At 32.6% G+C, this 72,089-nt stretch overlaps 6 protein-coding genes across 6 annotated transcripts in view; 5 read left to right on the forward strand and 1 right to left on the reverse strand.

Moving 5' to 3' along the window:
* LOC112029822 (disease resistance protein RPM1) overlaps nt 1–8,352 on the forward strand; it is a 9,553-nt gene extending 1,201 nt beyond the window's left edge. The window contains exons 2-4 of the mRNA XM_065771576.1: nt 4,689–4,812; nt 4,908–7,766; nt 8,081–8,352. Of these exons, the coding sequence (XP_065627648.1) occupies nt 4,943–5,884 (942 nt within the window). The 5' untranslated portion in view covers nt 4,689–4,812; nt 4,908–4,942 and the 3' untranslated portion in view covers nt 5,885–7,766; nt 8,081–8,352. The remainder of the gene's footprint in view (nt 1–4,688; nt 4,813–4,907; nt 7,767–8,080) is intronic.
* Nucleotides 6,260–7,567, forward strand: LOC136066776 (disease resistance protein RPM1-like). Its single transcript, XM_065771616.1, has 2 exons — nt 6,260–7,200; nt 7,315–7,567. Exons 1-2 carry the CDS (start codon nt 6,260–6,262, stop codon nt 7,565–7,567), a joined length of 1,194 nt encoding a protein of 397 aa, XP_065627688.1.
* A 29,705-nt stretch (nt 8,353–38,057) lies between the features above and the next one.
* On the forward strand, nt 38,058–47,514 carry LOC112006813 (disease resistance protein RPM1-like). Its single transcript, XM_024039126.2, has 4 exons — nt 38,058–38,261; nt 42,945–43,158; nt 43,252–46,122; nt 47,149–47,514. Exon 3 carries the CDS (start codon nt 43,287–43,289, stop codon nt 44,886–44,888), a length of 1,602 nt encoding a protein of 533 aa, XP_023894894.2. The 5' UTR covers nt 38,058–38,261; nt 42,945–43,158; nt 43,252–43,286; the 3' UTR covers nt 44,889–46,122; nt 47,149–47,514.
* Nucleotides 45,033–46,112, forward strand: LOC136061007 (disease resistance protein RPM1-like). Its single transcript, XM_065771617.1, has one exon. It carries the CDS (start codon nt 45,033–45,035, stop codon nt 46,110–46,112), a length of 1,080 nt encoding a protein of 359 aa, XP_065627689.1.
* An 8,117-nt stretch (nt 47,515–55,631) lies between the features above and the next one.
* Nucleotides 55,632–59,867, forward strand: LOC112006812 (disease resistance protein RPM1-like). Its single transcript, XM_065771637.1, has 2 exons — nt 55,632–58,866; nt 59,407–59,867. The coding sequence occupies exon 1, from the start codon at nt 56,000–56,002 to the stop codon at nt 58,814–58,816; it is 2,817 nt and encodes a 938-aa protein (XP_065627709.1). The 5' UTR covers nt 55,632–55,999; the 3' UTR covers nt 58,817–58,866; nt 59,407–59,867.
* Nucleotides 59,868–66,026: 6,159 nt separating this feature from the next.
* LOC112006811 (disease resistance protein RPM1-like) lies at nt 66,027–67,589 on the reverse strand. The gene has a single exon (XM_024039124.2). It carries the CDS (start codon nt 67,587–67,589, stop codon nt 66,156–66,158), a length of 1,434 nt encoding a protein of 477 aa, XP_023894892.2. The 3' UTR covers nt 66,027–66,155.
* Nucleotides 67,590–72,089: the final 4,500 nt, after the last annotated feature.

A 72,089-nucleotide genomic window follows, 5' to 3' on the forward strand; every position in this document is an offset into this window, starting at 1 on the left:
TATGATGTAAGGTGTATTGTAAAGTGATGTGTTAAAATAGGAAAAGTAGCTTTTTGATGTGTCAAAATAGAATTTTTTACAACACATGATGCTAGTGCTCTTGTAAACTTAAAGAATCCTAGGAATTTACGGTGTGAAAAAAAAGGAAACAGAAAAAAAGAATATATGTGTCTATTTATAAACAATGAAGAGTTTTCAATGAAAAAACATTTGAAAAGTCACTTATGTTGGGATAAACACCCTAAAAGTTGCCAAGATTGTTACTAGTTGTTAGGGACTAAAAAAATTTCATTTCCCACAATCTCTTACGAAACTCTTCAAAAAAGAGACTTCTTGAAATGTCTCCTAGTGCAAGGCTCTTTAAAAATCATTTATTTATTTTTAATTAAAAAAAAAAACCTTGCAATACCTTGTTCGTATCTCTATCCAGCAAGGTCTTTTTTCCGAGTGAAAAACAATCTTGATCAAGCAACATTTTGAAACATGAATTTAGGCTAATTTCTAGCCAACTTTACTCAGCTCCTCTCTACTCCCTCTCCCTTCCCCCTCAATCCAAACATGACATTTAAGATGTTACCTCCTCAATAGGTAGCCTAAGCTAGAACCAAAACTCTTTGCCTTGGAGCTAGAGGAAGTACACACATGAAAGCATTTTAAAAACTAGAAATTCAGAACTAGTTAGCATTATTATGGCATTGTGCTACTTCCTGGATTAATAAGCATTTACAAGGGAAACCATAACTCTTGTTTAGAAGCTAACCATCTCTATGCTCACATAAGTAAAGTTCCTTCTTATGTCCATGTTACACAGATATTTAACTATTTAACTGTACTGTGAACTTTATTAAGAGTACAAAACTCATGCTTCGTACAACATAATGAACAACACTAATTCATTTTCAATGAAATTTTAAAATTTTTAGTGTTCAATTAACCACTTGTCAACATTTTATTATTATCCTTTAAATCTCTTTAGATCATATCTATTTGAATTTGAAGAGTTTTAGTCCTATTCTAATGGATGATACCTTTACCAATTCTTGAGACAAACTTTTGGTTAAAGGGTCTTCCAAGTTATCAATTTTATACTCATCGTTAGACTTATATGTTTAGACTTCCAATTGTACACTTTGTTGTATGCTTTTGACATGGTGGCTTCCATATCGGAGTACACCAAAATGTTTAGCATTGTGGCCATAACTTTATGTCCACATAAAAGATTGAAGAATCCATTAACAAAAATTGAGGTTGCAAGTTGTATGTGCAAGTTAGATTTGTAAGATTATATGAGAGAATGGATAATGCGTCTAATAGTACATTTAAGTATAAAAGCTTGAGAACAATAAAAAAGAAAGCTTTAATACTTTAACATCGAGAGAAATGGAAAGCATAACATGGAAAGTAAAGAAAGCATGGGAAAATAGGTGGAAAACCCTTTGGAATGGATGAAAAACCACAGGTGAGCAAAGGAAGAATGTCCCTTACTCTTTTGAGCTCTCTATTATGTGAAAATGAAAGCCCTTGTACAGGGGTGATGTTCTTCCCAAAGAAAGTCTTTTCTCTACCTCACTTCCCTACATAAACTTTCTGTTCTTTCTCTTGTTTTTCTCTAGGTTCTTGCCTCATTGTTCAACAACTTGTTTCTCTTATAGTACGAGGAATGTTGTGAGGTACATCAAGATAGGTGTCAAACCCTCATTCGCCAATTTCAAACACTAATACAGCTATGGTACTATACTAAGGCTGGAGGAGAGAGACAACACACCAATGTCAGGGTAGTGGAATGGAGGGTGGCTCTGCTACTGCATGAGGAGCAAATCTTGGACAAGGAAAGGGACATTAGGGACACTAGGAGTGATACACATGTCTTCAAAAGTGGTCTAGCACAAGTTCAGCTAATAAGGGGTGTTCAATAGCATTTGACCATAGGGGGTCACTATCTCCCTTTTGTGCAAGTGCTGGGTGTCCATGACAGGTACAAATTTCACTCTTCCCCAAGATGCTCACGCTGTTGGCACAGGCCAAAGATCCTCTCTTTTAGCCAACGTTTCCTTTCCTTTACTCACAGCTTTTTCACGTGTATGGCTCAGATCCAGCCACGTCAGCATTCTCACATGCCTTAGCTGGTGTAATGTACATTAGCCCCTTGACTGTCAATGGTGTTAATGACCAAAGTCATTGACAGTTACATCGTATCAGACTTCAATGCTGGTGTAATCATTCTAGCCATTTTGGTGTCGTATTGTTTCTCGCGCTTGGCAGACAGACATTACTCTTCATAAATGTCGTGTCTCTTCACTTGACTCCGGTTGGTGATTGAAAAGGAAAGAAATCTTCCTTTATTCTTCATTCCTTTTGCATCCATAAATTTTTTCTTCCTTCTAATCAGAAAAATCTCCATTGTAAGCAAGATGGCTAGCCCTGTGGGAATAATAAAGTGCTAGCTATAAAAGCTCATGTCAATACCTGGGTTGTTATGTGTAAGCAGTGACGCTTAATTTCCCTAAAGCAGTCCTAGTTCAAGTCGGAGACCACTACGACTCTGGAGTTGAGATCGCTGTTTTACTAAGTGAAGGTTCAATGCAGAGCACACCTTCATGATGCATAATGACCTGTCTTTGCCAGGTAATCTCTCTTTTACTAAAAGTTTAATATTAAAATGAGTGGGGGATTGTTGGAGCATTTTAATATTAAATAAATGAAAAAGAATAAAAAAGTCTCTCTCCTTTTCAATGTGGGATTAAACATTTTCACTAACTCCTCATCTCCCATATTTACTCCCATATCTTTTCATTTATGTTATTACATTTATTCATTTCATTTATTTAATATTAAACAATTAATGTGCGGAACATGAACATAAGCTAATGACGGAATTGATAAACAATCTAAACCAATTTAAAATCACATCCACAGTAGATAATAAATGGTAAAGATTAAGGGAAGAGAGATACAAACACAAAGACAACACGGCGATGTGTTATCGAAGAGGAAACCGAAGCTCTTGGAGTAAAACCTCTCCGCCGCCCTCCAAGCGGTCAATAATCCACTAGAAAATATATTTGGGATACATGAACAACAATAGACCCTCCAAGCCTAATCTTTCCAGGTATTTAAGCCCTCCAAACTTTTTGCTTCAACGAGGTTGTGTCGAACTTTTTTCTTCTCTAGCTTACCAGATTCCGCTATAACCCATAGCATTAACCAATAACCATTGGTCCCTTCCAAACTGCTTCCCTTAGCACCAAAAGACCTTCTCACAGACGTGGGTGTGGTGAGAAAAAGATTTGGTCAAGAATCTCTCAAGGATATATTAATGGAGAGGAAGAGAGTAGAGGAATTTGAAGAGTCTTTTAGTGAAGACTGGGGATGAGGCAATCTTATTTTTCTCTAGGGTTTCTCTCTCAAAATTCTCTCTGGAAGCTATCTACATTTTGTGGGTATAAGGATCTATATCTAGTGGTATGTGTTTGGAATACGAAGAGACAGTTGTTCCCAAACAGGGTAAGTTGGCGGCTTGGCCTCGCGACTGGTCTAAGTCGCGAGCTAACGGCTTGGCTAGCCTGAGACTTTTGTCTTGTAGTGCGACAGCTGGCGTGACCCTTCACCTCCCCGCATGCTTCTCACGTGTGCTACAGTTGGCAGCTTGCAAGTCGCGAGTTAGCCGCGAGTCCCTACTTCTTTGCACATTGTTGAGCAATTCTTCACACTCTCTCACACACTACCCTTACATGAATCTCACCTAAATACAAGGTTACTAAGTGCTAAATTACAAGCAAATTGGTACGGAATAAAGCCAACAAAATGGTTGATAAAATTCAACCTTGCAGAACTTAACAATGTTTTATCCCCCTATAGTCCCCTCTACCCCTGCATATACAGTAATAGAACTTAACAATGTTTTATCGTTGTTTATTTGTAGACGCTGTTAGAAAATTCAGAACTTTATTTTTGGTAGTAATTTTGAATTTTTGGAAGAGAAAGAAATAGTGCGTCCGTCCTTATTTGTTTATCTTTCTTGATTTCTAACACTTTTCTTTTTAATTATTTTAACAGTAGATATAGTACTCTGTTCCTAAGCCCCAAGGGAAAAAACTACATTAAGTGAATTTTTTGTAATGTAAGATTTCAAACTCTTTTTTAAGATTAGCTTAGACATGTACTTCTCCTTCATGAGGGGAATAATTATCATACATTTATCGTCGGGTTGAAGTTGTTGCTTATTAAGACAATTCATGAAACAAGATTATCTCTTTTATTTGTTCAGAACAGGTCAAATGCGTCCATTTTGTTACTTCTTTTACTTGAATTGTTTGTAAAGAATTTACGAAGGAATTGCAGAATTACTAATTTACTTCTCTTGCATCTTTTTTTTGCTTATTGTCTATTGTATCCTTAATTGTTGCACTCAAAATTGATCCTTACTCAATTTAGTAGGCACCTTAGGATTGCATCACTTAAAGTAATGGGTAAGTTAGATGCTAAATTCATATATTTCCATTTCTAACCTTCTCCAAGTTTGCTGTTATTTTAATGGATAAATATATAAAATAGATTTATATCTTTCCCCATTACATAGAATTTTGGGTCTCAGTTGGAAGCATAGAGTTGGGACTTTTGGCTTAAAGAACTTATTTGACATGGATCTTCGTGTGTCTGTTTCTAACTTATTGTTATAAAATTAATAGGCGATGGCTGTTTCATTCTATAGCACCTGATAGGCTTGTGGGAGATCAACCAGAGTAGTTCCAGCTTTATAAAATTTGGAAAGTCATTAAAGAAAGCAAGGACCTTGGCCTTACTGCTCACAAGGTAATATTGTGAAACATAGGCGAGTTTTTTATTCTTTTACATTTGAATGTAATTTTATTTCCATAACATCCGGTACTGAATTGGTTCATCATTAGTTAACTGTGGCCAGTGATCTAAGAAAGGAGGATAAATGGCAGAAAGCGCAGTCAGCTTAGTAATAGAGAATTTGGTCCCATTGTTAGTACAAGAAGCAAGATTGCTAGAGGGAATCCATGAAAAAGTCAAGAGCATCAAAGGTGAATTGGAGTTCATTCAATCTTTCCTTAGGGATGCTGATGTAAGGGCCGAGAAGGTAGACATGAGCAATGTTGAGAAAATATGGGTGAAACAGATAAGGGAAGAAGCTTATCACATAGAAGATGTCATTGATGAATACATACTTCATTGTACAAAAGGTCCTTATGGGCAAAGACAACGGTTCCATTTCCTCTTGAAAATTTTTCAATTTACCATAAAGCTGAAAGCAGGACATGTGATAGCCTCTAGGATTCAAGATATTAATAGAAATCTCCAGGAAAAGAGAGAGATTGCTATAAGATATCACTTCAACACTATAGAGCAAGGAGGACCAAGAAGTGATGCTAGAAATGTTGCATGGCTAGACCCTCGAGTGGCATCTCTTTTCATTGAGGAAGCTGAGGTTGTGGGTATTGAATCTCATAAAGACAAATTGATAAACTGGCTGGTAAAAGGACCATCTAATCGCACAGTGATTTCAGTGGTCGGCATTGGTGGTGTTGGCAAGACTACTCTTGTCAAGAAAGTGTATGACAATGAGAAGGTGGTAGCACAATTTGATTGTCATACTTGGATCACCGTGTCAAAATCTTACAAGATGGAAGAGCTATTCAGAGATATGATAAAGCAGTTCTACGAGGCAAGGAATGAGTTTGCACCTAAAGAAATTGACACAATGGAAGAGATAAAGATTATTAAAGTATTGAGGCAATATTTAGATGAACAAAGGTATGTAGTTGTTTTCGATGATGTATGGGATACAAATTTTTGGGAGCATGTAAAACTTGCTTTACCTAATAATAGGAAAGGTAGTGGAATTGTAATCACAACTTGAAATGAGAATGTTGCTCCCCCTCACATTGAATCTTCATCTTATTATGTGCACAAGCAACAACCTCTACCTTCGGAAAAAGCTTGGGAACTCTTCTGCAAGAAGGTGTTCCAACTTGAAGGGGGCAACTGTCCCCTTGAACTAGTTGAGCCATCACATAACATAGTTGAGAGATGTGAAGGATTGCCACTAGCAATTGTGGCTATAGGTGGTCTTTTGTCAACCAAAGACAAGGTTGTGTCTGAGTGGAACAAATGGCCTTGTAGTCTTAGTTTTGAGTTAGAAACTAATTCACGTCTAAGAAGTATCTCCAAAATTCTCTCTCTCAGTTATCATGATCTACCTTACAATCTTAAAGCTTGTTTCTTATATTTTGGCATGTTTCCAGAGGCTTACTCCATTAATTGTGTAAGACAAATTCGACTATGGATAGCTGAAGGTTTTGTAAAAGAAAAGCAAGGAAAAATATTGGAAGACGTTGCACAAGACTACCTAAAACAACTCATTTATAGAAGCCTGGTTCAAGTGGAATGGGTTGATTATGATGGTAGTGTTAGAACTTGTCGAGTTCATGATATGATCCGTGAAGTCATTGTTTCTAGGTCAGAGGAATTGAGTTGTTGTCATGTTTCAATAAGGGATTGCTCAAGTTTTGATGGAATTGGTCGATGCCTCTCTATTCATAACAATTTGGATACTCCATTGGAGAGAACTACTAGTTCCAAAACTCGTTCTATTATTGTTTCTCGAGCAGATGAAGTGCCCAATTCTTTTCTTAGTACTTGTTTTGAAAATTTCAAGCTCATGAAAGTAATGGATTTTGAATGTGCTCCTATTACTTACATTCCTAAAGAAGTGGGAAACCTATTCCATCTAAGGTATTTAAGCCTTAGAGGTATGAAAGTACAGATGCTTCCTAAATCCATAAATAAACTACACAACCTAGAGACTTTGGATTTGAAACGTTCCCTTGTGTCCGAGCTACCAACGGAGATCAGTGGGCTTTGTAAGTTAAGATATCTTGCTGGCTACATCCAAAATGATGATATTGAATACCATATAAACTCTCGAAAAGCAATAAAGGTACCAAGTGGCATTGGGCATTTAGAGTCCTTACATAAGCTTTATAATGTTGAAGCTTGTAGCAATGCCTTCATTGCAGAATTGGGAAAGTTGAGGTTGTTGAGGAGGTTGGAAATCACTAAATTGAAGAGAGAAAATGGTAAGACTTTATGCATTGCACTAAAGAAAATGAGCGACCTCCGATCGTTGAGAATTTGTGCAACAAGTGAAGAAGAAATTCTTGAATTACAATCGATGTCTTCCCCTCCGCCCTTCTTACAATGTCTCATCCTAGTTGGGCGACTTGAAAAGTTGCCATAATGGATTTCCAATCTGAAGAATATAGTTACCATTGCCTTATATTGGTCAAGATTAGCAAATGATCCATTAAAGGTCCTTCAAGCTCTACCTAATTTGATGAATCTTCGGTTTCTTGATGGATATGAAGGCAAGCAATTGCATTTTGAGGGAGGAGGCTTCCAGAAACTCAAGTATCTAACGCTTGAAAAGTTGGGAGGATTAAATAGATTGAAAATAGATGATGGTGCCTTACCTCATCTTGAAAAGCTTCGAATTGGACACTCCCCACATTTGAAAGAGGTGCCCTTGGAGTTCATCATCTGAAAGGCCTAAAAAATCTTGAATGTTATGAAATGCCAAGGGAATTCGTGCTTAGCATGCAACTAGATGAAGGCCCTAATTTTTGGAAAGTCAAGCATGTTCACTCTATTAGTTTCTGGTATAGGATTCAAGGGGAAAAGTATAAAACTTACAAGCTTGGTGATCCAGAGTTGTTGGATCTTTTACGAAGCTAATTCAAGAGGTAAGAACCAAAGTGCCTCACCACTTTCTAGAATTTGTAGGTATAATCCTTTAAGCTATTACACTATTATATTTATGACGTACATTAACAATAGTTCATAGTTGCAATAAAAACTTTTTCTTCTCTTTTTATTCTTTTATTGCCACAAAATGAAAGATATAATTAATACAGAAGGAAATGGTCCAAATTATTACTACAACCTTTTTATCCTTTTTTTCCCCCTCTTTCTCATACTTTGTTCCTAATTAAATAGCTTTTATTATAACAATTAGCTTGAAACTAATCAATAATTATGGCATTTTATGTGGTCTTAGGGGAAATTTGGCCACCAGATTATCTGGGTTTTGTATAAGCAAATTTGGTTGGATTTGTCCCCATCAAAGCCACTGGATTGGACTCAACACAAGGATACCAACCAAAAATAAGAGGGTCTTCTTCATTTGGAGGTTTTTTTTCCCCCTTTTTCTTTTTTGGTTTCTATTTGGTTTCTGAGAAAGTTTGCTAGGGGGAAATTTGTTGAATTCTATGTGTTCTAAAATTTCAATTCCCTATTGGTTATTTCTGTTTAGGGTGTTTCTCAATTGTATAGAGGTGAGATGATGTGGAATGTATTTATGAATTCAAGGATTTAAGATAGAAAAATCAAGGTGCTTTTGTGTTTGGTTGCCATAAAAGTCAAAGAAAATCTAGGATTTCTAATTTTATTTTTGTTAGGGGCCATTTTTTGTTGCATAGCCATGTGTTGTCTGCTGGAGGGGTGACCTTGCTGGACTCGGATTTATCTAGGGAGTTGCGTCCAGAACTCGACATTGGGTTGCATAATCCAACAACTTCTGGTGTAATTTTAGGCCTACAAAATGGGTAAAGTCCAAAGTCTAAGAATCATGATAATGGTTGAAATAATAGTTGAATAAAGTATTATGTATCTAGTGAAATATTTTTGATTGAATGATAAGTTAAAGATCATAATGATGTATATTAGGTGATGTCCAATATTAGGGAATAATTAATTAAGTGTCATATGTCCAAAAAGAGATGGGTCAAAAGTAGTCCATGTCTAGCTGTGATATAGTTCATGTAATAAGGTATGTCCAGTAGAGGTTTATGTTAAAATGATATGTGTCTAGCAGTGATAGATCAATTTATTAGCTAGTGTATGTGTTTATTAGATAGTAATGTAATAGTAAAGTAATTTGTATTTAAAGGTGAAATAGTCATATATTCAATGATGTAAATTTAGAGAAATGGAAACATAGTCACTTATCTTTCTATGGTTTGTAGCTCCAGCTGTATAGCGTCAGTGAGTTGATAGTATTCCGGCAAAATGACTCTAGTAGTGGAGAGACAATTTGCCATAATAACTACAAGATTGAAGGGAAAAAAATGAGTGCAATTGGAGGGAGAGAGAGTATGTCTAGCTGTGTGTAGAGGTTGGTTAAGTTTGTTCCCTTTATTATGCACTTAAATGAATTTCCCCTTGATAATAATCTTTTAGTTATTAGAAGTTATAAATAGTATTGCCTTCCATGAGAAGGACTTTTGTAAGATAAGTTTGTGCCTTCCATGAGAAGGGATGAGGTCTTGGTGCCTTCTAGGAGAAAGGCTTTAGTATTAGAAGTTTATGCTTTCCAAAAGAAAGACTTTTGTAAGAAGTATTTGTGCCTTTTAGGAGAAGGGGTATTAGAAGTTTACGCCTTTTATGAGAAGGGCTTTTATTATGAGTGTTTGATATCTCTTGAGAAGTATGGAGATGGTAAAAAAATATAGATGTTTTATGGGATGTAGTATTTGTAATTTGTATGGGTAATTAGTATGGGTATTTGGTGAGAGATGGGTTTCTAATATATGTGAGAAATATGTATAGCTAAGTTGTGAGAGATATAATTTGTAAGATGTATGAAAGATATATAAGATGGTAAAGGAATGATATTAGAGCTACTGGATAGATTGTAGTGATAGCTTGTGTTGCTTTCCAAGATATGGGATTTTGTAAGAGAAATAGAGAAAGAGATGTTTAGAGATATAGGCAGCAAGATAGATGTATTTTCTGAATATGGAGAATAAGAGAATGAGCATAAGATGAGTAATGGTGTGTTGTAGCAATGTGACTTGGTCCTTTTATATAAAGCCAAGTTTGAAACTAAGTCAGTTTAGTTGAAGGAAAGACTAGCAAAAAAGGAAAAGATTTTAGTAAGAAAAAGATAGTTTATTTAGTTGGTTTTGGTTTTTAGTCAAATAAGGAAATTCTATAATGTTAAGGCTGCTACATCAGTTGTTACATCTATTCTGAAACAACTATCACAGCTGTCTGAAAAAGCTGCCATAGCTATCATAGAAAGTTGTTGCTTAGAGCTGAAGTAGACGAGGTTCGCTAGATGATATTAGGCTGCTAGAGGGAATATTCAGCATTTATTTCTTTGATTTAGCTGAAAATGGTAAGATCTCTTTTAAGGATATCTTGCTATTTTGAGTATTGCAATTGACGGTTGGGATTGAGCATTAAATGGTTGGTGATGTCACTTTCAGCCAGGTGTCAAGTGTTGAACACACTGCTGGCGTTTTGCTGGAAAGGTTTTCTTCTTTGGGTATATATAGTTTTGGTCCATGATTTTATTACAATACATTTTTAGTAAGTAATAAAATGATTGATTGACAGTTAATGAAGTTTTAGAGAACTAGTAAAAGTCTCATTGTGTTGTGACTTACCTTAGTGAGCAAGAAGAGCATTTAATGCTCTACTCAGACAGCTGGCAGGGGAATATTTGGTCTAATTATGGTAGAAGGCTGCTGGGTATTAAAGATATTATGAATATTTATATTTGAAGATTAAAGATAGCCAACAGATTTAGCCATGTGTTTGAGTTGGATTTTAGTTGAAAATAGTAATATAGTTTATATGGAATAATATAATTATGTTTCTAAATTCCTATAGAAACAGCTATAGATTGAATGAATAGTTATTTGGTTAGCATTTAGATGGCTGGAGTTTTTAAGTATTTGTTATATAATGAGTATTAAGTTTTTAGTCAAAGAGCAGTTAGGAGTTCTCTCATTTTAAGTGTTTATATGATAAGAAAGGCTTACTAGATGTTGTCCACTACACATTGGCCCGTCAGAGTTCAGAGAATTGGAGAAGACATGCCAAATAACATGTTTTTTTTTTTTTTTTTTTTTATCAACTTTAAACCCCTAGAGCTTTACTGAACATATTTCTTGACCCTCTAAACCACAACTCTCAAAGTTTCCCTAAAAAGACTCATGAGCTTGGATCATGAGCCAAAGCTGAGATGACATACCTTGAGCTTTGCTGTCATTTTGTGTAAATATGAGCTTTTGTTGGGGAAACCGCTTTCCATGAATATGAGACAGGTAATGTAAGCCATGAACTTTGATTCATTACTTGAGTCCGATCCATATATTTATGTTGATAATGTCATGGGTCATGAGCCTCATTGATGAAGAGGAAATGTGGACCATGAATCCGCTTCTTGAAGCGAATATGTTGTGGTCCATGTGAGCCCAATTCATGTAGTTGAATGAGATATAAGCTTATTTTGGGCTTTAAATAGATTTACCCAAAAGTCAATAATATGTTGATGTAGCATGGGTTGCCAATGAAGTAATGCCATGTGGCATGAAAAAATAGTCCTCAACAGTTTTCTGCCTTTAAAATTTGCGAATTATTATTATTTATTTTTTAAGTAAATGCTGACGTGACATTTTAAAATATATATTTAGCAATATTTTCATTATTTTATTTGCCATATCAACATCAAATATGCCAACTGTGTAAACCGTTTGCCACTTAAATATTTTCCATTACTAAGTTAATGGTAGTGATCAAATGTAAGTTGAAAATAGCAAAAATCAAATTGATTGCTATCAAAATGCAGGGGCCAAATTAATTGTGACTCCAAAATCTAGGGACCACATGGCATGATAAAATGACGTGTCATATTGAAAATGACATGGAATTATTTTATTGGACGAACTAGATACACGTGGCAAGTTTATGTGGCACTTAACGGAAAATATGAACAAAATGACTATTGATGCAAAGTACAAATAGAATATAATTTTAAGGGAAAAATCTAAATTCTGAAACTTTAAGAGTGTAAAATCTAAAAATTTCCTAATTTTAGGGGTGTAGTTTGCATTATAACCTTAAAAAAAAATAGTGGCATAAATATACATATATACTAAGAAATTGTATATGTCATTAATTACATAATAATAATAATTCTAACCATTTTAAAAAATATTGATAAATAAATCTATATATATAGAGAAACTCAAATTAGAATTCTAAATTAGAGTTCTAGTTTTGCGTCATGTGTCATAAATTATTTACTCTTTAAGAGTTTTATTTCTTATTTTTAGAATCAAATGCAGGGGCACATCATAAATATTCATCTAAGTGAGTTATTATGTACAAAAACCAAGGAATCCAGAATAAATGAATCATAAAAAAAAAAAAAAAAAAAAAAACCTTCACAATAATATAGTTAAAAAAAGTATTAATATATGTGCACAACTAATCAGCCACAACTTTAAATTTGAAATAATTGAGATAATCGATAGCATGTTTATAACTTATTTGTAGTAAAGTATGATTCTACAAATTATTGTTTGATTCTTTGTTCGGTCACTCGGGGAAGTTTAGCCAATTTTGAAGACTAGACTTAGTGTTACTCATGACCAACGGCCAAAATGGGGATACGTACCCCTTTCGGCGAAAAGTTCCAGCAAAATACTCCATTTTTTAAACTATTTAGGGATATGCCTCTGTTTTGAAACTCGATTTTCTAAAATTCAAGTTTCAATGTAAAACTTGATTTTTAGAAAAACGAGTTATAGCCAAATTAAACTTTAAAAAAAAAAAAAAATTGTAGAACTCGAGTTCCACTCAAGGAACTCGAGTTCCACTTGAAAATTTTCAAGAAACTCGAGTTTCACACTAAAACTCGATTTTGATAAAATCAAGTTTCAAAATAGGAGCACATCCCTAAATAGTTTCAGAAATTGGGTATTTTGCTGGAACTTTTCACCAAAAGGGGTATATCCCCATTTTGTCCCATGACCAGCTAATATATATGTTGGGGATTTTACCATAACAATGAAAGAACAAAATGAACACATCAAGTAAATAGAAATTAGTGATTGACTTAGAGGCACAATTGAATGTTATCTTTAGACAATATTTGTTTTCATACGCAAGTTGCTAAAGGGTTTTTACAAGCTTATCCTTAGGATACAACTAAGTTTATTAGGTCTACAAATAGAAATTTTGGAGAATACTCACAGAATTTCTTGTGTTTCTTTGTACCCATAGGATTTCAAGTGAAACATCGTTACTCTCCATACGTACCTTTTGAAGGTTTATAACCCAATGAGTATAAATAGAGGTTAATGTTCACTTGAAATCCATAGGGTTATAATCCTTCAAAAGGTACGTATGGAGAGTAATGATGTCTCATAACCCTTCAAAATGAGCATCAATTGAGTCAGATAGAAGCTTCAGATCAATTTTCTTGATCAATTCGATTGATCAAGCAAGAGCTTTGACCGATCGAGAAGCCTTTCTCACTGCTTCGATTGATCGATCTGAAGTCTCGACCGATCGAACATCCTAAAACTTGAATTTTCACAAAGAAAATTCCAGATCTCGAAATTCCATTTTATTCATTTTACAAATAAATACTCTCAAATCTTATATTATTATTACAATCTATTCTTGTATATACCTATATATACAACAATATTTCTATCTATGTCAAATAAAAAAAAAATTTATATGTTACTTGGTGTTATTCATGACCTACTAGAGATGTGCTTTTAAGGTAATTATGAATTGTAGTTGTGTTATTATTTTAAGAATATCAATTATTTTCAAGTTTTTATTTTTATTTTTATGAAAAGACAAGTAAATTTATTCAGATGAAGATAAATTCAATATATCATAAGCTAAAGCAGACTTAAGGAATACTCAAGTTTTTTATTTTATTTTATTTTTTATTATTATTATGGGCCCACTACCTAAGTTATTTAAGAATCTAGGTCCTTAGCATATTGTGCTAAAAAATGTGTTCGTTTATTTCCTAATCGCTTAACATGCAACACTTGCACGGAGTGAAAATCTTGTAATCTAAGACACATGCTTGAAACAATGTTGCTGATACCAACTGGGGGAGTACTTAGGCCTCTCAAAGTATCACATACCACAAGAGAAACACATTCAAAATGAGCATCCCTTATACCAACATCCCAAGAAAAATCTATTGCCTCTACAAAAGCTATAGCTTCGGCCTCTAGAGGGCCAAAAGGATACCACAACTTCTTATTTAAGGCAGTCACAACTCTGCCCTCATGATCTCGGATCACAGCTCCCACTCCCAATTCCTGTTGCTATGTGAAGATTGTTTTATTGGTGTTGATCTAGTACCAAGGAGGCTTCAAACTAATCACAAGGGTTGTTCTCTATGATGGGTCAAGAAGTCTGAAAATTCGCTATTTGGAACTCATCAATCAAAGCTCATGCTTCTGGATTATTTGAGAGAGAGAGAGAGAGAGAGAGAGAGAGAGAGAGAGAGAGAGAGAGAGAGAGAGAGAGAGAGAGAGAGAGCTCTATTGACAAAATATAATATATATATATATATATATAGGTTAGGTTCAAGTTATACCTAGTATAACTTTAAAGAATATTACATCACCTAATATTTTTTAATTATATGTGAATTTTGATAAATCAACCGCTAGATTACATTATCTTTATATATTCTTCATACTTACAAAATTTAAAGATGATCAAACATTGCTTAGAGTTATACTAGTGTTGAAACCTCATTTTGCAACCCGCATTTAACCTTACCTGGAAGGTAAAAGAGTAATTTTGCCTTGAAAATATGCATCTTGATTCTAGTCATTAGATCCTTAATCTCATTTCACTAAAATGATCTTGATGTTGTAATGATCAAATCGACTGGTCATAAGCCCTAATCGGACCACCAGATTGAAAGTTATCATCAAATCAAGTTTTAATAGCTGAGATGCACTCTCACAAATTAAGTCCAACTACATGTGATTATGAACAATTGATTTCAATTGGTTATAAGTATAATTAATTTGAGATCAATGATGTGTCATAATTTGATTAGTTAGGACTACATTTTATGGTAGGGTTGTGCACACTTAATTAACTAAATAGTTAAACATTAATTATTCAATGAGTAATTTGTATAATTATCTTTTAATTAAGGTAAATTTGGAACTAATTAAGTCTGAAATGGGAGTGATTGGAGCCTATTAATGTTAATTGGAAACTAATTTGGGACCTATTAATGCTAATTGTGCTGAAATTATTTTCTAACAAATGACATTTGCTCACCATTTTGTTGATATCTCTTAGAATATTTTGAATCTGTGAATAAGGTTAATTTACCCAAAAACTAGACATCCGGGGCTTCAATTTGAGCATAAGAAGGAGACAATTTTAATCAAAATTCAGTAAGATATGATTTTCTGAATTTGGCTCTACAGGTTGTTATAGTAGCTACGGAAAAGCCAAATTTTGCTTGCTCCTTACTCCCACCAATCTTTACATTTAATGCCCCTGATTTTCCTAAAGGATAAAATAAGGTCTAGGATCATGATTCTTTGTAAATCCTTATTAAATGACCTTCCATTCATATTTTTTCTATCACTACTATATAAACCCCCCCTCTCCACATTCCAGGACAGAAAAACCCCCATCTCTTCTCCCCTTTTGAGTTCTAGTGAAGTAGAATAATCTTGTCATATCTTGGTCTTCCTAAGACTTAAGGTACTGGGTGAGACTCACTCTCCCTCTCCTAGCTCTTCTTTTCCTCCACCCTTACGACCTCCACCAAGAGTCTCCTCCTTTATCTTATGGATCTTGCATGAATGTATAATCCATTTCCCTAACTTGTTTTTTGTGTTGTCATGATGAGAATTTAAGATGAAAGCATGATAGTAATTATTTAAATTCTCTTGAATGTGTGTGAATGTTCTTATGTGTTTCTTCACATGTTCTTGGTTGTTCATCATATGTTTATGTATTACACTAGTTTTAATCTTAAATCTACATGAAAAACATGTTTGTTTCATAATTCTTTCAAATCCTTGAATCTAGGTTATCATCATCCACACACATTCACTAGAATTTATTTTTCATTCCAAATGCAATGCTTAATAAATTGAATTAAAGTTTATCCATGCACACATATTAAATTTAACATGTAAATTGATTCACATATTGGATGATATGATATGAATGTTGGCCACCATAGTCTAGAAGACCGGTTTCACTAGGCAAGGTGGGTGCTTAACACCTTCCTACCTTATAACATAGCCTCTGAGCTTAGATCAAGGGTTGATAGATCAATATTTATCCTTATAATTTTTAATTTTTAGATTGTAACTAGGAACCAAAGCTATGTACTTTATCTTAGATTGTATCTAGGACCAAAGCCATGTAATTTTCCTATGATCAATGTAAATTCAATTGCAAATTAATAAAATGAGGAATTTTTCAATTTTGGGTTTCTTATTTATTCCAATAATTAAAGAAGTGGTAACTCCATTGCAAAACCCTTAATCTAAAGGGAAAAATATAATTAGTTAAACTTCCATTTTGAAAGGCAATAACATGACTCCACCCATTCACGTGAGTTTGGCTCAACACTCCATAAAAAGGGCTAAGGGCGCGGTCTCTCACAACTAGGTGTGACTTGAAACCGACCCTCTGTGTGTGTGTGTGTGCGTGCGCGCGCACGTGTGTGTCTATATATATATATATATATAAGTGTATCTAGATAAATATAGGGTCTGCTTGGATACGACTTATTTGCTGAAAACTGAAAACTTATTGCTGAAAACACTGTAGCAAAATAATTTTTAAAGATGTGAATAGTTTTGTGGGACCCAAAAATACATCGGTATACGCTTTTGCTGAGTTTGGTGGTCCCATAAACAGTATTGTGGGACCCCAAAAAAAGGCCAAACACAGGTGAAATATAATTTCAGCCGTTGGCAAACGCACACATAATATATACATAATTGCATAATTCCTCAAGTTTTTAATGTTGTCTTTGGGTGAAAATTTTGGATTGTTTCTATGTAGTTTGGGTTGGATTTTGTTGAGCCAATTCCAAATGTCATTGTTTTGTGAGGTGGGATTCAATGTTGGCTTAAGAAAAATTTGTTCATTACATTAATGATTGGCAAGAGTCAACAAACCATCCATTTCGTCTCATTATTATTAACTAACTTGTAACCTCATGCATATATGCATGGATATACTTAAAGATATACAATAAGATACGTAATATAATTCCTATATATATAATTTAAATACTATTGATAATCATTTTTGTATGGGAGAATTTTTGTTCAGCCCCTGCAAGTCATTTGTCCTCTTTGGGGAGCCTAGTCCGCAAGGTTTTGTTACGAAGGGTGGGAGTTTAGGATCTTCACCTTTAGAGGCTTTACACCTTAGTCCCACATCGCTAAGTACGCGCCATATAAAGCATGAGTGGGGCGCGTACTTAGGCAATGTGGGACTAAGGTGTAAAGCCTCTAAAGGTGAAGATCTTGAACTCCCACCCCTTCGTAACAAAACCTTGCGGGCTTGGCTCCCCAAAGAGGACAAATGATTTGCAAGGGTTGAACAAAAATTCTCCCCTACAATTTTTATATTTTGTTAACTCTTTAAAAAATTTATAAGGATATTATTAGATATAAAATATAAATTGTCCATGTTTTTTTAACTATATTATTGTGAAGGTTTTTTTTTTTTTTTTTTTTTTTATGATTAATTTATTCTGGATTCCTTGGTTTTTNACACTCTTTGATAAAATCAAGTTTCAAAATAGGAGCACATCCCTAAATAGTTTCAGAAATTGGGTATTTTGCTGGAACTTTTCACCAAAAGGGGTATATCCCCATTTTGTCCCATGACCAGCTAATATATATGTTGGGGATTTTACCATAACAATGAAAGAACAAAATGAACACATCAAGTAAATAGAAATTAGTGATTGACTTAGAGGCACAATTGAATGTTATCTTTAGACAATATTTGTTTTCATACGCAAGTTGCTAAAGGGTTTTTACAAGCTTATCCTTAGGATACAACTAAGTTTATTAGGTCTACAAATAGAAATTTTGGAGAATACTCACAGAATTTTTGTTGTGTTCTTTGTACCCATAGGATTTCAAGTGAAACATCGTTACTCTCCATACGTACCTTTTGAAGGTTTATAACCCAATGAGTATAAATAGAGGTTAATGTTCACTTGAAATCCATAGGGTTATAATCCTTCAAAAGGTACGTATGGAGAGTAATGATGTCTCATAACCCTTCAAAATGAGCATCAATTGAGTCAGATAGAAGCTTCAGATCAATTTTCTTGATCAATTCGATTGATCAAGCAAGAGCTTTGACCGATCGAGAAGCCTTTCTCACTGCTTCGATTGATCGATCTGAAGTCTCGACCGATCGAACATCCTAAAACTTGAATTTTCACAAAGAAAATTCCAGATCTCGAAATTCCATTTTATTCATTTTACAAATAAATACTCTCAAATCTTATATTATTATTACAATCTATTCTTGTATATACCTATATATACAACAATATTTCTATCTATGTCAAATAAAAAAAAAATTTATATGTTACTTGGTGTTATTCATGACCTACTAGAGATGTGCTTTTAAGGTAATTATGAATTGTAGTTGTGTTATTATTTTAAGAATATCAATTATTTTCAAGTTTTTATTTTTATTTTTATGAAAAGACAAGTAAATTTATTCAGATGAAGATAAATTCAATATATCATAAGCTAAAGCAGACTTAAGGAATACTCAAGTTTTTTATTTTATTTTATTTTTTATTATTATTATGGGCCCACTACCTAAGTTATTTAAGAATCTAGGTCCTTAGCATATTGTGCTAAAAAATGTGTTCGTTTATTTCCTAATCGCTTAACATGCAACACTTGCACGGAGTGAAAATCTTGTAATCTAAGACACATGCTTGAAACAATGTTGCTGATACCAACTGGGGGAGTACTTAGGCCTCTCAAAGTATCACATACCACAAGAGAAACACATTCAAAATGAGCATCCCTTATACCAACATCCCAAGAAAAATCTATTGCCTCTACAAAAGCTATAGCTTCGGCCTCTAGAGGGCCAAAAGGATACCACAACTTCTTATTTAAGGCAGTCACAACTCTGCCCTCATGATCTCGGATCACAGCTCCCACTCCCAATTCCTGTTGCTATGTGAAGATTGTTTTATTGGTGTTGATCTAGTACCAAGGAGGCTTCAAACTAATCCACAAGGATTGTTCTCTATGATGGGTCAAGAAGTCTGAAAATTCGCTATTTGGAACTCATCAATCAAAGCTCATGCTTCTGGATTATTTGAGAGAGAGAGAGAAGAGAGAGAGAGAGAGAGAGAGAGAGAGAGAGAGAGAGAGAGAGAGAGAGAGAGAGAGCTCTATTGACAAAATAATATATATATATATATATATATAGGTTAGGTTCAAGTTATACCTAGTATAACTTTAAAGAATATTACATCACCTAATATTTTTTAATTATATGTGAATTTTGATAAATCAACCGCTAGATTACATTATCTTTATATATTCTTCATACTTACAAAATTTAAAGATGATCAAACATTGCTTAGAGTTATACTAGTGTTGAAACCTCATTTTGCAACCCGCATTTAACCTTACCTGGAAGGTAAAAGAGTAATTTTGCCTTGAAAATATGCATCTTGATTCTAGTCATTAGATCCTTAATCTCATTTCACTAAAATGATCTTGATGTTGTAATGATCAAATCGACTGGTCATAAGCCCTAATCGGACCACCAGATTGAAAGTTATCATCAAATCAAGTTTTAATAGCTGAGATGCACTCTCACAAATTAAGTCCAACTACATGTGATTATGAACAATTGATTTCAATTGGTTATAAGTATAATTAATTTGAGATCAATGATGTGTCATAATTTGATTAGTTAGGACTACATTTTATGGTAGGGTTGTGCACACTTAATTAACTAAATAGTTAAACATTAATTATTCAATGAGTAATTTGTATAATTATCTTTTAATTAAGGTAAATTTGGAACTAATTAAGTCTGAAATGGGAGTGATTGGAGCCTATTAATGTTAATTGGAAACTAATTTGGGACCTATTAATGCTAATTGTGCTGAAATTATTTTCTAACAAATGACATTTGCTCACCATTTTGTTGATATCTCTTAGAATATTTTGAATCTGTGAATAAGGTTAATTTACCCAAAAACTAGACATCCGGGCTTCAATTTGAGCATAAGAAGGAGACAATTTTAATCAAAATTCAGTAAGATATGATTTTCTGAATTTGGCTCTACAGGTTGTTATAGTAGCTACGGAAAAGCCAAATTTTGCTTGCTCCTTACTCCCACCAATCTTTACATTTAATGCCCCTGATTTTCCTAAAGGATAAAATAAGGTCTAGGATCATGATTCTTTGTAAATCCTTATTAAATGACCTTCCATTCATATTTTTTCTATCACTACTATATAAACCCCCCTCTCCCACATTCCAGGACAGAAAAACCCCCATCTCTTCTCCCCTTTTGAGTTCTAGTGAAGTAGAATAATCTTGTCATATCTTGGTCTTCCTAAGACTTAAGGTACTGGGTGAGACTCACTCTCCCTCTCCTAGCTCTTCTTTTCCTCCACCCTTACGACCTCCACCAAGAGTCTCCTCCTTTATCTTATGGATCTTGCATGAATGTATAATCCATTTCCCTAACTTGTTTTTTGTGTTGTCATGATGAGAATTTAAGATGAAAGCATGATAGTAATTATTTAAATTCTCTTGAATGTGTGTGAATGTTCTTATGTGTTTCTTCACATGTTCTTGGTTGTTCATCATATGTTTATGTATTACACTAGTTTTAATCTTAAATCTACATGAAAAACATGTTTGTTTCATAATTCTTTCAAATCCTTGAATCTAGGTTATCATCATCCACACACATTCACTAGAATTTATTTTTCATTCCAAATGCAATGCTTAATAAATTGAATTAAAGTTTATCACATGCACACATATTAAATTTAACATGTAAATTGATTCACATATTGGATGATATGATATGAATGTTGGCCACCATAGTCTAGAAGACCGGTTTCACTAGGCAAGGTGGGTGCTTAACACCTTCCTACCTTATAACATAGCCTCTGAGCTTAGATCAAGGGTTGATAGATCAATATTTATCCTTATAATTTTTAATTTTTAGATTGTAACTAGGAACCAAAGCTATGTACTTTATCTTAGATTGTATCTAGGACCAAAGCCATGTAATTTTCCTATGATCAATGTAAATTCAATTGCAAATTAATAAAATGAGGAATTTTTCAATTTTGGGTTTCTTATTTATTCCAATAATTAAAGAAGTGGTAACTCCATTGCAAAACCCTTAATCTAAAGGGAAAAATATAATTAGTTAAACTTCCATTTTGAAAGGCAATAACATGACTCCACCCATTCACGTGAGTTTGGCTCAACACTCCATAAAAAGGGCTAAGGGCGCGGTCTCTCACAACTAGGTGTGACTTGAAACCGACCCTCTGTGTGTGTGTGTGTGCGTGCGCGCGCACGTGTGTGTCTATATATATATATATATATAAGTGTATCTAGATAAATATAGGGTCTGCTTGGATACGACTTATTTGCTGAAAACTGAAAACTTATTGCTGAAAACACTGTAGCAAAATAATTTTTAAAGATGTGAATAGTTTTGTGGGACCCAAAAATACATCGGTATACGCGTTTTGCTGAGTTTGGTGGTCCCATAAACAGTATTGTGGGACCCCAAAAAAAGGCCAAACACAGGTGAAATATAATTTCAGCCGTTGGCAAACGCACACATAATATATACATAATTGCATAATTCCTCAAGTTTTTAATGTTGTCTTTGGGTGAAAATTTTGGATTGTTTCTATGTAGTTTGGGTTGGATTTTGTTGAGCCAATTCCAAATGTCATTGTTTTGTGAGTGTGGGATTCAATGTTGGCTTAAGAAAAATTTGTTCATTACATTAATGATTGGCAAGAGTCAACAAACCATCCATTTCGTCTCATTATTATTAACTAACTTGTAACCTCATGCATATATGCATGGATATACTTAAAGATATACAATAAGATACGTAATATAATTCCTATATATATAATTTAAATACTATTGATAATCATTTTTGTATGGGAGAATTTTTGTTCAGCCCCTGCAAGTCATTTGTCCTCTTTGGGGAGCCTAGTCCGCAAGGTTTTGTTACGAAGGGTGGGAGTTTAGGATCTTCACCTTTAGAGGCTTTACACCTTAGTCCCACATCGCTAAGTACGCGCCATATAAAGCATGAGTGGGGCGCGTACTTAGGCAATGTGGGACTAAGGTGTAAAGCCTCTAAAGGTGAAGATCTTGAACTCCCACCCCTTCGTAACAAAACCTTGCGGGCTTGGCTCCCCAAAGAGGACAAATGATTTGCAAGGGTTGAACAAAAATTCTCCCCTACAATTTTTATATTTTGTTAACTCTTTAAAAAATTTATAAGGATATTATTAGATATAAAATATAAATTGTCCATGAAAAAAAAAAAAAAAAAAAAAGTAATTAATAACACACACCTATCCAGGAAGATAACTAGATAATCTACTGTTGCAGCTTGGGTTTTGATGATTAAAACTTTTAATGTACAATAGGCAATGATGTTGATGGCCTGATATGACTAAATGCGAGAGAGAAAAAATGACCACTTCACTGCCACCATCACCGTCATCATGGGGTGGGAATCCAGACGCACATCGACGATTTGCGGTGATTTCCTTCCCTGAAATATCAGCTAACCATTTGCAATTTGAAACACCAAAACTCAGAAAATTTCAAAAAGAGAGAGTCAACATGCATTTATATGCATTGGCAAGTGGAAGTATATGTAACCACCCTATATCATGAACCCAAAAGGAGAATTATACAAAATAGGGAGTACAAAGCTCTGACTAATGGATTGGCAACAGATAATGGTTGCCAAGGACAGGCCAAATTAAAGCTTCGTTCCCAAAGCAAAATCAAACTTCAAAAAGAAATCATATGGCATTTGTTAAACAGGAGAGCAATACAAGCATCATTTGATGGATCCCGCAACCAATACTTTAAGAACAATTTACACCAAGGAGCCGAGAAAATGAACTATGAGAAGTACTAAGATTCCATTTTAGCAAATAGAAAAGAAGACAACTTTGAAAGTTGGACTGAATGAGTTGAGAGCAACCAATGATACAGGTTATTGCTATGCCACAGCACACTAGCTACTCACACCCACCTATGACTCTGGGTCTGGCTAGCTAAAGCAATACCTTTAATACATTAAATGTAGTTTGTCTAATTATTGATACTCGGAAGTAGAAATTGTTGGAGCTTCACGTGTAATGGTTTGAGTTTGCACGGCACATCTTGCATGCTGCAGCAGAAAGGTTTGAACTTTTAACCCAAATAGAAAAAGAGAAAATCAGAATTGTTTGTGGATGCATGTGACAAAACCTCATTTATAATTTGATTACAATTATCGGGCTTTTCTGAATGTCGTTGTGTGTTTTACATTAGAGGGTGATGCATAATATAATCAGATTGCAAGAAAAAGATGCAGTCGCATAATCCTAAAGTCAAAGATTAGCTCTACCATTGACTGCATCAAGAGAATGTGATCAGAAAAATTCCTGAACCAGCTGGTTAGTAAATGATTCTAAGATAAATCTTAAATGAGATTAATCTCAAGTATAAATAACGTGATCCCTGGAAAGTTCTGAAATTTAGGCTCATCACAAAAGGGCTGTAAGGGGCAATACCTTCATGCAAAAGGTCATAGTCTCACCGGTGCATGTTAAAACGTGTTGAATCATGATATAAAGGAAACAATTAATTAAAGATAGCATTTAATGCTCACTATGTTTACATTCTAACAATTACAATCTGTAGGATTAACTATGAATGCATAGTTGATATTAGATGAGATAAATCTATCAACCATGAGACGCGAAATGCATAGATGACAAGAAATTGAGATATGAAAGAATATGGCTTATTTTATCAAAAGTAAAAAATTGGGCACCAAGCCCAAGCAGTCTAGGTTCTGCAATGTAATTATTATTATTATTATTATTATTTGGGATAAGTAGTTCTGCAATGTCAAATGATCTTGTTTTTCCACCAAAGTGTCGAAATAACATGAAAACTTTCACTGGATTGGATCCAGCATGCGTAGAATGCCCCATGCGCGGACCCTCTATTTTCACTATAAAAATACATAACAATTTAAGTGATACTGTTAAAATCAAAACCTAATAGCTCTCACCAAAAACACCCAATAATATAGAACTCCAAAAAATGCAGTTGTATAATGATCTCTGGAAAGTTTTGAAATTTAGGCTCACCACAAAAGGGCTGTAAGGGGCAATACCTTCATAAAAAAGGTCATAGTCCCACTGATGCATGTTATTAAATGTTGAATCATGATATAAAGGTAACAATGAATCAAAGGAAACATTTAATGCTCACTATATTTACATTCTAACAAATCTATATAATAACTAATAGCTGAAATGTTTGACTTTTTGTTGACCACTTCTCATTGCACCACGTGCCAACGTAAATTAATGACACATTCACATTTTAAAATACCGAACAATTATGTCTTTTTATTTTTTAATAAACACCTTTTCAGTCAATAAGCACTCGACAATTTTTAAAAAAACCAGAAAGTTATGTCTTTTATTGAATTAACCGAATCGTTTCACTACAATTTTTGTTACAGTTGGTGGCTTGATTTGGTTTATTTAAAAAACCGAACGGTCGTATATATAAAAGAGTCTCACATGGGTAGTTATAAATTTTGCAAGTGTCCAATTCCCTCTCTAAAAAAAGCAAACACTTCTTCTATCTCTGTATACGCTCTTCTTCCTCTCTCTCACCTTTTCGCTGTACTTCCCTCCATATAAATTTTGTCCTATCTGCAAAAGCACTCAAAGCAAGAATTCACCATTTTTGACCAGCAAAGTTCCAAAGCAAGTCTGAAGGTTCACTGTAAGTCCAAAACTTTTCATTTTTATTTTGCAATCTTATGATTGTATTTGTCTGGTGAGAAATTGAGGGAAAAGAGAAGGGAAAAAAGGGTTTTGGATCCTGGGAAAGAATGAGAAATTTGAGGGCACTACTGTTAAGATATGATAAAAACCTAAATAGTCGAAGGCTATGCCCCAGCCAATTCAAAAAATTGTATCAATCATCCTCTAGAGAAGGAGTAGAAGAAGAAGATGAAAGAACGATCTCACCAACCTGTTACCTTGCGATTCAAAGAACCTGTTAAGCAGTCTTCTTTTTGTCTTTCCTTTTTCACTGATTTTTTTCCTTTTTTTTTTTTTTTGCCATTGATTTCAGGATCAGGTACTAATGGCCTGTTTGGAAGTTTCGAGAGGGAGGAGAGTAGAGAGGAGTAGAGGAGAGGAGAGTAGTGGGGAGGAGAGTGGAGGGGAATGGTTCCTCACCACCTTGTTTGGATGTTTTTAAAATTAGTCAGTGGGAAGGGAATAATTAGTCCTTCCTCTTGTTTGGATATTTTAAAAATTAGGATGGAAAGGAGTTGTTAGATTAAATAATTATGACAGCATGCAATATTTTTTTAATAATTTTTTTTTCTGATGTGAATTAAATAATCAACATTGGTCTATGATTAAATATTTTTTTTCTACTTTTTTATTATACTAAAAAAAACCATCCTTAATTGATAATAATTAAAATAAGAAAAAAAAATGTTTGGTTTGTTTGTTTATTGAAAAAATCAACAAAATATTGAGTTTTGAATTTTGACTTTTAACACATGATCCTTATAATTTCTTTCCAAGTATTCAACCTTGTTAGACAATAAACTATAATGTGACAAAATTGACAATTATTCAAAACAATAAACAGGGGTTGACTATATCTTTCTATAACTATTGTCAAATATATGACTTATAAGAGATTAAAGATTTCCAGTTTGGTATTCTTATTCTGTGATCAGTGAGAATGAATATTGCAAGCTGCACAGAAAAATAATTGATTGAAAAGGCTTCAAAATCTTCAGTCCTTTTTTCTTAAACCACTGTACTGAAGGTGCAATATCAGAGGACAAAATCCAATACATATGAAAAGATAAAAACTGTTAGGTGGCTTTAATTTGCCTGTGATTTTGTTCATTATGTCAGTGATGTGCTAGTCCTACTGATCACAGAATGAGTATTTGGAGGCCTTGACTGGCTTGTTAGTGGTTCACACCATCACAGGTATATTGTGATCAATTCCAAATCGCTTCATTTTCAACAAATAAAGATTTGACAATTACATAGAAATAACCAAAGAATACATATCTTCCTAACCCTTGCACATTTTAGATTTTGGAGGAAAATAAATTGAATATACAAAGCTACATATGCTTTGTGAAGAACATATACAGAGTTCTAATCACCATGCTACCTACCCTGTAACATTGTAAGTATATGGAGTTTTCCCTGATGATGACGAGTCAGTCTTTGTAATAGACCTTTCTGTGTAAAATCCAGGCTGTTTTGGTTGAGGTAGTGAAGAATTCTCACCATCCAACATCAAAAGAACAGAAGCGATTGGGGGCCTGTCTTCAGGGTGTTGTTGCACACACAATAGACTGACTTGTATACATCGTAAGACTTCTGATGCAGGTGTCGGCTTTTCCATCAAAGCATCCATCAATTCCATGGCCCTGTTTTCGTTCCATAATTTCCATGCCTAAAAAAATTCCGAATTAATGAAAACAGTAACATGTAGAAGGTAAAAATATATAAGAAAATAATTGGTTTAACAATCCGAAGAAAGAAAATCTTCTGATTCAAACTCACATGTCCTAAAAGGTTGAAATCATGATCAGGAATTCAGGATGATAAAATCCTCTATTCTTCTTTCCACCCACTATCTCTAAAACCAATACACCAAAGCTCATTGCATCAGTATTCTATATCAACAAAGGATGGTTTCACAATCTGTTGCGAACCAGCCATAAAAGGTTTCAACCATTGGCCGTGTGCTTCTAAATTTAATTTGAAGTGTCAAAAGATAACACATTCAACTGACACCTCAGAAGATCTCCTCGGACTTTGGCTTAGGTAACTATTAGGTGGGTTGTGGTTGCCTACATCTTAAATTCAGTTTTTTACTTAATAAAAAAAGAAAAAGAAAAAAAGAAGAAGCATCTAAGTATAATAATTCGTCTTCCAAATTAGGTTCAAATCAAGCATTTAAAAATGTTCATCAACCTATTAAAAAAAATAAATAAATAATGTTCATCAAACATTACACAGGAAAGTTGACAGGACAACATCTATTAACCAGTCATGACCTTCAAATATACATTGTCAGTTAAAATTTCCTCTCTACATGACTAGACAAGAAAATTTTCATTAACTTAAAATAACCTAATAGGAATTTAATCATGATATGCTAGTGCTACAGCTTGACTATTTACAAAATAAATCAGTGTCTGGACGTACTTTAGGTGCTGTAATCTGGTTATCTCCTTCAAGTACGATACAACGATCACTCACTGAATTGGCTTGTAGATTGTGTTGGAGTGCCTCAATGGCATTGGGATTCCATTCGCAAGCATAAACTAGTTTTGCATTGGCCCTGATCAAGGAAGTTTAGCAATCAGGTCACTATTAGTGCACAAATGATCAAGCAGTTGAAATGATTGTAAAAGAGTAGACACCAAAATTTATCAAACACGTTGTGAGTAACTCATTGAAACTTTAAAATTCTAGATAAAAATAAATAAATAAATAAAACCCAAATCAGAAACCCATTCACAAATAACAAGAAATTACCCAATAAAAATCACAAACACAAACCAATAATCAAAAACCTGACCATAAAATCAAACTTACACAGAATAAACAATCAAGCCTAGGTTTAACCATAGTTCATCCATATATCACGAACTAAAAGGATTGCAATTGTTTAGATAAAAATAAACAAGAAACATAGATCCATATATAGCTACAATATACAAATCTATGCAAGTTCACAATCTAGACTCACTCAAGCACTTTATCAAACACATTATGAGCAATACTTTGAAAATTTAAAATTTAAGAAAAAAAGCCCTCAGATCCGAAACCCACCCACAAATAACATGTTATTACCCCATAAAATCACAATTACTAAGAAATTACCCAATAAAATCACAATTTTAAGAACATAGTTATTTGATCCAACTCAAAAGAAACCCATGAAACAGAAATTAAAACAGAGTTTACCTTTGTGAGAGAATGCTAGGTGTGAGAGAGAAGAGTGAAAGACAGCCCAAGAGTGAAGAAGTCGTGAGAGAGAGACAGAGCCAACGTGAGCTGAGAGAGCTTGAGAGAAATTTGTGGGTTACAGAGTTGAGAAAGTTGAGAGAGCTTGAGAGAAATTTGTTGAGAGTTACAGATTTTTTTTTTTTTTGACGTTACAGAACATTGTAATTTTGTTAATATAGTAAGGGTAAATCAGGTAATTTGCTTAGTCAACAATTTATGTGCTCTATTCTCCCTCCAAATCTCTCCAATTTAGGGGAATTAAAAATGAGAGGTTGGAGGTAGTTGAAACCCCTCCAAGCCCTTCCAAATTCCTCTCTCTCCTTCCTTAAAAAACTTCCAAACAAAGTAATTAAATTACTTTCCCTCCCTCTACTCTATTCCCTCTCCTTTTTTTAACATCCAAACAGGCCATAAGTTTTTGCCCTTCTAATTGATTTCTCATAGTTCCAAAAACCCCCCTACAAAATTCTCTAAGCAGAAAACAATGGCTGTTTATGTGGGTATGTATTTCTTATTTGAATTGTGATTGTGGGAATTATTGTTGATTGAAGAGATTGGCAGTAAAGATTGGGTTTCTAGGGTTGTTTTTAAGAAATTTCAAATAAATTTTTTGGGGTGTTTTGTTTGATTTGTTTCATGTGTTAACTATTAATGCTTTGGGATGTCATAGGGGAAAAAATGTTTGACAATGAATAAGGGAGAGCAAGGAAAAGTGACGTAGTAAGAGTTGAGGCATTGCAACTTGCAAAGCCAGTTTGTGGATCATGGACTCATGGAGTGGCTAATGTAATAGGTATAACCTGAAAACATGGAATAATTTACGATATTTAAAATAGTGAGAAATACAAGTGGAAGAAAATTACAGCATTATGAAATAAAATAATATCAAATGGGGACAAAGTACTCATAAGAATTAGGAATATTAGAAGGCACAGATTAATGCTGTGTGAGATCGTGGCATATCATTTGTGAAAATATGACATTCATAAGTGCCATAGCTACTTCTATGTTGCATTGTAAAGTTATCATCATTAGTTTTGAGTTTAAAAAAATTGTTTTTACTGTGTTTTAACTCAATTTTATTTTCAGATAATATTCATCTCATATATATATATATATATATTAATTGTTCAAGATTGTGTTTGGTTCTAAAGTGATGGTTTCACTCTCTACTAACAATTATAGTCAAATTTCAATATGAATAATTGCAATTTTTAACTTATTTTATGCAATTTTTATCTATTCAAGATAATTACATCAAACTTAGGCATCTACATCTCATTGTGGATTTCCATGGCAAGTATGTAGGTGATTTTGCTGCTAACTTTGAGCTTTAATATTTTTGGACTTCAATGGGGATTGCTCGATGGAATCTAACATAAGTTTTCATTTTTAATGTTTTGAGGCATGAGGAGTACTTTTGGAAACGTGATCATGCACTTGAATTTATTGTCTATATGAAGAGGTAATTTACCCAATTCAATTTCTTAATGCTTTAGAATTTATGAAAAAAAAAATCTTAATGCTTTAATACGATTGCCTTTTGTTGGATTCACAAAATCCTATTGATCACAGGCATTGAATTTTTGTGTGTAAGGTTTTAGTTGTAATCGATTTCTGGGCTTGGTTGGTTTGCAGCAGTTTTGTTGCTTTTTGGATTTATGCAAAACCTATCTTTTCTGTCCTGGTTTTCACAGCTTCCTTAAAATATGTATTGTCATTATATGTCATTCTATTTATTTGTTTATGCTAATCTAAGCAGTGGCAACAGAAAGGCAGGAGGTGAATGTTGTGACAAATTACGTTCTAAAGGTAATAGCAGCAAATTGTTGAATTGATTATGAAATTGTTTAGAACTTATCAATATAGTTCACTTTTATTCATTTTCCACAGTGTTTTCAGGTTTTGGGATTGGAAGTCTGTGCAGATACCTTAGTTGGGAATCAAATGTTAAGGGGAACATCTGGAGGGCAAAGGAAACAAGTTTCAACTGGTAAAGTCAAATTTGTAGTACATATATACAGAATCATATTCTCTCTACATCTATATCAATAATATCTAATACTAAAATTGTAGGTTAGATGTTGGTTGGACCACCTAAAGTGTTATTCATGGATGAAATATCTACTGGTTTGGATAGCTCAACAACTTTTTAGAATGTGAATTCAATCAAGCAATATGTTCACATTAGAACCAACCATTTCTTATTTAGTGTTTTTATTATTGCATGGGTTTGAACATGAGAAATGAAATTATTGTAATTGCATATTATTTACATATGTATCATAATATAATAATATATATTTTGCAAAACTTTCCCGTGCATCGCATAGGTTAGCAACTAGTATCCAATATGTAGGATTTGCGTTAAATGCATAATTAATATTAGATGAAATAAATCTATCAAGAATAAGGCACAAAACGCATAGATGACAAGAAATTAGAGATATGAAGAATGAACTATTAAAAGCAATAATAACAGAAGCAGACTGCATTCGGCAACAATGCATGATATGGCTTCATTTATCAAAAGTCAAAAATTGGGCACCAAGCCCAAGCAGTCTAAATTCTGCAATGTTAAGTTTTTGTTTTTGTTTCTGTTATAAGTTTTTGTCAAAAATAGAACTCTAAAAAATGCAGTTGTATACAAAGCATATCATGGAGAAGATCCTTCTAAAAATAAAATTGAAAGAGGAAAAAAAAAAGCCTCAAAATACTGACACTAAAGGGAGAGATGACATAAACGAGACAAAAATACGCTCTCTCTCTTTATCTTCATAATTATAACAAACAGTGCATGGGTCAAAAGCATGAAATACCTAAAAACAAATAATCAAGTAAGGCAGCACCTATAGTCTGGATTCAACTTGATTTGGTCCAAACGAGGATCAAATCAATATACAGATTGCACCTGATGCCACCCATATAATCTAAGAGATATCTAACTCTTATTGGTTATATCCTCTGACTAAGGTTACAAAAAAACACTCTGTTTTTCACTCTCAGCAACCTACCAAAAAAAAAAAAAACAAAAACAAAACAAAACAAAAAAAAGGGAAGCGAAGGTTATAAAAAAGCACTCTATTTTTCACTCTCAGCAACCTACGAAAAAAAGGGGGAGGCAAAGGTACACTTTTTTACCTGCACCCTTATACATGATTAATCTCATCAAGATCTGAATATGAATTAAATCTTAAACGCATGTAATTCATATATAATGTCACAATAAAGGAAAAGTCTAGGACTACATAATTTTTCACAACTTTTTGCCACAATTGTGACGGGGCAGAGTGTGATTGATAAAGAAAAAATAATAGGTCTATGTGTTTAAGTTATAGCAAAAAAGTTGTGGAATAATTTGTAATTCTAGAACTACTCCACAATAAAATCTCAAATTAAGAAAATTAACCATTTTCCCGTTTAGAACTAATCATCTTAGAACAAAGTAAACTAGATAGAAGTACGACAATGCACTGCTTTCGTAGAAAAATAGTTGTTGATGGAAGTTAATTCTCAAGTCCATAAAGTTCGAAGAGCCTTACAAAGGGTCTTTATTCCTAATTGAAAGAAGAAACACATCGCCAATGAGTTCTAGAACAAACGACACCTCCTCTCCCCATAAGAAGGTGTTGAAGGAAAGGTTGTCGCTTTAAAAACAAACGGTGCACGTGAAAAAACATCATTTACTCATTTTCATAATACCATCACTTACTAATAGCCAAACGCTTTGAAAGCTCTCAACTTTTGCATATTCCACGTTCAATAACAGACCAATGTGATGATGTGTAAAACACAACAAGCAATAAAATTCAATTCCTGAAGCTTCATGACAACTTAACTTTAATAAATCACATCTGGGCTAAATCAGTCCACTTTTTTTGGCCCCAAGTTCATATGAATGTTCCAATGCTATAAAATGAGAAACCCATTGCTTTTATATGAAATGTTGATTGAATCAAAACAATCTCTCAGACCCTAAAAACCAAACCAATCACACAATCAACCCGATAAACAAGCCCAACATCAATAACCCATTTCAAACATTAAAGAATCAAAGAATTCGGAGGAATAATTTGGTTTTTTATTAGAAAACATCCTAATATATTACATTATTACCAAACAAACAACAAAACATAAACAAAGAGCAGAGTTTTATATTCAAAAACTTCTTGATCACGCTGTGTTTGGTTACCGAGAAAACACAGGGAAAAAAGAAGAAGAGAAAGAATATACGTAGAACTACATAATGATTAGAACTTAAAACTCGCCAAGATGAAAAGCCAACAGCAAAAACTACGGAGACTTTTCCGTGTTCACGAGCCCTCACTCTTTTATTCAAAACTTTGTTATTTCAATGTCTGTTTTTCTCTCTGTTTTCTTGTTAACCAAACAGGGAATGAAAGGGTGTGAGAGATAAATAACTGTATATATATTTTGGGTACTATCATTTTATTTTTAATATTTATTATTTAATTGGGCTTAGAAGAATTTCAAATTGGGTTGGGCTATAAAGTGAGAGCAATGTCCATTGTTCAGCCCAATTAAGTCCAGACCTATATAGGCTGAAAAAGCCTGTAAGGCCGAGACGTTTCTAGAGGTTTCAAAGGACAGATTCCTGATTTGTCTAATGGAATAAATACTCAAGAGGCTTTTTGACGAAGAAAGAGAAATGCCAAACTATTGTACCCTTATATTTATGTTGTGAGCGTAATTGTTTCATCTAGTTTTAAGTGAGCGGCGGCAAGATTAGCGGCATATTTAATTATTTAAAAAAAAAATTTAAATAAGTATTGTTGATCTCTTAAGTTTTAAAAATTATTAGTAGACATAAATGTACTTTTAGTTCTTATTTTTTCACTTTTTTCATTTTAGTCTCTATATTTTGTTTTTACTATTTTTAATCCCTAAACAAATCTTTTTGTCATCCAACTAACGGCAAAAGCTGATGGGCTGATGATGGAATAAAAAAATAATACAATTACTCACATTAATTAATTAAATTAAAAACAACATTAAAATAAATAAAATTTATTTGACAAATAATAAATGATAGATTAGCATTTTAAATATATAAAAAACCACATCAGAAAAAATAAATTAAAATAATTAAAAAAACTTATGAGGATTTTAAAAAAAAATAAAATAAAATATTTTTTTTCTTTTTATTATATTTTTGGAAGATGTGTTCTTCACTAGAACATGATTGTTCATGTTCTTCGTTACCCAGAAAATTTTATTTTCTCATTGTTATTTATTTACTTATTTTCTCATATTTTCGTCTCTCTCATCTCTCTCTCTCTCTCATATCTCAAACTCACTCAAGCTGAAGTCTCTCTCTCTCTCTCTCTCTCTCTCTCTCTCTCTCTCTCTCTCTCTCTCTCTCTCTCTCTCTCAGAGATAAGTGTCTCTCTAAGATCAATGGTTCTCTCTTTTAGATCGATGGGTGCTTCAAATCAGTGGGTGGTTTTTAGCACACTCCGATGGTGGGTTTGTGGCTTATGATTTTTGTTATTCTGGGTTTTCACCTTGTTCAAATCTAGGTTGGTAAGGAGGGCTTAAGGTTCGATCAAGGGGATTTTCTGACAGAAAGAGTTTGAGGTGTGCTAGGTTAATGGTTTTGTGGGTATTTTTTTCAAATTTAGGTGGGAGTTATGTTTGATTTTTTGGGTTTGTGCTCGTGTGTTCTGGGTTTGATTTTCTTGTGTTCTTGCGTTTGATTTTCTGGGGTTGTGCTTGAAATTTTGAGTTTGGTGTTGGTGAGGATAGTTGAGGTCAGCTAGTTTCTTTAAAAGATTATGGGTTGTTGTAGTGAGGAATGTTGATAGTTGTTTTTAGGTTATTTCTGCCTTTTTGAGTGTTTGATTTGCTGGGTTTGTGTTTTGATGATTGCTAGATTTTCTGTCTCCAAATTGGATCTGATTTTGTGTTTCTAATTTGGATTGATGGGTTTCCAACTTGGAAATTGGTGTTGACTTTGTGAACAAAGAGGATGCAGGTCTGTTGATTTTGATTGGTGTACGTTGGGTTCAAATTTCTATGCTTAATTTCTAGGCTCGGTTTCTAGTTTCAATTTCAGATATATAGATTTGTTGATATTGGCTGATCATTGTTTGAACCGAATTTTGAATTTTAAGGTGTTTGGTTGTAAAGAAAATACAAGAAAACAGAGAAAAGAAAATAAAACAAGGATTAATTTGCTAAGAACATGAAGAACATGAACATCCACGTTTTGGGAAGAACATGAACATGTCTTCCGAAATATTAATGAAAAGAAAAGAAAATTTTATTTTAATTATTTTATTTTTTTTAAATCAAGTTTAGAATTTTATTTTAATTGTTTTTCTGACATGACTTTTTTTAATATTTAAAATTCTGATGTGGCATGGGTGATGAGTGCCATGGTAGATTTTTAATAATATTTTTATTCCATTGTCAGTCCCCTCAGATATTTCCGTCTGTTGGGTGATGGAAATGACCTAAATGTCAGGCATTAATTGATTTAGGGACTAAAAATGGTAAAAATAAAATGTAGGGATTAAAATGAAAAAAGTACAAAATATAAGGACTAAGAGTGCATTTACATCTTATTAGTATTAGTCCTTCTGTTAACTATCACTAATATTGTTGCTTATATGGCTAATGAAATAGGGATCTAGCTTTTTTTTTTTTTTTTTTTTTTAATGACATGGTATTTTTTTAGTAAAAAAATTACAAAAAATGTTTTATACATCATAAACACATTAATACCAAAATATTTAGGCTTTTTTGGATATACACCACTGTTAGCTTCTTTAAAACCTTCTCCTCTCTCCTCTTGTGTGTGAAAATATTTAGTATTCTAAATTTTTAAAAAAAAAAAAAAAATACCAAACTACTTGACCCAATAAATAGCAAGTAATACCAAATTCAAGAACTCAAACAAGAATAATGGTGGTCGACGACAAGTTAGATAGAGACTGAGCTGTAGTGGAATACTAGCTCAAAGTCAATGCTCGTTTTCTTCAAAATTCACTTTGTCTCCATTCAATATTAATCTCTCACTGATCCAGCACCGCCATAGTTTTTCTAGTTAATCAAATTCTAATTCACATAGTTCCGTCAAATATAGACAAAAATTGTTTGATATTCATTTTTTTTTTTCCTTCATTATTTGAATTGTTATCTTGTTAGTGAAATTGAAGTTTAAAATTCACGTACAGGTTGTACAGAGAGCCACTTGAAGATTCAGTATAGCTACGGTGGAAGGGACATCAGCTCCAGCAAGGCCTTGACAATGACGTCAGTAACAATTAGACATGATAAAATTGGTCAGAATTTGTGGACCCGACCCGACCTAACCAAACCCAAAAAAATACTTGATCCGAATCCCCTTTTTTTGACTCGAAGCAAAAAACAGGTTGACTCTTGACCCAACCCGATTTTTTTTTATGGGTCAACCTGACCTGACCTGGATAACTCGTGACCCGAACCATTAAAAAATATATATATATATATATATTTAGACTACATCCTGATACTAGGTACATAAAGCACAAAGCACCAAAACAATAGTCAATAGATTATAGTCTATATATATAGACAAGTAGACAACAGACAAGACAATAGCTTCACATTGAATTAATAGTGCTTTGTGCTTTATGCACCTAGTGTCAAGATGTAGTCTAAATTTTCTTTTTTTTTCTTTTTTAGCTAATTTTTTTAACTAGTCGGGTCACAGGTTATCTGAGTCAAGTCGGGTTGACCTGTACAAAATCGGGTCGGATCACGGGTCAACCCGTTTTTTTGCTTTAGGTCAAAAAAAAGGGGTTCGGGTTAGGTTTTTTTTTGGTCAAGTCAGGTCCACAAATTCTGACCTGTTTTGCCATGTCTAATCCAAACACACCTGTAGTTCTTTTTTTCTTTTATGAGAATGATATTATTGGTGATGTAAACTTAAAATATACTTTTTACAAGTTCACAAGTTTGCTATCATGTGTGTGAATTACTCAGAATTGAAAGGATATTAACAAGTGGCATTAAGTGCAATTTATTTCCTTAATTGATTTTATCTATTCCCTCTAAGCAAGTTGTTATTGAATTGTTAAAAAAAAAAAAAAAAAAAAAACTTGTTTGAAAAATACGAGTCAACCTAGCCCAACCCGATCTGCGACCCGATTGACCTGACCCGCCCGTTTTGCCACGTCTAGTCACAATCAGCTTTATCCACCAAATCATAAGTAACCAAACCTCCACCATCTGCCACCATCAACAAAACCCAAACCCAAACATTGCTGGACTCAACCCAAAACTCTACACCAACCATGATTCGGATCTACTCAAATCCTAACCAAGTCGTGCCGCTACATTTCGTCAAAAGCATCTTGTTGTTGACCAATAGCACATTGAAGATAAAATTCAAGGACCAATAATGTAGTTTTGCCTAAACATAATGGTACTCCTAATCTATGAAGAAATATATTTCTTGTCCATTAAGGATGGTATTCCTTATCCATTAACGACAGATATTGAAGTTTTATAAATAAACAATACCACAAAGGGTTTGGTGGTTTTGTCCAAGGGTTCTCAAACATGGACCACAACTTTGAATTAGTTTGAGTTTTCATTTTGATATTTGTGAGTTCTCGTTTCCTATTACACTTGAATGTAGGCTATTATTGAACCATATAAATACTTGGTGTTCTCTCTTTTGTGTTATTTTGCCTATATTTCTTTTGGGTCTTCTTCATTCATATTAGTTGTTTTAGAGACCTTTCTCAAGCCAATAATAATTTTCACAATGTGATAGTGCTTTCCAGAGGCAATCTCTCACAACAAAGAGTTTGACTCAATTTGTGATTCTTGCCATTTGGATTAAGATGGAACTCCTAATCTGACTTGATTTGAAAGATTGTTTTGTGGAATTCAAGTTAATTAAGGTGGAGATTTGTTAAAAACTATCTCAATTTTCTAATTTGACTTGGTTTCTTCTTTGTTAAACAAATAATGGTAATTCTTTTTCCATTAAGAAATGAATATTGAAGTCCTATAAATAGACAATACTACAAATGGTTTGGTGGCTTTGGTAATGTCCTCCCACATGGATAGGGATTTTGAATAGTTTGTGAGAGCTTTAGAGAAATTCTGTTATTTGTAAGTATTTTTTAAGTGCTTAAACACTTAAAAATCTTAATTTAATATGGTAAATTCATCACATGTTACTTGTGGATGTAAGTTATTGTTGAACCGTGTAATTTCTTGGTAATTATAAATTCTTGATATTCTTTCTTGTCCGTGGTTGTGTCTATTGTTAGATTGTTTGTTGCTCTATATTAATTTGTTGCTAACTTGCTATTTATTTGTTTGAGAGATTTTTATCAAGCTCATAATAGTTTTCACGATCAATCTTGAGTGAGAATGCCATTTGGAAGCTCTTTCCCATGATGAACTGGTTTCGGGTTTCTACTATTATTAGTCTTGCAGTTTTCGCTATAGGATATAGACAAACATTTCTGGCGGAATTCATAAAAACGAATCTTTTAAAGAATAAAGACCTTATTTCTTGCTAGTGATCGAATTCAATTCTTTCTTCCCTTTATTCGATAATGAACCACTCTTGTTAGATGATAATCCCTACTTTTCCATTTATTCGTTGTATTCTTGACTCTTCAGTACCATTCCTGCATACTTTACAATATAAATTTCTTCTATGGAATAAAGAACCAAAGACACTTGGAAAGGAAAGATGAGAAGACGATAGGAAAAGCATCAAGGTTATACTTAGCATCTTATTAATTGGTAGGGCTATGGGAATTTTCTTTACACCTATGATTTATATAAATTTGGAGCAATTGATTTCGAGGTCCCCATTTCCCTTCAATAGCGGCGTGCGGCTCTTTCTTCTTTACCTTAAATAAAACCATTCAGTCACTGGTAACCATATCTATGATCATAAGTGTCACACAAGTTTAGACAAACACTACCAAAAAATGAAAAAAGAGAGAGGTTTCTTTTAGCGTTGTTTTTACGTGAGAGTACTGCTACTATCATATATGCTTTTTCCTCGCTCAGGTTCGATCCGATTCGCTTATTGTCTCTAAAATATCTATGTAATTTCTTATGGCTTTGCTTGTGTTTATGTTTTCTTTTAGTTTTAGTTTTATGTTATTTTCATATTGAAAGGTTTTTTCTTAAGTTTTTTTGAGGAAGAAGTTTTTTCTTAAGTTGGAAATATGCTTGTTTTTCATATATATATATATATATATATCTATACCAATGGATATTATGTATTCAGTATTCTTATTACTAAGAGAATTATGGTTCAATGATGCTACCTAATTCTTCCCAAAGAAAATCTACAAATGAATTTCTCTCTCTCTCACTTATTTTTATATGCAAAAATAAATGAATGAATGAAAACCAAGGTAGTCAATCTCGTACTGGTGGCTTTACTGGTTTGGCCAACGGAACGATATATTTCGGTACCAATCAATACTGGTGTACCGTTTTGAGTTTATCACTATTTAAAAAAAATATTATTTGTATATATTTTTAAAATAAATAAATATCATTTGTATATTTATAACTTTAATTATTTGGTAAAAGTTAATTTGTTAAGCAATTAAAAGTATAAGGCCAAAAGATGAACAAATTAGAAGGCTGGCCAATAAACTATTTATAAGTTTATTATAAAAAATAAAAAATTTAATGAACAAAGATAAAAGTAAAAGGCCAAAAAAAGAGAAACAGTTGGTGAGAAATGAGATATTATGTGTGAGGGGATTGGTAGAAAAAGATTAATAAATAATTTTTTAAAAAAAACTAAAATGGTGGGTTATAAAACCAAAGAGCTAAAAAACTTTTCCATCTTTCAAGTACTTTTTGTCAGCTTTTTACCCCCACACACGTTAACTTACTGGGTCACTGACTAGCACAACTCCCTATTTCACACCATTTAAACTTCCTAGACTCTCTCTTTCTCACGTGACTTGCTCTTCCCACCACACATGTTTTCAGATTTTTCTCTCCAACATGAGAGTATTTCCCTTCCATTAGCCAAAACAAGTTTTCAGATTTGATCTCTCACCCTCTTTCTTAGATTAGGCATTCAACTCCGTTTCACTGCTTCAATGCCGGTGCCGTTGTTCACTGCCAGCCAGATTTGCTATCACCAGTGTGAGGCCAAGGTGAAGAGATCCCAAATCAGTATCTAATTTCCGGTTGAAATCAACCTCTTTTTCTTTCTTTTTTCCGGTCTGGTATCTAATTTCCGGCCGAAATTCGATATATATCCCGGTACGGGTGAAACGGGTTCGGTACGGCCGATATGTAAACCGGTACAAAATACCACCGTTTCTGTACTGGTGAACGCACCGGTATGAAATATACCGACCGGTATAGTACGAAATTGTCTTCCTTGATAAAAATTGCACCATTGGTCTCATATTATTAAAAGAACTCCATTTAGTGTATTCTTTAAAATACTATCTTCATTCATTTAAACTTCAAATAAAACTAATGAAAAAGAGTACTGATTTTTCTTAACGAAGGTAAGTTAAAAGAATTATCTTAATCATGATCATTGATTTTTCAAAAAAAAACCATATTTTGAGATATCTTAAAATGAAATAGAGAACCACTACAGAGAAGTAAAATATAAAAACTGAAAGTCTAAACTAAAGCTTAGAAAAAGAAAACTTATCTTAAAAAATCCTAAAATTATCTATAGTATGCCATGTGGCTATGTTGGTTAAACTTCTGCCACAAGTCATTTTTTATTTAAATAGTTTTTTAAATAAAAAATTCAGTTAATATATATTATAATAAACCCAATGTCTTTATATAAGTACTAGTCGCTAACTTGTGCTATGCATGGAAATATACCCATGTGAGAGGTAGAATAAAATAATTTTATAAAAAATTTGAGAAACTACACCATTGCATGATTTACTCTTATATGACTTTAATTTGTGTTACAATTTGATAAAAAAAACCATTGCTTGAACGTACAATGACTTACAAAAAATTTGTTAAACAGTTTCAGATACAGCAATAAAATAATTCAAAAATTCAAATATAAAAACTTCTAAAAGAACAAAAATATTAAAGAATAAGATGATTTACTACTTAGAAATTATTGAAACAAAACAAAATATATATGACTAAACAATAGAGAAATGTAAGAGAAAGATGAGTTACATTCAAAAGAATAATTTCAATTATTGCAAACTTTTTTATCTTGTAACAAACAGCTAAAGAAAGTTTGGTAGTTCATGTACAAAAATTAATTTTTAAAACAAACATGAAAAACCATAAAATAATTTTTTTTTTTTTTAACAAAGTAAAGGAGAAGAAACTAACATAAGAAGAGCTCATACCTCTACTCGACTTTCAAAATATATATATATATTAAGGTTTACTTTACTTTTATAGTGTTTATGATTAACTTTGCAAATTTGAAGATAAATTATCAATATTTGAGTTTGAGTTTGAGTTTGAGTTGGACTTGTTAGAGAGATATAATTTTACTCATTGTTAAGTTTGGATTAAACAAAAATAATTTTTTTTTTAAATGATAATGATGAATTTGAGTTTAAGTTGGACTTGTTGGAGAGATAGAGTTTAAATAAAATTATTTTTATTTAAACAAAAATAATTTTATTCAAATAAAATGATAATTTTTAAATATTGTGCTAACGTGAAAAATTATGAGAGTTTCAGAGGTTTCAATTATATATATAAATATTATTTCTTTCATCATCCAATTAATTAATTTCAATAAGAAAGTGCTAACGTTGTTCCAAATTTTACAAGAAAAACTTTACAAACTGATGGGTCAACAAATACAATTAATTTGTGCCACATCAAAATAATAAATAAATAATTTTTTTTAATGTTTTTGTGTAATGTTTAAAAGTTGACACATCAGTTTGTAAAAGCTATATAGTAAGATTTGTAATATGTATAATATTTTAGTAGATATTTCGGCATGATCAATGATTCCACCTGACTCTTTCAAACAACGAATTATCCAATTGATGATTGTACTTATTAGTCTGTATTATGTGTTGAAGTGGAAGCTCAATTTAAAATCCAAATTAGATTATAATTGTACTCCAACTTTGTGCTAACTGTTTTTATAATTGCACTTTAATATATTGGCATATATATATATACACACACACACTAAGCAGCTTTCAATTTTAACTATACTCAAATTTTATGCCAAGTGTCTCAAAAAATAAAAAGTGTCCTTCTAATTGCATTATAATTTTTTGTTAAGTTTCATTAGATGTAAATTTATAGAAGCTAGTGTATATATATATATATATATATATATATTATAGAAAATTTATATGAAATGTCCCACAAATCAAATAAAAATTCATAAAAAATTACTTGGAAGATGACGACATAGTATAACGGAAAGGTAACAATCAAAATAATAATCATAATGATGTTCAAATATATGATATAACTTCTGATTATATAAAAGACTAATCCTTTACAAAAAAAAAAAAGGTTCCACTGAAAAATGTCGTCTTAGACCTCAAACTGTATCAAGTTGATCAAGGTAATAACAAGCCAATAACATAGTTAGCTTTGGTATTTGGTGTAAGCGGGATTTGAATTCTAAATCTCTTATTTGACAATAAGAGACTTTATCAACTTAATTAACCAAAACTCACTAGCTAGTTAGCTTTTTACAAAAGCCTAAGCTGAGCAAAGTCAAGTTCTAAAAACCCTAAAATTATTTGGAAAAAAATGGTAGATCTACAAACTATTTTACAAATTGCTAATTTGGTGCGAGGTTATTGATAAATAAAAATGTAATGTTAGTGGGTCCAAACAAGAACCATTAAGAATTTTTTACATCAATTGTTTGTAAAAATATTGTAAAATAGTTTGTGCCTGTAATATTGTTCTTATTTAGAGCTAGCCATGTGGCTATGTTAAGGCCTAGACTTCCACCTTGTGTTTTTTAAGAAGTTTTTTATTTTTTATTTTATTTTTAAAAAAATGAGAAATGTTATGTTTACAACAAATCCTAAACGATAGGCTATTATTAGTTCTAACTAGTTTGTAACTCTATGTATATACATGTATACACTTAAAGATATACAATAAAATGCATAGTATAATTCATATATATATATATATATTGATAGCCATTCTTATATTTTCTTAACTCTTTAAAAAATCTTGTAAGAATATTATTACGTATAAAATATAAACTATCTATGTTTATTTATTTTTTATTTTTATTTTTATTACTTCTTAATTTTTGTTATTATGAAGCACTTTTTTTTTTTTTTTTTTTTTTATGATTCATTTATTTTAGACTCTTTGATTTTTGCACTCAATAACTCACTTGAATGAATATTTATGATATTGTCCCACATTTGATTCTAAAATTAGGAAATAAAACTCTCTCTAAAAATAAATAATTTAAGACACATGGTACAAAATTAGACTCCAATTGGAAATTCTAATTAGACTTTCTCTGACCTTTACCTATTAATATATATATATATATATGTAGATTTGGCCCACCATTGAAATTACATTTTTTCTTACCAATGCCAGCTTACCACCTTAAAAATTTGATGTAAAATTATTATGAAATGTTATGGATGTAAATAAAAATTTAACTAATATTATTTTAGTTAGATTCATTAAATATGATTTTTTTTATTATGTGACATATTTTCGTCTGCATTGGTGTTTCTTATTGACTTATTGTTATAAAATTAGGTTGCTAGCTTGAGGCTATGATTGTCTCATTCTATTGCACCCTATGGGCTTGTGGGAGATTGACGGGAAGTATTCCAACTTCAAGTTTTTCTTTTAGGGCACAACAAATTTGTAAAGTTGTTAGGGCGACCAAGGACATTGACCTTCCTACTCACACGGGAATATTGTCAAACATAGAGCAAGGACCTTGACCATCCTACTCAGAGTCTCAAAGGTAATGTTGTAAAACAAAGGTGAATTTATTTTAGTTATATCAGACTATGATTTTATTTTTGTTACATCTGACAGTGAGTTGGTTAATTTGCAGTTTCCTGTGGCCATTGATTTAAGAAGGGAGAAGAAATGGCAGAAAGTGCAGTCAACATAGTTATAGAGAATTTGGTCCCATTGTTAGTGCACGAAGCAAGATTGCTGAAGGGTATCCACAGCAAAGTTGAAAGCATCAAAAGTGAATTGGAGATCATTCAATCTTTCCTAAAGGATGCAGATTCAAGGGCCGAGAAGGAAGACATGAGCAATGTTATGAAAACATGGGTGAAACAGGTGAGGGAAGAAGCTTATCACATAGAAGATGTCATTGATGAATACATAATGCATTTTACAAAACAATCGTATGAGCAAAAGCAACGCTTCCATCTCCTCCAGAAGGTTTTTCAATATACCATAAAGCTAAAAGCAAGGTGTGCAATAGTCTCGATGATTCAAGATATTAGTAGCAATCTTAAGGAAAAGAGAGAGATGGCTGTAAGCTATCGCTTCAACACTATAGAGCATGGAAGTGGTGACACTAGAAGTGTTACATTGCATGATCCTCGAGTGGCATCCCTTTTCATTGAAGATGCTGAGGTTGTGGGCATTGAGTCTCATAGAGATAAATTAATAACTTGGCTAGTAGAAGGACCATCTAAAAATCAAATGGTGATTTCTATAGTTGGCATTGGTGGGGTTGGAAAGACCACTCTTATCAAGAAAGTGTATGAAAATGAGAAGGTGACAACACGCTTTGATTGTTGTGCTTGGATCACGGTGTCTCAATCATACAATATGGAGGAGCTATTGAGGGACATGATAAAACAGATGTTCAAGGCAAGGAAGGAGTCTGCTCCTATGGAAATTGACACAATGAAGGAGACACTACTAATGGAGAAATTGAGGCTATATTTACAAGAGCTAAGGTATGTAGTAGTTTTTGATGATTTATGGAAAAAAGAATTTTGGGAACAAATAGAACTTGCCTTACCTAATAATGAAAAAGGCAACAGAATATTAATCACAACTCGAAGTGAGAGTGTTGCTCCCTCTAACAAAGAGTCCCCATCTTATCATGTGTACAAGCTACCACCTCTACCTTTAGATAAAGCATGGGAGCTCTTTTGCAAGAAGGTGTTTCGACATGAAGGAGGAAATTGTCCACCTGAGTTGGATGAGTTATCACGTGACATAGTTAAGAGATGTGAAGGGTTGCCACTAGCAATTGTGACTATTGGAGGCCTTTTATTAACCAAAAACAAGGTTGTCTATGAGTGGCGCAAATTACATGATAGTCTTAGTTCAGAGCTAGAAACTGATTCACATCTCAACACTATGATCAAAATTCTATCCCTTACTTATCATAATCTACCTTACAACCTTAAAGCTTGTTTCCTATATTTTGGCTTATTTCCAGAGGATTACTCTATTAATTGTGAAAGACTAATTAGACTATGGATAGCCGAGGGTTTTGTAAAAGAAAAGAAAGGACTAACATTGGAGGAAGTTGCACAAGACTACTTGAACCAACTCATTCGTAGAAGCCTGGTTCAAGTTGAATTCGAATTTAAAGGCATATTTAGAAGTTGTCGAGTTCATGATATGTTGCATGAGATCATTGTCTCTAGGTCAGAGGAGTTAAGTTTTTGTTCAGTCTCAATACAGAACTGCTCAAGTTTTAAAAAAATTGCTTGACGCCTCTCTATTCAGAACAACATAAATACTCCTTTGCAAATTATTACTAGTTCCCAAACACTCTCTATTCTCATTTTGGGGGTTGATGAAGTGCCTAATTCTTTTCTTGCAACTTGTTTTGCAAACTTCAAGCTCATCAAAACAATGGATTTTCAAGGTGCTCCTATTGATTACATTCCTAAAGAAGTGGGAAATCTATTCCATCTAAGATATTTAAGCCTAAGAGAGACAAAAGTACACATGCTTCCAAAGGCCATTGGTAAATTGCACAACTTCGAGACTTTGGATTTGAAACGTTCCCTTGTGTCTGAATTACCAGCGGAAATCAATAAACTCTGTAAGCTACGATATCTTGCTGCCTACATTGAAAACTATGATGTTGAACGCAATATCGATTCTCGACGAGCAGTAAAGATACACAATGGCATTGGGTGTTTACAATCCTTACTAAAGCTTGTTAGGATTGAAGCCAGCAACGCTGCTCTTATTGAAGAGTTGGGAAGTTTGGGACAATTGAGGAAGTTGGAAATCTCTAAATTGAAGAGAGAAGATGGGATGGTTTTCTGCACTACACTTGAGAAAATGAGTCACCTTCAGTCTTTGAGAATCAGTGCAACAAGCGAGGAAGAAGTTCTTGGATTACAATCGATGTCTTCTCCTTTACTCCTCCTACAATCTTTGGTCCTATCTGGGCGACTAGAAAAGTTGCCAGAATGGATTTCCAAACTCAAGAGTTTAGTTACAATTGGTTTACATTGGTCAAGATTAAAGGATGATCCATTAAAGTTCCTTCAAGCTCTGCCTAATTTGATGTTTCTTTGGCTTCATGATGGATACGAAGGTGAGCAATTACATATTGAGGGGGGAGGCTTCCAGAAACTCAAGTTTCTTGGGCTTGTAAATTTGGAAGGATTGAATAGGTTGATAATAGATGAAGGTGCCATGCCTCTTCTTGAACAGCTTGAAATTGGACCCTCCCCACAGCTGAAGGAGGTGCCCTCTGGCATCGACCATCTGCAAAGCCTCAAAGATCTCGAATTTTATGATATGCCGATCGAATTCGAGCTTAGTCTGCAACCTGACAAAGGCCCTGATTTTTGGAAAGTCAAGCATATTCCCTGTGTCATTTTCTGGCATAGGATTCAAGGGTTACGCTACAAAACGTACAAGCTTGGTGAAGCTAATTCCAGAGGTGGAGAACCAAAGTGCCCTCCCCACATTTGAGAAATTAAAGGTAAATTCTCTAAGTTATTAGACTATTATATTTACTGTATTGCCAAAAGTTCGGACTTGCATTAAAAAACTTTCTTTTCCTCTATCCTTTTGATGCTACACAATGAAAGTCTCTTTACAGATGCCGCTACCATATTTGAATGCCTTCATACGTATGAGTCTGTCAAAATTGTGTTTCTCTTTGTGGTTCTTGAATTATTGCTTTTGGATTAATTTTTTTTTTTTTTAAATATTGTAAGAAATTTTTGTGTGATTATGGCACTTTGCCGTTTTGGTTATTTGGGTTGTTATTTTGTGTTTTGATATCTAGAATTTGCTTGTTTTCACTGTTATTGATCTCGGAGTAGGGGTTTATTTTTAGGATTTTTGTTCCTTTCACTGTTGAATGGGAAATTTTTTTTTAATCCAAACTATTACTTTTGGTAAACATGTTCGAGTTTGATATATATACACATTGGAGAAAGGTTTGGATGTTTGACTAACAGCTTAATAACAGGGTTTGAGTCACAGACATGGGGTACCACAGAGCCTTTTGTAATAGAAGGAAATGGTCCAAATCGTTACTATAACGTTTCAAATTTTTTTTCATACTATTGACTCTAAGTAAGAAGTTTCTGATGTAACAAATTGAAACTAATCAACAATTCTATAGATATAACGTGTGAAGCAGGAAGTAAAAAATTCGACAGGAGCCAACATTTGGGAGATATTTTTAGTGAAGTAATGTGCATGTTGTCCTAGGGATTGCTATTGTAAGAATATTGTGAGATCAACCTTAATTATTGCATTAGTATTGTTGTTGTAAGAGAAGGTTGAAATTTATCTTGCAGAAAATTCGTTTATTAACATTACTAGACATCTTAGCCGTAAAGTTTTGGTTACTTTCAATGATAGTTTGTAAGTCTCCATTTCCCCCTTTAACATTATATAAACCTAATTCTTTTTTTTCTTTTTTTTCCTTTATTCTTTTTTCAATATCTATACCAAATCACTTTTCATGTATATTGCTATTTGTGTAACTGTTTAGGCTTCAACCATCAACCTCGGATATCTCAAAGGATTTTCAAGTGCCAAATCAAACAAAATACTTGCTCTTTGGTCGATCAGCAATAACATCAGTGGTTGATTGTCCCCTGCATAGCTGCCTTTGTTATTTTATTGTGTAATATTGTTTTTGTTTTACTGTAGATATGAACCTTTTGAGAACATCATATGCAAAAGGGTGATGTTATAGTTAAATTGTTGTTAGTTTGAGGTATTGATTGCATTGCGAGAGACACCTTCAAAAATAACATATCTGGGTCTTTGTAAAGAGTTGCCTGAGCTTCAGTACATGGTGGTACAAGAAACTTAGAACTCTGCATAAATAAATTCACCATTATAATCTCAACAACATACTAGACACAGAAACCTGATGGATTTTAGCATTAAAATTTGCATTGGCCCAAACTGGTTGAGGTGGAGTCCAGCAGCTGATTTTATCTGATGTGAGCATCTTAATTATCCATATGCTTGCATGTGCTCACTGAAGCTTTTGTTTATGAGTTGGGCAGCTTCTCTAGGGTCAGGGGTTAGATTTTTAAACAACATTTTGGTTTCTGATCCACCACATTCTATCAAAATTGATTGCTGCAAAGAGAGTAAACTTCTCATCTTCTGGATTGATTTGAAAATGTTGAATAGGAAAAATAATATTTCTAATCCACTTATGGAAATGCCGAGAACTAACTGATGCAAAATTCAAAGACCATATGCTATGAGACCATGTTATAACAGTAAATTAAGGGGCACAAAAAGAAAATTTCCTCTGTAGTTTTAGGATGTAATTTACAGAAAAGACATTGACATTGTCTTCTAAACCCCATTTGCTTCTCAGAAACTTCTTGGTAAGTTAGGTTGGATGTCCTATGCTTTTTTCCGTAACAATAATTCGAGCCTGTCATGAAGTTCTTGTTTCCAACAAGTGTTTCATTCAAGCTTGTTTAGGATCTATGTTTGCTAGCCGAGGCTCAGATTTAATTGAAAGACTGCATCAACTGTGAGGGGTTCGTACCAATATATCCTTAGCAATGTTGGGGTAGAAGTGAATTCACCTTATAGCTTGAACTATTTGAGGATCAAAGAGATTGGTACATTTTCCCAAATTCCATTACTGCTTGTTAGGTTGCATGAGATCCCCTAAATAGTTCACATCAGAATCACTCCAACAAGATAACAAACTCCCTGCTTCACAATGTTTGTTCTGTTAATAAAGGATTTTACTCCATTAAAAATGTTAGAGATATATTAAATATATTAGCCCAATGTAATAGGCCCAAGTCCACTCTTGCTTGTACTAATAGTCTAGGGTTTAGTTTCTTATATATGCTTATGTTAGGGTTCATTGTAATATAGGTTATTATACTACACTCTTACATAATAAAAATGTAATCCTTAAGGGATTCTTCCATAGATGTAGGCGACCGAGGCTGAATCACGTAAATTTTGTATTCTCAATGTTCCTATTCTATGTTTTTCCTTCTACATCTACTTTAGTATATATAACATGATATAACACACCATGTTGCTAATATATTAAACAAAAGAAAATGAAAAAAAAAAACAAATTTCCGTTAGATATAAAAAGCAACCCTGAGCATCTCTTTCAACTGTAGGCTGTAGCTGTTCATCCCACCAACTTGCTTGGGCTTGCATTTACCACATTAAAAAAAAATGCACTTTATTTATACTAAAGAATATAGGGAGTCCTAGATGCTTAACCTCAGGTTCAGCCATTTATTTTATTTTTTTTGAAACCTTGCTTCCATAGCCATGTATTGCCAGAGACTGCATAAATGCAAAAAACGTTCAAGGAGTCCAAGGCAGGGAGTTTGTTTAAACTTCAAAGTTAATGGGTTTAACTTCTGGAAGGGCCTTAAAATAAACAGGCCCCTTTTTAATATGGGATTTTGAATGGACTGTGGGGGGTGACTCTTTAGTGAACTTTTGGGCTGACTATTTGGGCCTAAGATCAACCTGTTAAGATTTACATACAAAAATCGTTATACTAGTGAGAGATATTCTACGGATACTGCCTAGTGACTAGTGAGAGACATTCTTTGGGCCTTGGATATTAAGATTCACATAGGAAATTCGTTATAATAGTGAGAGATATTATTTGGGCCTAGGACATTAAATGGACTTGTCTTTTTCTCAAGCCTTTATTATCTCCAGACTCCATAATAGTATTCTAGTGAGAGATATTCTATCTAGAGGGGGGCATGCATGTGACTGCCCAATGTTTGCCCTCTGTGCAATTCCACTCCAGAAACAACTGTAAATAGAGACTGCCATTTTTCCCTCTATGAAACTCAATTATTATTCATTAGTTGGCAAAAAAATTTAAATAAGGCTCACATTAATTGTTGCCATTTGGCCAAAAATCAATTGATTTTGATGTTTAAACTATTTATTTTAGATATGATTGAATTTTAATTGTATATCAAAAAATGTATCGATCTCAGGATCTCATTCTCTATTATTACAATAAAGTACTAATAATTTCAAGAGCTTAAAATTTTAAAAATTTATGAATTTATTCATTTAACTATATTTCTAACTACATTATTAAATTTTTTATTTATATCATGCAGAAGATGAAAAGTATATCAATTTTCTACAATGTTGTAGTGACCTTTTTGTTTTTTCTTTTGCATCTGTCATTTTCATATATAAATGTAGTCAGAGCATCTGTCATTTTCATACATCTATTATTTTGCATCTGGCATGTTGATATTTATGCAACTTGTAAAGAAGGAAACTTGTTCTCCAATTTATTTGTGGCGGCAACAGTAATTTTTTTAATGGTGGTCATTATGAAATTAAATTATACAAAATTTAATAAGAAGATAACTTTAAATATTGACCAAAAAAAAAAAAAAAAAAAAAAAGGTGGTCATTATGAAATTAAATTATACAAAATTTAATAAGAAGATAACTTTAAATATTGACCAAAAAAAAAAAAAAAAAAAAGAGCACACATACACACAAATACATAAAATTTTACAATTTCCTTCTATGAGTTTTCTTATTTTAAAATCTTTGCATGATAGACTCATTATTAATATCTACAAGCTTTATCTCTTTCAACATTTCAGTTTGATAAAAATTTTCTTTTTAACTTTTCATTTTTTATTTATAAGGGCCTAACATATTGTTAAGGGAACCAAATTAACATAACTACATATTTTGAAAATATAACCATTGAATTGCTCATTCTTTATACTTTTAAAACATATATCAAATTTCCTGTCAATCATATGTTGTTTATTATTCGATCTATAAACTTATTTTTTATGTATAGTTTTAAACCACAAAAACCTAAAATTCAAATATTTAATTAATGACATAGCTAATCTTTGATCTTATTGAAATTGTGCAAGTATAAAGGAGATAAGAAGAAAATGTAATTCAATATTGGATTTTTCAAAATTCACATTCAATAAAAAAATTTATTAAGCGGAGTTGTAACCTTAGTTTACAACCAAGTTTATCACCAAACTTTGTCTAAAGTTGAATTATATTGGGTTTTAAAAAATTTGTGAAAAAAAAAAATTTAAGTTGGTCTCAAAATTTTTTAAGAGTAAAAAATCATAAATTTTTTAAAATTAATACATAATAAATTCTTTTTTTCATGGTGGCTTCAATTTAGAGTCGCCCCTGCAATTTATCAAGATAATGACCACCGGTGACCTGACAAAACCCAAAGACTTAGAAAATTCTCGTTCACATTCTTCTCGTCCAATGTAGGCTTCCTACCCCAATAGGAAAGAGCTAACTTTGTCTGTTGCACTTGTTTTTACTAATCTCAGACAAGGTTCCTAAACCGCACGAGTGCATTGGCAAAGACTTTTTTCTTGTTCATGTTTGGCAAACTATAGAATAATAGAAGTATATAGAACTGGTTCAATTCCAATATAAGTTAAACCAATTGAAATGATTTTATTTTATATAGTTTGTCAAGAATCAAGCCATAACCAATTTTAATTATCACTATTTAACATGCTGTTCATGAATTTGGGATTTTGAAGGGATTGTATTAGGAAAAAATGAAAATGACGACATTTATAGGTGAATATTTTCTAGCCTTATTTAGAAGTTTGAACAAGCTTTTTGAACTAAATTGTCACCAATCTAAAAACTTTTGGAATCAATTATTTTGTTCATGGCTGACCTGCTCTGTGGTTTGCAAAACACCCTCTTAGCTTCCAAAAACAATTTCTTCAAAACTTCCTATTCCTAGATCGAGTTTATTACTTAACAAGTTGAAGGATTCACATATTGATAAACAAAGATTTAAAAAAAAAATTGAACAGAACAGAAAAGAAAATGTCATATTTGCTTGTTTGCATGAATTGATAAGATTATAATTGATGATACAAAAATTTTCAGTGAATCACTCTTCCAAACAGGGACGGAGCTAGGATTTGAACATGGGGGAGGGAGGGGGAGGCCATGTTTAATGTAAGCTTGTCGAATTTCATTGCCTTCAATAACACTATAATCTTATATTTGTGGACACAATCTAGTTTCACACTACAATGAACAAATAATAATTTCAATGGAGGTGATTTTTTAAAATTTTCAAATCTCCCTACCCTTCTATCAATTAAAAAAAAAAAACCTTCATTTCTTTGTCTTTCAATCAGGGTCGGTTGGTGCATTATGCAAGTTAGGCAACTGCCTAAAGCATCCCTAGTGAAAAAGGATCTCAAATTTTAATATTTATTTAGCCCCAAAACTTAAGCAATTAAGAAAAAAAATCAAAGAAAAAAAATGATGAGATAAGTTACAAATCTTACTACTTAAATCTCACAAATTAATGTGCTACTACTAAAAAATAATTAAAAAAAATTATTTATTTATTAGTTGAAACTCACCAATCACATTCATTGTTTCATTTATTTACTACTTAGCTTTACCATTTTACAACTTGTAATCTTCTGCTCAAAAGCTGAAGAATCATTCTCTCTTGATTAAGAAAAACTGAAATCAAAAGACTTAAAATAAAAAATAAAGAACAATCTCAAAACTTTTTAGTTTCTTTGAATTCATTCCTAGAAATTTTGCCTCTCCATTTAAAGGATAAAAAAGTGATTTTTTTTATAAAAAAAAAAAATTAAAAGCTTCTTCGCAGTTTCAGATTTGTGTAAAACCCCTCTCACTTGATCTGGTTTTGTGCAACTGTAAACTAGCTTACTCTGGTAGTGGTTGGTCTGGTTTTGTGCAACTGTAAACTAGCTTACTCTGGTAGTGGTAAGAGCTCTGAGGACACGTAAGTCAGAAGTCATTGCTTATCAAGGATGTGGCTCCACTTTTAATGATAAATGCTAGTGTCATAAAAAAATAAAAAATAAAAACTACGTAGTTTTTAACTTTTTGTCACAACTTATTAACACATGACTAGGTGTAAGCGTTGAAAAAAAAAATTACATTTTTACTACTTACAACTTGTCACATGTCGAATTATGTGACCTTAACATTGCTCACTTTTAACGGGTAAGACTGCCTTACACCATGTTTGAGCTTCACAAGGTACAAAGCATTCTGCATTTTCTGTTATTGATTTAATTGTATCCTATTCCTGCCATTCACACCTCTATCTAGTCGTTAGTGGTTTACATACAGATATTTTCCTCTTTTTTTTTCTTCTTTATTGTTTTTAAAGTAATATTTAACCAAAAAAAAAAACGTTTTTGTGAATAAGGTTCTAATTTAGTCATTGTCTTAAGGTCCCAACAATCAAAATAGATTGAGAGCCTTACTTCCAATATTTGTTTGGGTGTTGTTTTCCTGTGAAAGACGCATGAGTTTTCAAATTTTCCTATGTGAGTTGGTGAGAGACGTGAAAAAGGGTATTTTGGTCTCTTTATTCATTTTTTTTTCCCTATTAAGCTGACCCACATCTGATAAAAAGACACATAGAGCTGTGTAAAGGTTACAAAAAAGCTGGGTTGTAAAGAGCCCGTCGACACAACTTTCGTACAAAAAAAGCAAAATGAGAGGCCAAGAATCAAGACCATTTATTCTTCTTCCAAAAACGACAATAGAATAATGACTCATAAGAGCATCAGTATTAAAAAATGCTACTCTATTCTATTTTACTATCTCAAAAAGTTACTTTATTAATTATACCATTTTATTATACAATATTTTTAGCATTCTAAACTTTTATTTTCCTATTCTACTCATTAAAATAATATATCTACACAATAAAATAATATTTCTCTCAATCACCATCATTTATTCTTTCTTTCTTCCACTCACCATCACAATAAAATATTAGTTTTTTTTTTTTTTTAGAATTGTGCTTCAGTGCAATTCTAAAGATAGAATTACACTGTAGTACTATTGCAAAAAAAATGCAATACTTAACAATAGCATTTCCTGATGTAATACATTTTAGGGATTGAAATGTCTAATATCCCTTACATTTGACATTAACATTCTTTAATGCTAATGCTCTAAGGCCGTAATGTCAAATCATAGTTTTGTTTCTCTCTTCACTACCTTTTTGGAGAAATCAATGAAAGAAAAGGAAAACTGCAAGGACAGGACCCATCCTAGCTCATCAAAAACTACCACGGGTCGGTTGTTGACTGTGACATATGAGTCAAGATGTTTAAATAATAACCAGAGAGATCAAAAAGAAAATGAGATTACTTTAGCAAGGGATTCTAGCATTTTGTCATTTTTTTTTTTAAATTTAATAATATATTACTGTTTTAAAATTATTTAGATCCATGCTCATGTTTTAAAATTTAATTTTTTCAAAATCAAGTTTCAATGTAAAACTCAATTTGTAGAAAATCGAGTATGAGGCGATTAAACTTAAAAAAAAAAAATGGGGCGATCAAACTTTGAAGAAAAAAAAAATTGCATGGAACTTGAGTTCATGGAGCTCGAGTTCCATTTAAAATGTCACTATAGGACTCTCTAAACACAGCTATAGGCATAGAACTCAAGTTCCATGCAAGGCCTTTTTTTTTATTTTTTTATTTTTTTTTTTAAATTTCATTTGGCATAACTCGATTTTAAACCAATCGAGTTTTAGATTGAAACTCGATTTTATTAAAATCGAGTTTCAAAACATGGACATGAACCTAAATAGTTTCAAAACATAGACATATTCCTAATATTTTTTTTTTTTTTTTTTTTAAGTAAGGGCAAAATGCTAGAATCTCCCTTTAGCAAGCAAAAAGAAAGAGACGGAGATTCTATTCTCACTTGGAATTTGTGACTGAATTTTAGGTTGTATTTGTTCGGAAGTGAAATTAGGAAGTAAAACTTTTTTAGAGTGTGTTTGGTTGGGTTAAGAAAAAAAGAAAATAAATGGTAGGGCTCACATATTTTCTCTCCTGACCCATCAAAAAGTTTTCTCTCCAAAATAAAGAAAAAACTGAGAGGAAAAAAACTCATAAAATAAGTTTCCAAAAATACCTTTAAAATTCACCATCAAGTTTGTAGTGTTGGCTTATTATTTTTTCCTTTCATTTTTTCTTCCTTTGTTACCGACGTGTTGACTTTCTTTTTTCCTTGATTTTTTTTTTCTTTGTTAATAACGTGATGGTTTTCCTTTTCTTTCTTTTTTTTTTCTTTTTTTTCTTTTTTTTTGGGTCTGAAGTTTGAAAGTAGCTTCTTTTCTTTCCTTCTTTTTATTTTTTTATTTTTTGACTTTTTCTCGATGTGTAGCTATCTTTCTTTCTTTCTTTCTTTATTTTTTTTTTTTTTTATACTTTAATTAGTGTCTATTTATACATAATTTTTTTTAAAAAGTATAATGTGTTACCTTTTATTTTATTTAATAGGGACATGATGGTCAATTTATACAAACTTTATTTTCAACAAAACAAAAATGTTTTTCATTCATCCACTTTTCCACCTTCCTAACCAAACACAAATGAGAGAAACTAAAATCTTTTCAATCCTCTCTGCATTTTTTATCCTCTCACTTTTCCATTCTCCCAACCAAACGGACTCTCAGTTCAAAAAACTATGTATTGTATCTGTAGGGTCCGTTTGGGATCAACTTATTTTTTTAAAATTAAATTTTTTTTGCTGAAAATACTGTAAACAAAGATAAAAGTTAGCTAAAATAGTACAATAAAACCAATGAATAGTATCAAAAAGTATAGTGAGACCAATGAATAGCACTAAAAATAAGCTGAATACTAAAATAAGTTGGCAAAAATAATCTTTATTAAATGGACATTTAGTGAGTGTGTGCAATGGAAATTTCGCTTTGTCCATTCTCCCTCCACGCAAAATAAATGGACCGCTCTTGTTAGATCACACTACTAAATTTTTCTATTATTCACGGTGTTTGAATAGTGACTCTTTTGTCCAATTCCTTTGATACAACTAGAACTAGAAGTCATTGGAGCAATACCGAAATTGCAGGTTCCTATTCCATTTCCCTTTACTACACTTCACCCATCTTTTTCCACCATAATACCAGACCCACTTCTCCAAGCTAAGTCCTTGTTCACATTAATCTTCAATATATCCCACCAAATAGTCATCACCGTCCATACCCTTAATCTAACTCAACACCCAGCCTTTTTCTTGAAACCAATACAAGGATCATCAATGACTTCAAAACCCATGATTCTAAGAATTCCGCATCATCATTTTTCCACTTCTCCATCTCTATCTCCAAACTTAGCCACTCGTGTCACCCAAACCCATTTCCATGCCTCCTTGTTTGTAGATCAACAATCCTTTTAGATAGCTCAAATAAAAGAACCATTCAATCATCTATAGTCATATTAGTGATTATACGAAAAGCAACAGTATAGCAAATGGTGTGTGTACTTAAATGATCTAAGAAGGAAGAAGAAATGGCAGAAATTGCAGTTGGCCTCGTTATTGAGAATTTGGTCCGGTTGTTAGTCCATGAAGCAAAATTTTTTATGGGTATCCACGATAAAGTTGCAAACATCAAAGGTGAATTGGAGATCATTCAGTCCTTCCTCAAGGACGCAGATGCTAGAACCGAAATAGGGGACTTGAGCAATGTTGAGAAAACATGGGTGAAACAGATAAGGGAAGAAGCTTATCACATAGAAGATGTTATTGACGAATACATACTTCATTTAGCAAAATGTTCTCATGGGCGAAGGCCAGGATTATATTTTCTCCATAAAGTTTTTCGATTTACCATAAAATTGAAAGCAAGAAGTGTGATAGCCTATAAGATTCAAGATATCAATAAAAATATCAAGGAAAAGAGAGAGCGGGCTGTTAGATATCACTTCAACACTATAAATCAAGGAGGATTGGGCAGCGACACTAGAAGTGATACATGGCTTGACCCTCGAGTGGAATCCCTTTTCATTGAGGAGGCTGAGGTTGTGGGCATTGAGTCACATAGAGACAAATTGATAAATTGGCTGGTAGAAGGATCTTCTAATCGCATGGTGTGTTCGGTGGTCGGCATTGGTGGGCTTGGCAAGACCACTCTTGTTAAAAAAGTGTATGACAATGAGAAGATTGTAGCTCACTTCAATTGTTATGCTTGGATCACTGTGTCTCAATCATACAAGATGGAGGAACTATTAAGAGAAATGATAAAGCAGTTCTACAAGGCAAAGAAGGAGTTTGCTCCTAAGGATATTGACACAGTGAAAGTGATATCACTAATTGAAGAATTGAAGCACTATTTGCGTGAACAAAGGTATGTAGTAATTTTTGATGATATATGGAATATAGGATTTTGGGAACATATAAAATGTGCTTTCCCAGAGAATGGCAAAGGAGGTAGAATAATAATCACAACCCGAAGTGAGGATGTTGCTCCTTCTAACAAAGAATCTCCATATTATTATGTGTACAAGCTACCACCTCTACCTTTAGAAAAAGCTTTGGAGCTCTTCTACAAGAAGGTATTCCAATGGGAAAGGGGGCAATGTCCTCCTGAGCTTTATGATTTGTCACGTGTAATAGTTGAAAGATGCGGAGGGTTACCTCTAGCAATTGTGGCTATAGGTGGTCTTTTGTCCACCAAAGCCAAGGTTGTCTCTGAGTGGTGCAAAGTTCTTGATAGTCTTAGTTTAGAGTTTGAAACTAATTCCCGCCTTAGAAGTATCACCAAGATTCTATCCTTTAGTTATCGTGATCTACCTTACAATCTCAAAGCATGTTTCTTATATTTGGGCATATTTCCAGAGGATTACTCTATTAATTGTGCTAGACTAACTCGGCTATGGATAGCTGAAGGTTTTGTAAAAGAAAAGAAAGGGAAATTGTTGGAAGATGTTGCACATGATTGCTTGAGTGAACTCATTCATAGAAGTTTGATTCAAGTGGCACAGGTTGATTTTGTTGGCAAAGTTAGAACTTGTCGAGTTCATGATATGATGCGTGAGGTTATTGTTTCTAGGTCAGAAGAATTGAGTTTTTGTCATGTTTCAATGAGTAATTGCTCAATTTTTAATGGAATTGGTCGGCACCTCTCCATTCAAAACAATGTTAATACTCCTTTGGAGGGTACTTCTTCTTCCCAAACTCGTTCTATTCTTATGGTGGGGGTAGTCGAGGTATCCAATTCTTTTCTTACTACTTGTTTTGAAAATTTTAAGCTCATGAAAACACTAGATTTTGAAGGAGCTCCTATAGATTACATTCCTAAAGAAGTGGGTAACCTATTCCATCTAAGATATTTAAGATTGAGAGATACAAAAGTACACATTCTTCCAAAGTCTATAGGTAAACTACATAACTTAGAGACTTTGGATTTGAAACGTTCCCTTGTGTCTGAGATACCAAAGGAGATCAACAGACTCCTTAAACTACGATATCTTGCGGCCTACTTTATAAATCGTGATATTGAATATAATATTGATCATCGGCGTGCGGTAAAGATATCAAGTGGTATTGGGAAGTTAGAGTCCTTACAGAAGCTTCATAAAGTGGAAGTCAACAACAACACCCTTATTTCAGAATTGGGAAGATTGAGGCAATTGAGAAAGTTGAGTATCTCCAAATTGAAGAGAGAAAATGGGATTGCTTTGTGCACTACATTGGAGAAAATGCTCCACCTTCGGTCATTGAAAATCAGTGCAATAAGTGAGCAAGAAGTTATTGAATTACAATCAATGTCTTCTCCTCCACTCCTCCTACAATCTCTTGTCCTAAGAGGGCGACTTGAAAACTTGCCAGAATGGATTCCTAAACTCAAGAGTATAGTTAGAATTGGTTTAACTTGGTCTAGATTAATAGATGATCCATTAGAGATCCTTCAAGCTCTACCTAACTTGATGAATCTTGTGATTTACCATGGATATGAAGGTGGAAAATTACATATTGAGGAAGGAGGCTTCCAGAAACTCAAGTTTCTAGGGCTCACAAATTTGAAAAATTTGAATAGGTTGATAATAGATGAAGGTGCCCTGCCTCTTCTTGAAAAGATTGAAATTGGACCTTGCCCACTACTGGAGGAGGTGCCCTCTGGCATCCACCACTTGAAAAACCTCAAAGATTTGGAATTTTTTGAAATGCCGAGGGAATTTGTGCTTAGTATGCAACCAGATGAAGGCCCTGATTTTTGGAAAGTCAAGCATGTTCCTTTTGTTTGTTTTTGGTATAGGATTCAAGGGGAACGCTACAAAACCTACAAGCTTGGTGATTTAGAGTTGTTGGAGCATCTGCGAAGGTAAGTCAAGAGGAGGTCAACCAAAGTGCCCTCAACATTTTGGAGAAATCACAGGTATTATATTACCCTTTAAGCAATTATACTATTATTTTTACTGCATTACCAAAGGTTCATACTAGCAATAAAACATATTTCCTTTCTTTTATCATTTTGTTGATACACAATGAAACATTTAATTAGAAAGAATGAAATGATTCAAATTCTAATGCCAGAAGTTGTCGAATCCATGATCTTTTAAATTGGACAACGAACATAAATGGGGATACTTTTGGTGTGTCGGTCTCTTGTTCTTGAATTAATTCCTCATTTGTTGCATTCTCAAAAAAAAAAAGAAATCCTCATTTGTTAAATTATCGTGGGATTGACCTTATTATTACAATAGTATTGTTGTTGTAACAGTTGTTTAATACTCATTCAAATTATCAAGTTTGTTCGTTGTGATAGGTGATAAACTTGAGTGCTCAAGTTTACTTGCTGTGAATCACAGTTTGTAAGCTTACATTTCTCCATTTCACATATTATAGACCTTTTTCTTTTTTGCATTGTTTATAAAATTTCCATTTTTATTTATTTTGCTATTGTTATAATTGATAGGCTTCAAATACCAACATCTCAAGGATATTCAAGTGCCAGATCATACAAAATATAGTTTTTCTCTCAATCAACCAGAATAGTAGTGGTTGATTCTCTCCTGCTTGACTGCCTTTGTCATTGTATTATTGTTGTAATTATGTTGTCACTATTGCTATAGTATTGCTACCTGATTCGTTGCAGATTCTGCCTTGGTGAGAATTTGCAATTGCAATAGTGCTACTAGTGAGAACCCAATATGACTTAGAGAGAGGGAGCTCCCAATTTCCGTAGAAATAGCACCATATGGAAGAACTAATACTTCTTGTATCTAATACTTAAAACAACAACAAAAAAGTTCTGGTTAATAAGTGCTCTTAAAATATTTGTTAATGAACCATTATAGTCAATCAACCATAATGTACATCAGTGGTTGATTCTTCCTGCATGGTTGCCTTTGTTATTGTATTTTTGTAACAATGTTATTGTTTCAGTGTATCAAGCATATGAACCTCTTGAAAGATTATAAAAAAAAAAGGGTGATGTTTTAGTTAAATTTGCATTTGATCTTCGGAGTGGTTTAAGAATGTCAAGTATTTCGCTGGTGGGCTTGCAAGTAATGGCTTTGATACAGCTAAAAATTCTATTTATTGGAGTTTCCCTTTAAATTTTGAAAGAGTAAATAATTTGTATATGTTTTCATTATTCATCCAAACTAGAAAACTGTTAGAACAGAGTTATTTTTTCAAATTGGGGAGTGTCTCCATGTGTCTTTAAAGATTAAGATGTTGTATATGGCGTGGAATAATCAAAATTGTTGTGTGTAGTTTTTTATGTTGCAGCAGTGTTGTTGCAGGTTTTGTTTTGCTCTTTGGTAAGTGTCATTAGTTTGCAGTGTTGATGCAACTTTGGCAGCTTGTGTTTTGAACCTCTACTATCACGGTTCTTGTAATGATATATCTAAATCAGTCACTGGAAAACAAAAATTCAAATAGTATTAAATATTTCGTTGGCTCTTAGTAATTTTAACCATTACATGCTCACATTTTTTTTTTCTTTTGACATGTAATGTTTTGAAGTTGCTAAAGTTGCATTTGGAAACTTGAATTTGAATTTAGATTTGGATTTTAAATCAATATATTTAAAATGCATTGATTTTAGATATATTTCAAATCGAATGATTTTAAAATTTTAAAATTTTGGTAGATTTGGTGAAATTCAAATCTTTGATATTTTAAAACTATAAAAATAAAAAAAAATGTGTGTTCTCCCTAAATAGTTCGATAGACATTTGCCATAAATCGTGAAAACTTAAACTTTTATGTGTGTTCTCTATTTGTCTAAAGAAAGATTTTTAATCAACTATGAACTACGAACACATACATGATATATCTAACCTTTCCCTCATTACTCCCCTCAAGCTACAAAAACATCTCCAACCAATAACAAACACCGCATGCAATAATCTACCACTTTGTGTATTTTCTTTTATTAATATTTTGTAAACACTGAAGGGATATTAGTTCTATTTTTTATAATATATATTCTTCAATTTTAGCATAATTGGATTTACAATTACAAGGGCGGTGGTGACTATTTTTTTCTTTTTAAATTTTTTTTTTTGGGCTTTTGATATTTTGAGGAGGTCATGGCTTAGATGGCATTACATGTTATGTCTGACTAGGTAATGTGTTGTTGTGTTTTTTGGGTTTAGGCCCATTGGAGGTGAATTTATTTGTGTAAAGCTTTGGAACATAGTGGGTTTTTTCGTGTTAAGGGTGAGTTGTTTTATGTTTTTTTTTTTTTTTTTTAACTAAATAGTAATATTCACAACACCTTACATTTTGATTCTCTATTCTAAATTCTGCTTCATTTAAATATCATTTTCTTATTTTCTTCTAATTTTCCTTCTTCAACTAATTCAAAATCCACAACAGAAATAATAATTAAAAAAAAAAAAAAGTTGTTTCAACTTTCAATCATTGTAGAAAATCCATAAACCTTTCTACTTCAAGTCTATTTAGGAACTGCTTAATTATTTTGTTGAAACTGAAAAGGTATGTAGAAAAAAAAGTTAAAAGCTAACTTTTGGAGCAATGAGACCCCCTTAACAATGCAATAGGATCCACTTTAGGAGCAAAAATAAGCTAAAAAGTAAATAAGCTAACTTTTTCTCAAATTCCAAATGCAACCTTCATGTCATGACCCATCTTAAAACTATCGCTTAAAAAATCTCTGTTTAGAACCACTCTTGAAATTAATTGATTGATCAATAACGGAGGATATGAATTTTGTTATGTCCCTGCATAGCTTCAACACCTCCTCCTATTTGTGCAGTGACCCATCTCTTCCACAACCACCACAAATTAAACCCACTAAATCCATGTATTAACAACCACAAGAATTATGATAATAGTCCACAAAGTCAGGTGAGAAACCACTAAAACCACCGCCATTTCTAAGCTACCTCTATTTTTAGGGAAGCAAGGTTGCGAAATTTTATTTTGGTTACTGAGTTAATAACCCAATGTGGGTTTTTGGAGTTTATTAGGCTTTTAATTATTTATTTATTTGAATAATATTTTATCTAAACCAAAGTGAATGCTCAGATAACAAAAATGATAATTAATCAAACTTAAAAGGGGTAACTTTTATTTTTGCCATGATTTGATCTTGAGTGGTAAAACTTGTTGTTATCCACATAACTAGAAAAATGAGAGGTTCAAAGTTTTGAAGTAAGATTAAAGTTTGACTAATATCAGACCATGATGATATCATTATTAATTGAAATACAAATAAAGAAATTAAAATTGTAAAATTAGAAAAATTGAATAATAATAATTATCATAGTACATCTCAGAAAATTTAAACAATTTCCAAAATGTATTTTCACAAATGTTGTAAGAAAAATAAAAAATATTACTAAATAATGTATTTATCAATCCTTCAAGTACAAAAGTATTATAATATAATATAAGAAAATTTTCAATATATATATTATTAGTTTGTATTTTTGTTTATTTGTATGGTCTTAAATAAGAAATCGAAAGGCCAATAATTAAGTTGTGGTGTTGGACCCACTCCAAGAGTTGTTACAAAAGGTTAAATCAAATAAATATTTCTTCTTCCCTTAAAAAAAAAAAAAAAAAAAAAAAAAACTTCATTAGCTAACGCAAGGAAATTTGATAGCCTGGTGGTTGGTGTGTTGGGCTGAATGCAATCCAATAGGCCGGTAAGGCAATAACTGTTTTTTAAGTTTTCACCTCTTTGCTAGTATTTAGTGATTTTAAAGTCAAGTAAATAAAATCCTCTGTTTGTAGGGGAAAAGGCAAAGTACATTTATGTTGCCTTTATATTATATTTAACCTCTCTATAGATTTATATTATATGTTCCCTTTGAAAGCTAGAAAACACTGCATTTTGGAACAGCTAGGAAAAAAGAAGGAAAAAAAATGGTCTTAAATAATAAATTGAAAGGCCAATAATATATATATATATATAGTTTTTTATAATCAGACCAAGATACCGATCGGTTTTTGGTATTGATAGAGATTGAATCCCAAATCTTTTATTCAATTATTAGAGACTTTATCAGTTGAGTTAACTGAAACCCATGAAAGACCAATAATTAATTAGTAGTAAAGGACTTACTTCAAAAGGTGTGAGAGAAGGTAATTCAAATAAATATATTTTTTCATTAGCAAACACAAGGAAATGTGATAACCTAATGGTTGGTGTGTTGGGTTTAATGCAATCCAATTGGCCTGTAAGGGAATTTTAAGTTTCTACCTCTTTACTAGTTTTAAGTCATGTCGAAGTCAAGTTAAAAAAATCCCACTATTTGTACAGGGGAAAAGGCAAAGCACCTTTATATTATATTTTCCTTCTCTTTAGATTTATATCATGTGTGCCCTTTGAAAGCCAGAAAACTAAATTTTTGAGTAACTATGAAAAAAGGAAAAAGAAAAAAAAATGATTCCTCCAACCATGAGTTTTATACCTATTCTTGGTTTTCAAAATTCAATTAGATTTCAAATTAGAGTCTAATTTTATGCTTTTTATATTCCATTTAGTTTTCTTAATTTTGGTGCAACTATTTGCTACACTACAAAAAATCAAGAAGTCCAATTTTATTTTCTTATTTTTTGTGCTATATATATATATATATAGAGAGAGAGAGCCAAAGCTGAAAAGAAAAATCAAACTAGATTCTAAATTGAATTTCAATTGAGGTCTAATTTTGCGTCACATGTCCAATTTAAGACTTTAATTTTTGTGCCAAATTAAGAAGAGACTTATTAAATTAACCAACCCATGAACACAAATATTATTTGAATACCTAGAGTTGATAGGGTAGTGTACGAGAAATCAAATCATACAAAAATGATTGTTACTAAATTTATACTCTCATATGATTTCAGGTCGAGCCAAAACAAAATACTTTTTCTTGTTAGGTGGGATCCAATGGACATAGATCCAATTTTTCAAATTTTTTTTTTTTGATTCCTTAGCATTTTTTTTTTTTTTGCTACTCCAAGCGGGAGCAAGATATCATTGTGTCGGGATATCTTATCCAGCTTTCCAGGAAAATGGATATCACCAAAAAAGGTTTTAAGTTCAATCCATTTTTTTTTCTCTCCACTCGGACCAATCTACCCGCTCGGCTTCTTGTATTTAAAGTGATTCGTGTATCTAGTCTAATGAGACTATTGTTCTGTACCATTATGGAAGCTCTGGCACTACATGGCTATGGAAGCAAGGTTTCAAAATGGCTGAACCTGAGGTTAAGCATCTAGGACTCCCTATATTCTTTAGTATAAATAAAGTGCATTTGTTTTTAATGTGGTAAATGCAAGCCCAAGCAAGTTGGTGGGCTTAGCTTGAGGAGGGCTTTAGACTTCAATAGAGCACTTTTATACAAAGTTTCAAACTGGGATGAATAGCTACAGCCTACAGTTGAAAGAGATGCTGAGGGTTGCTTTTTATATCTAACGGAAATTTTTTTTTTTTATTTTTTTTATTTTAAATAAAGCTCTTGAGTCTTGGCTATGGAAAGGTAGATGTGTAACAGATCAAACATTGTGAAGCAGGGAGTTTTTTATCTTGTTGGAGTGATTCTGATGTGAACTATGTAGGCGATCTCATGCAACCTAACAAGCAGTAATGGGATTTGGGAAAATGTACCAATCTCTTTGATCCTCAAATAGTTCAAGCTATAAGGTGAATTCACTTCTACCCCTACATTACTAAGGATGTATTGATACGAACCCGTCACAGTTGATGCAGTCTTTCAATTAAATCTGAGCCTCAGCGACCAAACAGAGATCCTAAACAAGCTTGAATGAAACACTTGTTGGAAACAAAAAATTCATGACAGGCTCGAATTATTGTCATGGAAAAAAGGATAGGACATCCAACCTAACCTACCAAGAAGTTTCTAAGAAGCAAATGGGGTTTAGAAGACAATGTCAATGTCTTTTCCATAAATTACATCCTAAAACTATAGAGCACATTTTCTTTTTGTGCCCCTTAATTTACTGCTATAACGTGGTCTCATAGCATATGGTCTTTGAATTTTGCATCAGATAGTTCTCGGCATATCCATAAGTGGATTAGAAATATTTATTTTCCTATTAAAAATTTTCAAATCAATCCAGAAGATGAGAAGTTTTCTCTCTTTGCAGCAATCAATTTTGATAGAATGTGGCAGATCAGAACCCAAAATGTTGTTTAAAAATCTAACCCCTGACCCTGGAGAAGCTGCCCAACTCATAAACAAAAGCTTCAGTGAGCACATGCAAGCATATGGATAATTGAGATGCTCACATCAGATAAAATCAGCTGCTGGACTCCACCTCAACCAGTTTGGGCCAATGTAAATTTTAATGCTGCAATCCATCAGGTTTCTGTGTTTAGTGTGTTGTTGAGATTATAATGGAGAATTTATTTATGCAGAGTTCTAAGTTTCTTGCACCACCATGTACTGAAGGACCTTTAATGGATCATCCTTTAATCTTGACCAATGTAAACCAATTCTAACTATACTCTTGAGTTTGGAAATCCATTCTGGCAACTTTTCTAGTCACCCAGATAGGACCAACGACTGTAGGAGGAGAAAAGGAGAAGACCTCGATTGTAATCCAAGAACTTCTTCCTCACTTGTTGCATTGATTCTCAAAGACTGAAGGTGACTCATTTTCTTAAGTGTAGTGGAGAAAACTATCCCATCTTCTCTCTTCAATTTAGAGATTTCCAACTTCCTCAATTGTCCCAAACTTCCCAACTCTTCAATAAGAGCAGCATTGCTGGCTTCAATCCTAACAAGCTTCAGTAAGGATTGTAAACACCCAATGCCATTGTGTATCTTTACTGCTCGTCGAGAATCGATATTGCGATCAACATCATAGTTTTCAATGTAGGCAGCAAGATGCTTACAGAGTTTATTGATTTCCTCTAGTAGTTCAGACACAAGGGAACATTTCAAATCCGAAGTCTCTAAGTTGTGCAATTTACCAATGGACTTTGGAAGCATGTGTACTTTTGTCTCTCTTAGGCTTAAATATCTAAGATGGAATAGATTTCCCACTTCTATAGGAATGTAATCAATAGGAGCACCTTGAAAATCCAATTGTTTTGATGAGCTTGATGTTTGCAAAACAAGTTGCAAGAAAAGAATTAGGCACTTCATCAACCCCCAAAATGAGAATAGAACGTGTTTGGGAACTAGTAATACTTTGCAAAGGAGTATTTATGTTGTTCTGAATAGAGGGGCGTTAAGCAATTTTTTTAAAACTTGAGCAGTTCTGTATTGAGACCAAACAAAAACTTAACTCCTCTGACCTAGAGACAATGATCTCACGCAACATGTCGTGAACTCGACAACTTCTAAATGTGCCTTTAAATTCGAATTCAACTTGAACCAAGCTTCTATAAAAGAGTTGGTTCAAGTAGTCTCGTGCAACTTCCTCCAATGTTAGTCCTTGCTTTTCTTTTACAAAACCCTCGGCTATCCATAGTCGAATTAGTCTTGCACAATTAATAGAGTAATCCTCTGGAAATAAGCCAAAATATAAGAAACAAGCTTTAAGGTTGTAAGGTAGATTATGATAAATAAGGGATAGAATTTTGATCATAGTGTTGAGATGTGAATCAGTTTCTAGCTCTGAACTAAGACTATCATGTAATTTGTGCCACTCATAGACAACCTTGTTTTTGGTTAATAAAAGGCCTCCAATAGTCACAATTGCTAGTGGCAACCCTTCACATCTCTTAACTATGTCAAGTGACAACTCATCCAACTCAAGGGGACAATTTCCTCCCTCATGTCGAAACACCTTCTTGCAAAAGAGTTCCCATGCTTTATCTAAAGGTAGAGGCAGTAGCTTGTACACATGATAAGATGGGGACTCTTTGTTAAAGGGAGCAACACTCTCACTTCGAGTTGTGATTAATATTCTGTTGCATTTTTCATTATTAGGTAAGGCAAGTTCTATTTGTTCCCAAAATTCTTTTTTCCATAAATCATCAAAAACTACTACATACCTTAGCTCATGTAAACATAGCCTCAATTTCTCCATTAGTAGTGTCTCCTTCATTGTGTCAATTTCCATAGGAGCAGACTCCTTCCTTGCCTTGAACATCTGTTTTATCATGTCCCTCAATAGCTCCTCCATATTGTATGATTGAGACACTGTGATCCAAGCACAACAATCAAAGTGTGTTGTCACCTTCTTATTTTCATACACTTTCTTGATAAGGGTGGTCTTTCCAACCCCACCAATGTTGACTATAGAAATCACCATTCGATTTTTAGATGGTCCTTCTACTAGCAAGGTTATTAATTTATCTCTATGAGACTTAATGCCTACAACCTCAGCATCCTCAATGAAAAGGGATGCTACTCGAGGATTATGCAATGTAACACTTCTAGTGTCACCACTTCCTTGCTCTATAGTGTTGAAGCAATAGCTTACAGCCATCTCTCTCTTTTCCTTAAGATTGCTATTAATATCTTGAATCATCAAGACTATTGCATACCTTGCTTTTAGCTTTATGGTATATTGAAAAACCTTATGGAGGAGATGAAAGCCTCGCTTTTGCTCATACGATTGTTTTGCAAAATGCATTATGTATTCATCAATGACATCTTCTATGTGATAAGCTTCTTCCCTCACCAGTTTCACCCATGTTTTCATAACATTGCTCATGTCTTCCTTCTCAACCCTTGTATCTGCATCTTTTAGGAAAGATTGAATGATCTCCAATTCACTTTTGATGCTTGCAACTTTGCTATGGATACCTTTTAGCAATCTTGCTTCATGCACTAACAATGGGACCAAATTCTAAACAACTATGCTGGCTGCACTTTCTGCCATTTCTCCTCCCTTCTTAAATAAATGGCCACAAGAAACTGCAAATTAACCAACTCACTGTCAGATGTAACAAAAATAAAATTATAGTCAGATATAACTAAAATAAATTCACCTTTGTTTTACAACATTACCTTTGAGACTGTGAGTAGGATGGTCAAGGTCCTTGCTCTATGTTTGACAATATTCCCTTGTGAGTAGGAAGGTCAATGTCCTTGGTCGCCCTAACAACTTTACAAATATTTTGTGCCCTAAAAGAAAAACTTGAAGTTGGTTCCTGTCAATCTCCCACAAGCCCATAGGGTGCAATAGAATGAAACTATCATAGCCTCAAGCTAGCAACCTAATTTATAACAATAAGTCAATAAGAAACACCAATACATATGAAAATATGTCACATAATAAAAAAAAAATCATATTTAACGAATCTAACTAAAATATTAGTGTGGGAGGGAGATTTGTCTCAGACCCCAACAAAGGAATTGTTCACTTTGGGAATGGGCCGAGGAGACCGATGCCACCCTCACGAATTTGCTCAATCTCACATCGGAGAGAGATGCCTCCCACACATGCCTTATAAGCTTGAGCCTATGACATGAGTGTACCACTACTACACTTCCCCGGGACTGGACTGTTGAGGCCGATGCCACTCGAGTGCACTACCATAAGCATGCGCTAGCAGTTTTTGAGACTTGCTCTAGACACATGTGTAGTAGTGTTACACACATGAAAGAAAGAAGAGGGAGATTTGTCTCAGACCCCAACAAAGGAATTGTTCGCTATAGATAGAGATATAGATAATATGGATTTATAATCCCAATTGAAAATGACTTTGCTACTAGTTATTCTCATACAACTTAAAATAGAGGATAATGTAAAAAGAAAAAGTACTATAAAAATTTAAAATACCAATACAAAATATGAGATAATGAGACAAAAATATAAAGCAATTTTCTTTGCCTCAACTTTATTTTAAATTAAAATTTTGCTGTGTTTTTTTTTTTTTTTTCCTAATCACTTTTTGACATGCACGAGTTCTCTGTAATAACAATTTCACTTACAAGAATTATTTCCAATGTGAAAATTTTTAATTGAACGTATATTATTTACAACTAATAAATGAATCAAAACCTAAATTTAGCGTTAAGCGAGTTTGTTCATCATGAATATTCTTTATTTGAAATGAGTTAAGTTCATGATTTAGATTGAATATTGTAAATTTTAAATATTCATTCAATTTTTTTTTTATAAAAATGTAGTATTAAAATTTAAAATATCAATGCAAAATATGAGATACTGAGACACAAAAATAAATTTTTTTGGCTTAATGATAATATCATTGAATGGAAAACCATACAAACAAATAAAACAACCCTTTTAATTTTTTAAAACATAAGAACATAGATTCTTTAATGAATTATTTTCATTAATTTCCAAAAGAAATTTTAAATGATTCTTCCATCCATTGGTATTTTGAAAGCACAAAGAAGAAGGGGGTGAAAAAAAGAATACCGATTTTTTATTCACCAAAAAAATATTTGAAAATCAGTATTTATTTTTTTAAAATCATTTTGGGTTTATATTGCATGTGCAACACCTAGTAATTCTAATTTATAAAAGGGGCTAGTCTTTTCAATTTTTCTCTCTCACTTTCCTTTCTTCACTTTTCTCTTTGAAAATATTCTTTCACTTTTTTTCTCACACTTTCCTAGATAACACAATCCATCTTGATCTTCAACCCATCTTCAAAAGTAGAAATTTTTTCTGTAGTTTTCCTTACCACAAAAACAGACAGATTCAATTCAAGAAAATTTTCAAAGTGATATTTCATTGTTGTAAACACATCATTGTAAAAGTTTGATACCAATTATTTTACAATCTATTGCAATGACAAACATGAAATGAATACATCATTATAATAACTTGATATTAATTATTTTACAATCTATTGCAATGACAAATATGAAATAATTATTTATTACAACAAATATATCATTGCAGTAAATTTTTATTGCAACAACATATATATCATTACATCAAAGTTGTCATTAAAATATCTAGAGATTATTGCAATGAAACTTTTTGTTGCACAAACTTATTATCTCAAATTTTATTGCAACAACTCACATCAACTATTGCAATGACTTTGACATTATTGCAATGATTTTTTTGTTGTAATAAATATTTTTTCTTGTAGTGTTATTTCATACCAAATTTGATCCACACCCAAAGTTTGCAATAACGGGAAACAAGCAATTCCTTTGGATATGATTTTGTAGGATGCATTAAAAAGGCTTGTAGCCCTGAATTCAATCATCTTGGATTGGCATTTTGTTTTTGCGATAAGGACTATATTTGTTTGGTTACGGGCTTCTACTAATGCGTTTGAATTTTGCACATTTAAAATAATATGGATTTATAATCGCAATTGAAAATGGCTTTGCTACTAGTTATTCTCATACAACTTAAAATAGAGGATACTGTAAAAAGAAAAAGTACTATAAAAATTTAAAATACCAATACAAAATATGAGATAATGAGACAAAAATATAAATCAATTTTCTTTGCCTCAACTTTATTTTAAATTAAAATTCTGCTTTGTGTTTTTTTTTTTTTCCTAATCACTTTTTGACATGCACGAGTTCTCTGTAATAACAATTTCACTTACAAGAATTACTTGCAATGTGAAAATTTTTAATTGAACGTATATTATTTACAATTAATAAATGAATCAAAACCTAAATTTAGCGTTAAGTGAGTTTGTTCATCATGAATATTCTTTATTTGAAATGAGTTAATTTCATGATTTAGATTGAATATTGTAAATTTTAAATATTCATTCAAATTTTTTTTTTTAAATGTAGTATTAAAATTTAAAATATCAATACAAAATATGAGATACTGAAACACAAAAATAAATTTTTTTGGCTAAATGATAATATCATTGAAAGGAAAACCATACAAACAAATAAAGCAACCCTTTTAATTTTTTAAAACATAAGAACATAGATTCTTTAATGAATTATTTTCATTAATTTCTAAAAGAAACTTTAAATGATTCTTCCATCCATTGGTATTTTGAAAGCACAAAGAAGAAGGGGGTGAAAAAAAGAATACTGATTTTTTATTCACCAAAAAAATATTTGAAAATCAGTATTTATTTTTTAAAAATCATTTTGGGTTTATATCGCATGTGCAATGCCTAGCTAGTAATTCTAATTTATAAAAGGGGCTAGTGTTTTCAATTTCTCTCTCTCACTTTCCTTTCTTCACTTTTCTCTTTGAAAAAATTCTTTCACTTTTTTTCTCACACTTTCCTAGATAACACAACCCATCTTGATCTTCAACCCATCTTCAAAAGTAGAAAATTTTTCCGTAGTTTTCCTTACCACAAAAACAAACAGATTCAATTCAAGAAAATTTTCAAAGTGATATTTCATTGTTATAAACACATCATTGTAATAGTTTGATACTAATTATTTTACAATCTATTGCAATGACAAAAATTAATGAATATATCATTATAATAACTTGATATTAATTATTTTATAATCTATTGCAATGACAAATATGAAATAATTATTTATTACAACGAATATATCGTTGCAATAAATTTTTATTGCAACAACATATATATCATTACATCAAAGTTGTCATTAAAATATTTAGAGATTATTGTAATGAAACTTTTTGTTGCACAAACTTATTATCTCAAATTTTATTGCAACAACTCACATCAACTATTGCAATGACTTTGACATTATTGCAATCATTTTTTTGTTGTAATAAATATTTTTTTTGTTGTAGTATTATTTCATACCAAATTTGATCCACACCCAAAGTTTGCAATAACGAGAAACAAGCAATTCCTTTGGATATGATTTTGTAGGATGCATTAAAAAGGCTTGTAGACCTGAATCCAATCGTCTTGGATTGGCATTTTGTTTTTGGGATAAGAAATATATTTGTTTGGTTACGGGCTTCTACTAATACATTTGAATTTTGCACATTTAAAATAATATTAATAACATCATCTCTAGTAACTTAAATTTCGTTGATTTGTAGTTGGATTAATTTGTCTTTTTTGCTATTTGAACAGGTTCTAAAATGAATAAAGCAAAAGACGTACCTGATTATATTCTTAAAGACATCCTTTGCGATTGTTGGCTAACTACTTGATTGAAATTTTCTACTGTTTCAAAGAGGTGGGGATCATATGTTGATAATATTCGTAAAGAATCATCAGTGACAACAAATATGGGATTTGTGGTCAGAACATATGCTGGTAGCAGTAAAGAAAGAATTACTATTTGGAAGGTCGAAAAGGAGGGTACATAG

This window comes from Quercus suber, unplaced genomic scaffold (genome assembly GCF_002906115.3).
Source record: "Quercus suber isolate HL8 unplaced genomic scaffold, Cork oak 2.0 scaffold_46, whole genome shotgun sequence".
NCBI classification, from domain to species: Eukaryota; Viridiplantae; Streptophyta; class Magnoliopsida; order Fagales; family Fagaceae; genus Quercus; species Quercus suber.

What these genes read in the sequence shown, in the direction of transcription:
- LOC136066776 (XM_065771616.1), top strand. Translation starts at nt 6,260, where the DNA reads ATGTTTCCAGAGGCTTACTCCATTAATTGTGTAAGACAAATTCGACTA. An exon ending in ATTCTTGAATTACAATCGAT is followed by an intron (nt 7,201 to 7,314) that starts GTCTTCCCCTCC and finishes ATATTGGTCAAG; the next exon opens with ATTAGCAAATGATCCATTAA.
- LOC112006813 (XM_024039126.2), top strand. Translation starts at nt 43,287, where the DNA reads ATGGCAGAAAGTGCAGTCAACATAGTTATAGAGAATTTGGTCCCATTG.
- LOC112006812 (XM_065771637.1), top strand. Translation starts at nt 56,000, where the DNA reads ATGGCAGAAATTGCAGTTGGCCTCGTTATTGAGAATTTGGTCCGGTTG.
- LOC112006811 (XM_024039124.2), bottom strand. Translation starts at nt 67,589, where the DNA reads ATGAGCAATGTTATGAAAACATGGGTGAAACTGGTGAGGGAAGAAGCT.
- LOC136061007 (XM_065771617.1), top strand. Translation starts at nt 45,033, where the DNA reads ATGGATTTTCAAGGTGCTCCTATTGATTACATTCCTAAAGAAGTGGGA.